General features: G+C 43.4%; 2 protein-coding genes across 3 annotated transcripts; one reads left to right on the top strand and one right to left on the bottom strand.

The window, feature by feature from the left end:
• Positions 1-9291: 9291 nt before the first annotated feature.
• LOC115794293 (teashirt homolog 1) lies at positions 9292-42764 on the bottom strand. Of its 2 annotated transcripts, XM_030749710.1 has the most exons (3): positions 42475-42764; positions 41667-42262; positions 9292-13530 (listed from the first exon to the last, which is right to left on the bottom strand). In XM_030749710.1, the coding sequence occupies exons 2-3, from the start codon at positions 41704-41706 to the stop codon at positions 9995-9997; spliced, it is 3576 nt and encodes a 1191-aa protein (XP_030605570.1). In that variant the 5' UTR covers positions 41707-42262; positions 42475-42764; the 3' UTR covers positions 9292-9994. The 2 variants fall into 2 exon arrangements, with proteins under 2 accessions (XP_030605570.1, XP_030605571.1); XM_030749711.1 differs by lacking the exons at positions 41667-42262; positions 42475-42764 and adding an exon at positions 26935-26942.
• A 790-nt stretch (positions 42765-43554) lies between these two features.
• On the top strand, positions 43555-47594 carry LOC115794294 (prostaglandin reductase 3). The gene is made up of 2 exons (XM_030749712.1): positions 43555-44154; positions 46461-47594. The coding sequence occupies exons 1-2, from the start codon at positions 43871-43873 to the stop codon at positions 47389-47391; spliced, it is 1215 nt and encodes a 404-aa protein (XP_030605572.1). The 5' UTR covers positions 43555-43870; the 3' UTR covers positions 47392-47594.
• Positions 47595-60948: the final 13354 nt, after the last annotated feature.

A 60948-nucleotide genomic window follows, 5' to 3' on the forward strand; every position in this document is an offset into this window, starting at 1 on the left:
CATACTCTGGTCAGATGTTTGCTATGGGGAAGGATTTGTAATAACTTGCCTTAAGTCATCATTTGCGAAGTTTTAAGGTGAGAGATCACATCATTTGTCACAACGAAGTTCTGGAGGTCTGCTTTGGAAATGCTACAAAAAGCCAATTTCTTGTACTGTTACTACCTTGTTTATATATGAAAAATTAAACCAAAGTAGCATTCTGAACCTAAATAATTCCTCTCAAGCATCTAGGAGCAGAAGTTCATGGTGAGGTCGGCCTTGACATACTTTGGAATCAGTCCAATTGATTGCACATACAGTGCACGAACACAACACACAATCGCTGAAGTAAAATAATCTTGGTGAAATGACAAGGAAGTGACAGGCTGTCCATTAAATCAACACCCAGGAACGGCAGCGTCCCATCTTAGAACGCCACGGTGATGTGTGGCTATTAACGGGACTGTCTGCCCATCTCATCTGCAGACTTCTTCACAGGGAAAGAAATGAGAGGTAGCTCATAAACACTTCTTGTTTGCTGATTGTCTGGCCTGATTATTGTTTTCATATTAACAGTAAACCTAAAATATAAAAGATATGTATTTATATATAGTGTATTTTGTTTGATGCGTCCTCACTTCTCATCCCCCCTTGCTTCAGTTTCTTTGTATGTCGAGGTAGAATTTACGGTTCCCTCCCTAAGTTATTTATGCCAGATTAACCGTGACAAAGCTTGTCATCTATTCTTTAATCAGCAAAGAAGACAAACTTTTCAGATGCGTCAGAGACAAGCCACCGCATGTTGTAAACTCTGAGGAGCATGGGAAACGTGCGCTTCATGAGTGTGGAGGCAGTTAACCTTTAATAAACAGATGGACAACTCCAACTGGTGCTGTGAAATTAAAAGGCTTGAAATAACAACAGTACGATTACATGCAAGCTGCCTACAAAGCCAGTCTGTTTCATTTTCCCTTAATTTTACTTTTGTTTCTTCAAACTGATACCAAAGTGGTCAGGGTCTGTCTTATTTAAGTCTTCAGGCCACTAGAAAGTCCTAGGTGGTCCTCTGCAAAATGACCTAGTGGAGTCAAGGAGTTTACTTGATTACCTCAGCAAATAGTGGTAATAATTAACAAAAACTGCACATTATCTACAATTGGTCAGCGCTTTATGCAATAATGTTGGGCATGGTTGGTTTGAATTTTCACCCACAAATTAACACTCATTTCTGGCTGACACATGGAATCAGATGGAACAACCACTGTATTTCTGGCAAACAAAAACTCATACAGAAACCGATATGCTTCTCTTGTTTCTCTCTTTTTTTTTTCATCTTTGCAACCCTAAAAAAAATAAACATGCCTGCAACCTCTGGCTACAAAAACTTGGACCAATAATGTTAATGGGGGATCACATGGGAGCAGCGATTGAGCTGGGTGTGGGGTTAGCAGGGAAACTGCTTCCAAGCAAACACATTGTAGTCCTTTAAAGAAAGGGGATGAATGTGCAGCATATGCCCCTAAGCTTCAAATCCTCTGGGAAGTGATCATTTTATACAAGTCTTGGAAACATCATTTAGTCTTTTTACAGGACACTAAAAAAATCTCCATTAAAATCTATATATAAAAAGTGTTCATTGCAGGTTTTCCAGGCTGGAATAAAAGCTGTGGCCATGCTTTCTGATCTTGAAGCAATATTAACAAAAACATATTGACAAGTTGTGGTCAGGAGAGAAACCACCATCGGGGCAGTCGAGGTTAGCTCTTCTGTGTCCTGTCCTGTGTGAGTATATATCTTGTCCTATGCAATAAGGATCTTGCATTAAATGGATATTGAGCTGTCTCGCCACGTTTTTGTATTCAGCACAAGCAAACTTTTATTCCACTGGCACCACATTTATCTGTTCGAGGAACAACAGCAGCTTTGTACACGTTGCCCAGTTTGCAGCCTATAAAAAGCCTGCAGCTAATTTTCCAAATTCCATCCACTCTAATAGAACAACCTCCCAATTAACAATGTGAATATCACTGTTTTTTCCTTTGCTCCTAGTCATATATATTTTTGTGTGCAATTGTTCCATTTTAACCATTATTTTTTTAAAGAATAGAGTAGTTTTACTCTCATGATAATTCAAATGGTAATTAACACTCACTGTATTCAGTCTTTCTGGTATATTAATTGGCTGATCATGTAGACTGCAGCCATGGCCACATTTACAAACTATGATGTTTGTAAAGCTCTTTGCCTTTTACCCTAAAATGTTTAAATATAGTGTCATGAGAGCAGCGCAAGTTTCTTTTGCACACATGACGGGTGAAAGCGTTTTTGAATAACCCAAAGTTGACACATGTGCATGCAGAAACGTACTTTATTAACAGGACAAAAATAACATTTATGCCTTACGTAGTGAAGGAGTTTAAACACTTGAATTCGTGTGTCCAGCTGGCGGATAGCCCGTGGAGTTTGTGGCAACAGTCTTAATCTAACTGAACTGGATATTTCCCATTAACCACCAGCCTCAATCTAGTAATACCACTGGACAGGTGACCTACAGGCCTATAAAATGTCTCAACCCATTCATTCATGCCTGCCTGGGATGAGGCCTGTCCAGAAAGAGGCCTTGAGGGCCTAACGCTGTATCTCACAGTCATGTCTAATCTGGTTACCGCGGCAACGGCAGGGATTAGGAGTGTGATAAGGGAGGGGCTCCTCTAACGAGTCTGGTCATATGCATAATTCATGTAAACGAGCCAGGGTAGGAGGAGGGCAGGAGAAGTTGGTGGTTGATGAGGATGTCCAGAACGCACGCGCGCCCACACACACACACACACACGCGCGCGCACGCACACACACATTTGGACATGTACATCATGGAGCATTTCAGCAATAAAATTAAAATTAACCACAACCTAAGTTATATCTTTTTGCACTGATGATGTACATCCAACACATCACATCTACACATGGAGGTAAATCATAATGAAGCCACGTGTACCACCGACTTTAACGTTACATTCATTCAACTTTGTTGTTTTGTTGTTCTTTCATTGGACTACTCTGCTTTAAAGAAAAACAAAAACACACCTACATGTTCACCCTGAAATGCTTTATTGAGTCACTGAAGCAAAAATTATGTGAGGCTGATGAGATGTGGTGTCAGCTGTGCTTTAACAGCACACTGCAGCTGAAGCCTGGAAAACAATCATATCCAATGGAATGACACCGGGTCATTTCAACAATATTAGTCATTTTCACTCATGAACAGATGTCTTAAGGGACAAGATTATGGCTGTGATTTCACTGTGACTCAACATTCATATCACTGAAGTGCGAATGTGCGTGTGTGTGTGTGTGTGTGTGTTTGAGAGCGAGAGAAAGAGAGGTAGTCTGGGTGTCTGCATTAGTGAATTTGAATGCACTTGTTTATGTATATGTTGCTTCTCAGTGGACATGACAAATGTGTCGCCCCCTTCAGTGTGTGCTACACCGAGATGCTGCCTTCCACGGCCCCTCAAAAACACACACACACACACACGCGCACACGCACTCTGCCACTTCTTCGCCCTCGCTCTTCTCCTTGTGCCCCACACCCCCCACCCCACCTGCATAATAACCCCCACCCCCCTTCTGTCTTTCCTGCCAGAGCGCCCATGTCCAAACCAAACACAACAGATCAACAACTCGACATGCAGATCGTGTCACGGGATAAATTATGCGCAGCGTGTCAGCCTCATACGTGGGCTCTCGGCTGGCTGTCCGTGACATGTGTCAGGGTGCCCCTGCGTCTCCGCTGCACAACGCTAATGACGGGATGCTGGGTTAGCCTCCGATGCACCCCACCCCACCTCTCTGCCTGCCCCCAACCACCTTCTAACCCCCCCCCCCCCCCCCCCCCCCCCCCACTCATCACCAACGATGAGACAGTGTGTCACCTCTATAAGGGTGGAAGATGTTTTATTTTTATGTTTTTAAGGGGATAAAGATGGACAACAGCATTTGGTCAGACAGAAGAGTTTTTTCAACATTAATTTTCGGTTAAAAGTAGTAAAAGTAAGTGTTTAAACTTAAGATCTTTAGATTTATGTTTGTGGTGTAATTTCAAAGTCTATGGAAATCCAGCAATATTATACCATATGCAGTTATCAACCATAATTAACCAAAACAGTTATCATAAAAAATCATAATCAATACTGAGGCTTTTGTCCTTTGTTTTTATTAAGTTGTGTACAACACGAAACCAAATGCCAAATGCTTGTATCAGTTCTGTACATCAGTCTAAACCTTTGATATACACAGCATGACATGCAAGACCTTTTTAAAACAATTTTCCGGTCTCTCCTTCCTCTCTCCCCCATCATCCCCTCCCCTCAAATCTCTACCTTCTCTTGGTGCATTTTTTATTTATGCCTCCTTTTTTTCTTTTTTCTTTTTTTTTTTTTTTGGGGTCTTTGTATGCAAATCCTGTCTGACTTGTCTGAATTATGTGTGTCTGTCCGGGAGCTTCTGTGATTCGGAGTGACTGAGGATTGCACACACGGTGATTGCATCCACTGGGCCCACTCTGAGCCTTGCATAAGTAATTGAGATGTCAGTATGTGTTCTCATATTCCCACAACAAAACTGTAGGAAAACATGCACTGTTGAAGGTCATTTGAATAATTCCTTAATGGAAGGGAGGCCTTGTTTTTCAGGATGCATGAAAAAGCAAATGTCAATGATCAAAATCAAGCAGCATCATATCTCATGGAGGCAGCACTGATTCCTGGAGCACTTCACCCTCTATCTCCCTCTCTTTCTCTCTGAAAAGATAGATAAGGGATAAGTGTCTTTGTGCATATCAAACACAGCACAAGCCACTATTTCTCAAGGGTCTTTTTGAAACACAAATTGGTTTTGAGACATTTTCTATGTTGACCTCTTTGATTTGAAATAGGAAATGACAGGAACATGGTAGTTCTCATGTTTAAAAAAAAGGGGAAAGCCCTGAGAGGTCAATGATTAAATCACACATACACACAGTGGATAAGGGGAAATATGTCATTAATCTTTCATATATAGATTATTATTGCAGCTATAGACATCCCCAGGTGAACAGCCAAACACAGATTGTTATTAGCTGCTACATGGAGAAGGTGCACATAAAAAAAACATGTACCAGGTATAGAGCACGTTTGCATCTTAGAGATTAGGAATTCAAACACATATTTTATGGAAAGATGTATTCCTTATAATGTATACATTAACAAAACTCAAAAAAGCAAAAAAAAAGGCAGAAAAAAATGACAGAGTAAGAACAGAATGGATAGGTATCGTATCTTGTTTTGTTAAACCACATCCTTCATCCACCAAGATGGAGGAAACATTTCATCCCCCTATGCTTTGTGTTTTGTCCGGGCTTGTGATGGATGAAGGGCCTGGCGACACACACCTGCAGATCTCATCCACCACCAAATCATAACTAAAGGCTTGGCAGACTGAGATGATCTCCTACATCCGTTAGCCTGCTGCTGTCAAACAACATCATTCTCTAAAGACAACTCTGTCACATCAACCCTCCCACCGCAAAATAAACCCACCTTGATGAAAGACTGCCGCATGTCCATCAAAAAAGAAAAAAAAAAAAAAAAAAACCCACACACACATACACACAGATGCACTGCTACTAACCCCGGCTGGGGTGCTACAGCTACAGCTACATGAGCAACAGTGTGGCACGGCTGTAATGAATAAAATAAATACATGTGCAGTCTTATTGGGTATTGCAAATGCAGTATGAACAGTATGAGGCTCGTTATAGGTTGATATCTTTACTAATAATAATAATAGTAGTCACCCCAAAGTTTCTCAAAATATAAAGTTAAAGTTCCTTCAGTAGCTGACTGACAAAAATATGACTTAAGGTTCTTAAATCCATGTAACAGATGCGTCACATTTTACAATGTGAAGCCTAGCAACAAAATTGAATCAAGTCCACAAACTGACTTAGATGAGCATAAAAATAGACTGAGGCAGGTATCCTCAGCTAAACGTGAATACTGATAACTTCTTCCCGAATGCAATTTCCACAATGAAGCCTCTTATCAGGATCCAAACAGATTTCTCCGACTTTAGTTTCTGATCCCGTACAAAGGCTCTCAGTCGTTGTTGCTTTGTTTGCTGATTCTCTGTCAGACATTGTTTGTTTGGTTTGAGGTATTTTGGAAGGGTATTAAACCATACATCGGAGTTGTGTGGAAAGTTAGAGGTTTTACGCAGTGCAGACGCACACTGGGATCCTCAGCGGGAGCTTTGTCTTTGTTTTGTGGTTGACGATGATCTTCACGCCGCTCTCACATACAGAACGACGACCAGGAACATGCGAAGCCTAACAAAAAGACTTGTCAGGAAACCACAGGTGTGTTTCTGCTGAGCATACACACATTTTGAGGTAATAGCATGCCTTGGAACTTTAGAGGTGAACCTCTGAGAAGAGATCAAACAGTACAAGCACTTGGATCAACATGCCTTGTCTTATTTAGCTTCATTTCTCTGTGCGACCTAACCTAGTGTGACACCTCTCTATGAGTGGCTTTAACAGATAACAGAAATGCTTAATGCAATGTACTGGCTAGCAGTGTAAAACAGAGTACACATTCCTATGCTTTCCTCTGTGTGTGTATATATATATATATATATATATATATATATGTATATGTGTGTGTGTGTGTGTGTAGGTTAATACTTCCTCCCCGTGTTCCCACCAGCCCAGGTAATTTTGTTATTCCGTTTGCGCCCTCTGTCTACACCCACCCCTGTCTGCTGTACATAATGGTCCAAGCCCTGGGAGGAAGCAGGCATTTACTTATACAAAACCTTGAGGAAATCCCTACCAATCCTCAGGGCTCACGTTCAGGAGCGCCCAAAACACAAAGGCTATGCAAATCTGCCCAGCCTGCGTTTATCTACCCTCGGTTTCCGTTTGCACCGCGGGAACCAGCATTGTGCTGTGCGTGGCGATTATCGCATGTAATTTACATAGAATACGCACAGGAAACAGTGCACTGATCTCTAACAAAGCAGGAAAGAGTCTCTATCGGCTCAGGAGCTATCTGACGGCGCAGCAAAATTACAGGTTTAGCTGTGGGGTATTAAACCTACAAGGTGTTTTTTATTTCTGGTGTGCAGGGAACACTATCTCCTCCAAATGTTGCTTGTTTATCTGCCTTGTTTGTTTTATAACCCAACTCTAGCAGCCCCTTTCTGAGAAAGCTGCATCTTCAGCCGGGCTAATCTGCCCTCTGCCTGTGTTTCCTTTGTCACTGAATCCATGTATCAACACAGCGAGGTGCAGTCAGATTGAGGAGGTGTGTAATTGCACAAAGACACTCGTGCTAATATGGCTGGGTGAGTGAGTATGTGTGACTGACTCAGCTGACACAAGACATGTTGTGAGTGTGAGGAATGGAAGTCATAACACTGCAGCATGGATTCATCCATACAAAGGCTGGTACTGTAAGCACTCTATCAGAAATCTGAGACATGAGGGCAAGATGAGAGATCAGATTCCTGATGCAGACGCTTCACTTGCAGGACTGCCCGAGGAAGAAACCCCCAAAGCCTGTTGATACCTTTGGCTGGGGGTCACGTAGAGGTCATGGCCCCTAATGAATCCCTTTCTGCTTTCACACCAGCTGAATATTGAGGCAGCACTTTACATTTAATAAAGCTGGATGAGCAACAGAAGAAATTACAACTGCACACAAATCAAAGACATGTAAAAAGTGAGGGACGCTGATGACACAGAAGCTGCGTGCTTAGTTCAAAATCTTCTGTCGTGCTCTGCGAATAACTTTGAAAACAGTCGCTGTGAAAAGATGAAAACTGCAATAGTTTTCGGCAACAACCTACACCATATTTGACTCACAAATTTTCAAATTGTGAACATAATAAGCCTGTACCCAGTGATAAGTGACACTTCATCCTCAAATGTAAATTTACTTGGAGAAATCAACTAAAATGTAACTATTTGTGTTAAAATAATGTCATTTGTCACACACATGCATCCAATTTGGTTGTGATTAATGTGACACAGGCTAGGCTGCAAATTCACCCGTAGCGTCTTAAGAATCACATAAAAGGTATTATTCAGTTTTGATTATAGGCTCCCTATTGCCCCATTTTTTTTACTTAAGCAGAACAGACAGCCATCTGACTTTGCTCCAAGACGACACGCAAAAATACACTGCCGTCATTAATATAACACTGATTCTTTCAGAACGGCCCTCCGAAGGCCAGTCACAAGCCTAGCATGGGTTTCTTACTGTACAATAGGCACCCTTACAGGCTTATCATCCCCGTCATCTTCATCATTATAATATTGGTGGTATGATGCGGCTCAGTCATCAGTTGCAAGTATGACACCAGTGACTTTTATTTTCTCTAACAATTTGGCAAACATAAAAGCAGGCCTGTTACAGAATACAGAATATGTACCAATGATCAGACGTTTTGAATCTCACCTCCAGCTTGCTAAGAATTGCCATTAAAGGAAATCCCTTTATACTGGGTCAGGATTTAACATGGGTGTAAAGACTTGAATTTCCTGGAGAGTAAATTCTACAAAGCTACATTTTTTTACATTTTGAGTTTTGGTGCAGGGCCATGACAAAAAAAAAAAAAAAACACACACACACAACCACAAATATCTGACTGTTAACAACTGCTTTGGGGTTTATTTTACAATTGAGAGAAAAAAAAATGAAACAAACTAATCGGTGCTAAAAAGTTGTTTTTTTTTTCTTTACAATATTGTCGATAAAACATTGAAATGTATAGTCATTGTGCATCGCTTATTTATTTTCCACACCATTTCATGCATCAAGTCGGATGCAAGTATAATTAAAATCATTTCTGTAAACCAAGCCAAAGAAGCTAAATTTGTATTTTCTTTAAAAAAAGGTCATTTTTCGTAGCTCTACAGCATATATCTATTTACACCATCTGTTTTTATTTTTTATCATTTTTGTATATAAAATGACAATATAAAAGTTCAAGAATGCACACACCTTAAGATACAAACAATTTTGAGCCGTTTTTCAAATGGTAAGATATGTCTTATGGAGTACTGACATTTCACTGGTAATCATTTACACGTGACGGACTGTTCTCTTTACAGCTGAACAAAGCGACACAGTTTAGAATGAGAAAGTTGTAACAAACCATACAACTGGAAAATTGCTATGAGGTGATACTTCACAACAAGGAAAAGTTTCTTCAGCAAACTTGCATACTGATGGCCATTCATTTTCACTGATTGACTCAGAACCCGAAGCAGCATTTCAGTTTTTCCAAATGTTCATATTATCTTTTTTTTTTCCTTTTTTTTTTTTCTCTGATACACTGAGCAGGCCATTCATCATCAAAAACATTGCTGTGACAGAAACCCAAGAAGGAGAGCGAGGGGGGGGGGGGGGGGGGGGGGGGGGGGTGATAATCCTTGATCTTTTAAAATCTGATTTTGACAAATGCAAGATATTTCAAAACATGTTCTCTTTACAAATTCAACTGTCTAAGGTGCTACTTCAGTCTTTCGGGGTATTCTTTCATTCTTTTGGTGTATACATTTAATTTTCACCTTCTTCATATCAAGTAATATACAGTTATCTCTCCCACCAATTCTGTCCACTCACCACTTTTACCTTTGAAGCAGTAGTTGTATTTTTGCCATGAAAAGATTAAAATCTTGTGTTTAACCTTGATTCACTAAAATACATGCACAGATCAGACAAATAGCATATAAATATATTACAAAATAAGTGTAAAAAAGCTTGGCAAAACAAAAACAAATCGACATGAAAAGACATGGTCCAGTCAGGCAGTTATCACAACAAAAAAATAATAAGACTGATTTTTTTTTTTTTCCTGGCGGCTCAGTTCGGCCCAGTGCAGTAACTGTGAACAATGTCATTTTAGTGCAATGAAAATCTAGTCAGTTCCACAGCTGTCAGTCCTTACTCTCAGCTCGAGACATTGTTTAAACCTTCTCCATTTTGTCTAGCTTCTCCAGTTTCTCCAAAGCAGTGACAAACACCAGGTGGTCCTCTGGAGACTTGCCATGGGTCTTGCTGAGGTGCAGTTTGACTGCGTGTTTGCTGACGAATGTCCGATTGCAAAGTCTGCACTGGTACACGGAGCCTATGTCGTCCTCTGGCGTGGTCAAGGCTGACAGGGGGCTGCCGAATGTCATTTTGTCTGTGATCACCTTTGAGGCAGCCTGCTGCTCCCGTAGGTGCTCAGCTGACAGTTTGGACAGGTCCTTCAAGCTGAAGCCCAGGTGAGACTCCAGGTGGCTGATGTAGGAGGAGGGAGTCCTGAACTGAGAGGCACAGTCACCACAGAGGAACACAGGCTGGCACGAGTCCATGTTCTTGAGAAACTTGGTGCCCCCAGTCCGTCTCAGCTGGTACTTGACATTAGCCAGCCAGTGGGATATGGTAGTCATGGAGAGGCCTGTGAATTTACAGATGTGGACCCTTTCCTGAGGGCCCAGGTCAGTCATGGCATAGCGGCCCTCTGGGGTCTCCCTCAGGCTAGACGCAAACTGCGCCTGCAGAATGAGGAGATGCTGGGGATTCCAGTTTGACTGTCTCCCTTTCCTCTTCTGCACTGGGGAGAGGTCCTCTAGGGCATCCTCAAATGCGCTGCCATCAGCATCTGACTTCTCTGAGATGGAGGAGGGAGTTGAAGATTTGGGCGTAAGTCTTCCAGTGAGGTTCTTTACCATGTCCGAAATGTCCATCAGAGCATTTTCTCTCAGTGGTGAGGAGACTGTGTCAGGGAGGGAAATAAGGGGTTTGTTACCATTTACACTATTGTTGGTCAAAAGCGCACTGCTGCTTTTGTTATTGTTGTTGTTGCTATTAGTGGTGGACTTATTTTTACTCAGGTCTATGGGCTGGTCATTGTTTTCATACAGCTGATAGTGGTTGACGGGCTCAGCTGCCTTGCCCTGAGGAGCTGGGTTGAAAGCTGGCTTGTCCATCATGCTGTTGCTGATTTTGTAAAGCATAGATAGCGGATCTGCAGCAGGACTTACTGGTTTGGAGGCCTTTCCCAGGTGTGTGTTCATGATTGATTGAAGTGCGCTGAGAGGGTTGATGAAAGGACTTTCAGGTGAGTGGTCAGTGATGATGCCAAGACTGTTTCCATTAGTTACTGGGGATTGGCACGTCTCAGAGCCATTCTTTGAATGGTTGCTGTGGCCATCTACTAGGCTCTCTTTGGGCTCCTTCTTGCAGATAAGCTCTGAATCTACACTGCCTGGGCTGCTACTTCTCATACCAGACGGCTTACCCACAGAAAGGTCATTTGGAGATGCTAATTGCTCTCGCTGTTCTCTCAGTGCAGGGGAAGGGGATTTTACCAACGAGGACTGTCGGCATCTTTCCAGGCTCACCATCTTCTCCTCCTTTTCTTTCTTCACAGTGGCAGCTTTTCCTGTCACTTTCTCCACAAGCTCCTCCATGGCAGTGACATTGCTCCTGAGGGGAGTAGGGGAGGAAGGGCTCCGAGGTGAGTGCAGGACTGAGTTGGGGTCACTCACTAGACTTCGTAGGCCACTGTTAAACATTGGCTGCATCTGAACACTCTGGACCGTTGGGGGTAGAACCGTAGCTGAGCTTTTCATGGCACCCTGCAGCTGGTAGGCTGCATGAATGCTAGGGTAGCCACCCCATGTTGGTGTGCCTGTCTGAGCCTTGCTGATAGCACTAGATACTGTGTTCTCAAGGGATTTAAGAATATCTAAACCCTCTTTAGGTGTCTCCTCCAGATCTTCTTCTCTAAGGTATTTATATGACGTGGTGTCAGTCTCAGATTTCTCACCTGAGTCGTCTTTCTCTTCCTTAATTTTTCTCTCCACTTGCTCACCACCTTCGACCTTTTCATCCTCACCTCCTTCCCTCTTTTCCTCTGAGCCAGACGAGAGTGCAGGGGATACTGGCTGGGACTTAACAGTACTGGGAACAGGGAGTCTGGTGGTGGTTGGCGGCAATGGGATTGACTGAATCTTTTCTTCCACCACCGGATCAAAGACCAGCTGTTTGCCCTTTTTAGAAGCAGAATTTGTGACCTTCAAAAAATGACCTGTAACCATCATGTGGGCAGTCAGCTGCTGTAGTGTATCATGGGAGCTCCCGCACTCCATGCATTTTAGAATCTGTGCTTTACGAGCTTCAAACTGCCATGTGTAGCTGGCACCATTCTGGTAGCCATAGCGGTTGTTTGGCGTAACATAGGGGTTAGCTGCAGCTTTTGTGTCTTTGCCAACATCCCCAAGACATACACTGCCACCACCACTACCAGCATGGATAGAGTCTGGGGAGCATGGCGAGACAATAGCATCTTGGATAGCACGTTTTTTAGCTGAAGTGGGTACCAGTTTAGTGGCCAAGGCTGGCACTGGTTCTTTGAGAGGCACTTTCTGGTAATGCTTGGTCTTGATCATATGAACGCTGAGATCTTGCAGAGATTCAAATGAATGGCCACAGTACATGCACTTCAGAACTTTCTGGGCATCCTCTTTCCCCTCCATTTCCATCAAGGAACGCTTCCGTGGTTTGGACCAGCGCTTTCCCTGATCTTCCTCTTTGTCCTTATTGTCATCTCGATAGTGGCCCGTCTCATTCATGTGGACCGTCAAACCCACCAGTGTGTCATAGGCAGCACTGCAGTCTTTGCAGCGGAACTTGCTTGCACCAGTAAAAACAGAGCCATACAGCTTGTTGTTCTGTCGGTAGAGCTGCACTGTGCTGAAGAGGCTAGGCTCTGGTAAAAGGTGATAGGGGGTCTGCTGAAGAGTTTTGGCAAGTGCTGCCTGGTGCCAGTCATAGGCTACACCACGACCATTACTGGCAGCACCACTGCTGCTCCCACTGCTGCTGGTTGCACTGTGGCTGCTAACAGAGCTAGCTGCTGTGCCATTAGTACTGCCACTTGTGTTGCCTGTGTGGTTGACAGTGGCGCTGGAGCTCTTGCCATTATGGTGACTGCTAGCCATGTTGACCCCACTGCTCTTATTTATGGTTGTAGTCGTGGACACAGAGGCAGTAGTGGCAGGCTCTGGAGTAGTGAGGGCACTGTTGACACTGCCAGCCGCAGCAGGCTTAGATTTCATGATGTCCATTGTGATGCTAGACCAAGAGGCATCTGAGATGAGGTTTGCATAGACGGCTTTCATCTGTGCCAGGCTATCCTGGAAAGAGAGGCCGTTGTTGGAACGGAAGGGAAAAGCAGAGCCATCCCTGTCCTGACCATCCCTGGAAGAGGTGCTCTTGAAGTCTGCAAGTCGGTCGCTAGCATCACTAAGTGGAGACCCGTATCCAGCATCAGGGTTAGTACCATTGCTGAGTGGGGAGTCTCTGTAGCTAGGTGGTTGGCCTCCATCCACGTCTTCCTCTTCCTCATTGCACAGGAACTCAGTGTCCTGGCCATCTAATGAGAGGCCGTCATCCTGCAGGTGCTCTTCCTCATCATGAGCAGCTGCCTTAAGCTCGTCCTCGGGCATGTATGCTGGAGTACAGAGAGACAGCAAGAGAGAAAAGATAAAAATGGGGGGGGGGGGAAGAAAAGAGGTCAGCTCAGTGAAATTAAAGATTTACAGCACGCTAACAGGACCACTGTCAAAATAACATGGAATGAATGCTCTATGGTGGGAAATGTAGACTTTTATTCTCCTCCAGTGTGAGTGTGCATATATATGTCCGCATGCATGCATGCATGACTTTGTGTGTATTTTACACACATGTGGCTCTGAAAGCCAGTGGTGAAAAAACCTCCAAGGGAAAAATAAATCACTGAGCTTCTGACAGTTGTCCTTTTCCTTCCCAACTATCTATTCCTCCACACATGCCTCATGTTCCCCAGGAAATGACTGGCTGTTTGGCCTTGTTAGCCAGCTGCATGCTTGCATGTTCAGCTCCCCTTTCTCTCTTTTCTTTCTCTCTTTTCCAAGCCCATACTGCATCTCACTCATCTAGTCCATGAAGTTTCGCTCCTCACCCATTTGAGTCATTCAACTGATAGGAGAGGGACAGTAAAAACATACCAATTTGGAGATATCCCAGTTTTCCTAACCCACTCTGATGAGCTGATGGACATTTTCAATTGTGCTAATATGCAGGAACTGGAAAAACAATGCTTTATGGTTTGAGAATGGTACAAGCGCTACTGATCATAACAACCAGTTTATACATTTGCACTGCAGCTGTTCAGTGATCCACAGCCACACGGACGATGCCTTAAAAAGACAGGTTAAGATAAAAAATAAAGAAAAAACACTTGATCAAAAAAGCCAAGAAGAAACAGAACTAAGATGTAACTGGTTTACGAGTAAAACATTTAAAGGCAAACAAGATTGAAAGACAGACTATGTGTGTGTGTGTGTTTGTGTGTGCATGCAAGGAAAGGCAGAGTAAGCATCAGTAAGTAGCAGAGACAGGAGGTGGTTAGGGGGAGAACAAATGAATGAGAAGAAGATGTGGGAGAAAAAGAAAAAGTGAGCAGGAGGTGGTGGGTTTGTTGGGTGGGGAGAGGAGGCATAAGAGAAAAGGGAGAAAGAAGAGGGTGAGTGAGGCAGGGAGACAGGAAAGACGGCCCCCTAGCTTCTTCCTTTATCTCCTTCCTGCATGGTGAGATGTGTGTCCTACATGCCAGTATCAGTCTCTCCTGATGAAACAGATGTGCTGTCAACTTCAAACGGCACGCTAACCTGTCATATCATAATCTAAGTGGACATAATACCTGATATATATACACTGGCACCATTTACTGCTGCCTGAGAGGAGATGGGTGGAGGGGGTGGGGGAGGTGAGCAGCTGCACCATCAACTGTGACTATGCGATGATGTGCATGTGCGTACGTGTGAGTGCCTCCGTAAGTGCCTGTTTGCGATTGCGAGTTTGCACGCATGCTCACCTTCCCGTGCCTATGTGTGTACTTTATGCATTTTGCCGCTCATACACATTTGCTCTTACAGTGCAAACCTGAACCCACCGACCATATTATTGCCTATAAGTCTGAGTTCGCTGTGTGCTACTGATACACCCTTCTCCAAATGAGCAACATACTCCCCTAACGCCTGACAGGATTTCTGTGAAATGAGAGCACTACAGGAGAACCTGGCTGCGCTTCAATCCCACTGACAGACTGAGACCGAGACAGTTTCTAAAACTCCTGAAAATCCCTAACACAGCAGATTAGCATTATGTGCTGTACTCTCTACAACACATCTGCAGAGTGTCTTCTGCTACAGTGCCTTCCCTCTCACTAACCCGCTTCCAAAAGAGGAGGCTATCAATACATATCAGCCTTTTAATATACAAAGCATCTTGCAGAATGGCTATCCATTCTTCACAAGCCCACAGGAACAGTGCGAACATACAGTAGGAATTACCTATGTGAGTCACTCGCATCAGCTGCAGCCAAAAAACAGCTAAACCCCAATAGCTGGCAGTGTTTAATAAGTAGACACTCACAGATACACAGACAGCAGGAATGAGAAGCAGCAGATCAGAAATATCCCTGGGTGAGTGACAAAACACAGACTGCAGCAGGGAGGGGCTTCGAACGATGAGCAGGTCGCCAGGGAACCCTTTGACGATCTCTGTCAATCAATTCCTGTCCTGCCATGTTGTCATGGAAACAACAAAGAGGGAGATATCAAAAGCCCACAGACAAAAGACTGGCAGAGACAGACATCTGTAAAAATCACAGGCAGCAAGTGGACGGTTTCGCAAACCATAAACGTACAACATTAGTGATGGAACTTGAGTCTGAAATAGATGATCTCCCCATCTGTTTTGAGATGCTGCATGAATTCTGACAGGATGCTAAAATCTGAAAAATATTGGAAGCTACACATCAACTCAATCACTGCAACTTGAAGAAGTGTGATTCTGACTGGCGACCAGATTAAGCCCCTTCTCTTCTGCTGGATGCACATATGCAGAGCAACACCAGCAGCAAGGGGCGGGCTTGGGAAGGGCTGGCGTGCCGTCCCTGGCGGTTTGGTTTGCCGAGTGGGTGATGGCTGTGAGCAGGGCCATCTGCACGGGCGCCAAAGCGCCTGTCACTTTTGCTCGGGGACGTGCCGCCATCAAGGAGACAGGCGGCAGTGCGGCCAGGATAGGACTGCAGACTCACTGTCACAAGCAGCAGCAATCAAGCCCGCCACCAGCCACGCCAGATCACCAACAACAACGCACAGAAAGGAAGTAAGATTTAGCTGATGCAGTGTCACTGATCTCCTGGCACCTGCACATAGGGTTAACGTAGACAAAGAGGCTTATAAAATTTGTAAAGTAGCAAAATGGGTTTGTAGTAGCTCCTTTGGATGTTGCAAAGAGCTCTTTTAAAAATGCATAATACACAAATAGATTGACATACACACTTAATAGAGCTGTAATGCATGCATTATCAAAGGTTTTCATGCCTCTGACTACCAAATACACTTTGGAACACAGACCCTTATTTGATTAGAGATAAGAGCTTTAAAAGAGCTCAAGTATGTGTTTTGTTCCCATCTGCCTCATTTATTATTATTCATATTTAAATGAGATAGTTCCTGAAGGACTACCCAAACTAATGCACCCATGAAGCACCCTTGAGTCTAACTTCTACCTAATATGTAAAGATTACAGAGCGCCATGCACCATTTCAGATTTTTGCTAAGGCAATCTGTGATCAGGTTTGTGCATTTAACACCAGCACTCAGAGGCCACACCAGAGACGAGTCTGTGCAGTGCACTGTTATGTTTGATATGATGTTTCCTGATGAAAAGCCTGCAGTGAACGCCCTGTATACGGCCTCAACACAGCACTGGGCCTCACAGTGAGACAGCATGATGGACCTAAGTACAGATCATCTCTTAAACATTTTCTCTGCCTACACACACACTGTAACGTTTTTTGTATGACTTGATTTTTGTAAATGATACCAAATGAAATACATCCAGCGGATACGTCAGCTTTTTGGCAAGGAGCAGAGCAGGAACATATCACTCCTTTTCAAAACTTTGCTATCTTTCTCCGCCCTACCCATTTTTTGCTTTCTCCCTATTCTTTGCTGCAAGTCTGCTGGTTGTTAAATCAATAAAACTCTCTGTCAGGCTCGCAGAGCTTCACCATTTGGCCGCTGTCAAAGCCAAACAAACCAGATAAGAAAGGCAGAAAGGCGATGAAACGAGAGAGAGAGGAAAAAGAAGGGGATGAAACCAGTCAGCTTCCCCTCGCCACCACCTCCAACACCAGCCCCATTTCTCCAGCACCCCTCCTTCTATTTATTTACACACATTTCTTTATTTATTTGATGTGAGTTTGGGAAGAGGGGGCAATCACGGCAGTCATTTGCGGCACTAATGTCCAATCATGGGGCCCTTCACTCATGTGATTTAGGCAGTGCAGGAGTGGGTTCGCGGCATAGAATGGTGGGGGGTAGGTGGTGGTGGTGAGGGGGGGTGCAGAGGCCGTTTAGGATGGCCCCTAATAGGAAACTGGCAGTCTTATTCCTTCCCCAGATTCTGTTTGTCACCCCGCTCTCCATTACGTGCCTCTCAGCCCTGATGGCTTTGGACAGGAGCTGATCAAAAAGCCATCGCTTGACCTACACGCCGTGGCAGAACGAGACTCGCGTCCTGCACAGGGAGAGGGGGAGATGAGACAGAAGAGGAGAAGGAGGGGTGTATGTCAGTGTATGGTGCAGAGCGGAGTGAGAGGGAGGAGGGGGTGATAGCTCTCGGACCGGGACAAGAGGGCTGTAAATAAAATGACATTATTATTTCCTCTGTCCCGTCATGTAGAAAAGCCAATTATGGTAATGCTGCTGCCAGCGTGTCAGAGGGAATGCTGGGATGTGCTTCCTGTGAAGCGGCTAACATGAGAGCAATACCCTGATCAGGAACACAGGCCTCAGTTTGACAAGATACTGAACAGATAGGGAGAACAAGAAATAGCGAAGGACAAGTAAGGGAGGGAGAGTGGTAGGGCCTTGTTTTCTTAACAGATAAATATTAATATACCTGAATGAATTGAGGACCCAGAGTCTAAAGCGGGGCTTGAAGTTTATTCTGACCACGAATTCATTTTTACACTCTTATATTTAAAATATTTCAGTTTCAATGAGATGTAGACAGTAACAAAATAAACACCCGTGAGGAAGTGTGCGATACAGAATCTTATTAAGTTCAGCTTGGTGATATGAAAATGATAGAGAAGCCTTAGCCTAAGAAAAGTTATCGACCTCAAAAGTTCATGAATTCTATTCTGTCACACCTCAAAATTTGACGAGATGAATTATGCAAGGGCGACGGTAAAAGAGCCGGATATTGAGGGTGAAGGCGATCATTTACTTTAGAAGCTAATTCATTCTCATCTCATCTCAGGTTTCTCCCAGTATCCCGTTCTTAAAATTCCTCCCGCGCTTGATAGGGGTTCTCTCCTTAAAATAATTCCTCAGCTACCTTTTCCCTTTCACTCTCGTCCATTATCCCTTCTTTCTCTTTCTCTCCCACCCTCCTCCTCTCTCCAGCTTTGCTCACACGCCCACATGGGCCCCTCCCAAGCGGAATAATGGGTGCATATGGCCTAGGCAGCACCTACAGGGCCTTAAATAACTGCTGCAGCATTCCAGCTCGCTGTACCAATTTATCTCTCCCCCCCCCATTTCAAAACACTTCTAGCTTGAGTTGAGCTTCGCAGACAGCAGCGGATGGGACATGTTGTTCTTCAGACACATAGCAACATAATGGACCTGATACAGAAAGTGGTGTAAAAGTGATTAAGTGCTGTGCACAATTCTGTTTTATTGGCAGATATTCAACAGCCTTCTTAGTGATCATTTGCACTGGCGGCTCAGTGCGAACACTTCGAGTCATGTTGCGTTACCGCGAGCCAGTAGCATTATGTAAACTCACCGCAGTGATGCTTTTGATAGCAGAGAGTTGTGTGTTTTGCCCTGAAAGCAGCAGAGTATGTACATAGCATTGCAGGACCTTTTTGCCAATAGGTCCATTTAAATTTTTGGTCCATACCTCGACGACTATGAAAAGCAAAGCAAATGCTAGCTGGAAGTTGCAAGAATTTCCTCTTGGCCTTTGAGAGAAAGGAGCTCAGGTTCAGTGTCATTTTCAGCTGATGCCATTTTATTAACATTTTTTTTTTGGAAGTCCTTGAAGAGCTACTTGCTCATGCTGCAAGTGAGTATGAATAAAAGCATCAGCTAGATACCTAAACTGTGCACTGTAGATTTATTCAACTGTTGCGATTACTGTCCTGTAATGAGGGGTTAAACGGGTAGCAGGTGCTAAGCTGCCACAGGTCACGCTCTTGTGTAAACATGTCGATATGTCCCACAGACATCCTTCTATATGACCTTAAGAGAATGATCTATAGATTAATGGGCAGCTCGTGTTGGAGTGTTTATGCATACGAGTGTGATATAAATGCCTGGGCAGGTGTAATATCTAAGTAGAGGGGCTGAATGTGTGTGCAAATGAGAGAGAGTGAGTGCGAAAGGTGCTGCTGTTTTATTTATAGAGCGAGTGCTATTTATACCTAACTCAAAGATCAGTTCAGAGAAGCTGCTTGTGGGCCACAGCCAAGATCACTCTCCATTACAGTGCATGCTTAATACCAAAACACACACACACACACACGCATGTACACACTCCTGCCTATATACAAGGTGGGGCTGCTGTCGCCATCATATCTGCTTCTTACATACACATACAGTAACAAAACAAAGAAATTTACCATATACATGGTACAGCCATGCGTTTGTTCACAAAGGGGCGGCTGAGGAATGGGAGAGGGTGGGGATGCACGGGGGTGAGCCCACACTGACTGACTGAGTGTTCTTCATGGAGTACAGCAGGCTTTAACATGCTCAGGGATCAATACAGTGAACCAGCGCCAATCGATTGCAATTCATCTGGCTATTTTTTTTTTTATTTCATTTTCACCCACTCACACTGCACGCTGAGCGGCTATCCTGCGAGGCAATACATAAATAAACATACACACATTTGCATACACAAGAACACATACACACACACACACACACACACACACACACACCTGAGCGGCTGGAATGATCACCCCCTCCTCGCAAAAGCGGGTTCAATAAACCCGTATGGAATTTATTTATTTTTATTGAGCATATCAGCCCATCCTGGTCCTCTCTGCATAACAAGGCCTGTATAATTAAACCATAAATTTCAGTGCGCTCCTTTAATTACCACAGACAATGTCAGGAGGCAGCAGGGTAAACAAATGGCTTTGAAGTGAGCAAGAAAAAAAAAACGGTTCGACACAGCAATGGAGAAGCTGTTCATTTTGGCGAGAATGTTGTTGCACTTGAAAAGGATGAAATGTTAAAAAGAGTGTACGTGCTTGGGGAGTACAGTATGTATTTTTTTTTCCCCCTCCTGCCTTTTCTAGGAATACTTTTGAGGGATGCAGTTTTGTTGTAGAGTGAAGGAAGAACTAATCGGCGTATTGCTGCAAGCATGACGATGTGCAAATATGTATATCTGGATAAGCATAGTGCACTTGCAACTACTAATAATCTAAGTAATGGAGTGTGTGTGTGTGTGTGTGTGTGTGTGTGTGTGTGTGTGTGTGTGTGTGTGTGTGTGTGTGTGTGTGTGTGTTTGCACGTGCATTTAAGCTTTTTTCCTCTTCAAACACACAGTAGACGCAGATGGTGTGTTTGTGTTTATATGCAATTTATGGGGAAACCAGGGGTTCTTCAGTATGACCACAGACATCCATACGGTCTTCGAGGGCGTACAGTATATATGAATGTGCGTGTGTTTGTGTGTGTGTGTGTGTATGCTGCGCATGTGTGTAAGCTTTAGGTCAATGTCAACACACAGGCCTGCTTCTCAGCAGCTTAGCTAATTACACAAGAGCCCTGAAGGCCACTTAGAACAGGTTAGCTAATTAACAAACAGGCTGATTGCAGATTAATTGAGAGGTGTTCCTAATCTTCACCCCTAAATGCAATGACAAATGCTAACTGGCACTAATTAGGCCGGTATGGAAAGCCGAGAGTGGAGGCTGTATTTACAGTTACCGCGGCTCATATGGATGTGTGGCTTGTATCCAACTGCCTCTTTCAGACCTGCCAACAGGTTAAAGCAAATGAAACTTCAGTGAAAGTACTGGGAGGCTAAAAGGTAGTGAAGACAGCTTCATCAGCAGCCTTTTTAGGCTGTAATGCAAGGTGGGCTCAATATGTACGGTACATTAATACTTTTCTGTGTGCAAGAGTAACTAATATCTATTTCAAGTTTCCAGTTAAATTAGCATGTGAAAATGTATTTCTTTGTGGAAAAGTAGGAAATCTTTATTATAAAATTAACAAAACAGTTTTAAAGTCATGAGCTGATCCGCATAACACACAATCTTTGTGCAAAAATGGTAGGACGCAACGGATAAACATCGTCCGCTGGAACTAATACATGCCATTCTATTTGCTGATTTTTATATTTATGACACAGCATTTGTTTACTTACATCAGTTTTTAGGCTTTGTTGGGTTTTTTTTTTGCAGTCTCTCTGAATGAGAAACATGTCCCACTTTACCTGTGGAGATAATATTTTTGAAACCATTATCTCACATGTTCACTGAAAGGCTGCTGTTAAGACTATACTATTTGCAGTTGACCTTTCGGTGTGTGTGAGGATGCATTTCCTCAGCTTCAGCAAGAAAGGTGTGCACAGAACATGAAACCTGAAACGGTGTCAACACAATGGGTTAAGGTGGATTACAAGGGCAAAATGAAGAGAAATAGGCCCCTAGGCAGGGATCTGAACCTGCACCCATCTGTGGATGATCACCTGCCAATAGAAAATGTACTTTGCTTCACAAGCGCGTGCACACACACACACACACACACACACACAATCTTGCAAATTTCACAGCCACTAAAACTACTCCCTAAGGCCCGACTTCTTCCAACTTCCATCTGCCTAGATAAATTTATCATTCACTTCCCCTGTCTATCACACAAACACATACACACACCTGTGCCTTTTAAGCTGCCCACCCTCCCCAAACATGCACACACACTAAGATTCCACCTGGACTCTTTCAACCTCTGACCCCACCCTCACTTCTTCTTTTAATCCTTCTCTCCATCCATTGACTTCATTGCTTCCTTCTTTCTTTTGCACCACCTGCGCTTTTAAATCCCTACATCAGGATGGCCCATTTTACCTGAACAAACACACACACTTCCAATAAACACACAGAAGTACCTACACGTCACAGAGCTCAGGAAACACACACAAACATAAGTATGTACAAACACACACATACACACACACACATGCACTGTCCCTGACAAGACAACAGCCAGCAGCAGCTGCTTCCATCTCCTAGCAACAGCCAGCCTGATAGATGACCCAACGATGGATAATTACCGTAAATCACCACAGCTCACACACTAAAGGAGAGAGAGGGTCGAGAGAGCTTTAAGGAAGACTGAAAACGTAAGAGAGAGGGAGAGAGTAGGGATTGTGAGGGATCAGAACTAGAGGGCTTGGGGCTGGTCATGTGTGCACTAATGCACATTGATGAGCTCAAATTCATCTGCTTTTTGAAGCACAGACACACACATACACACACACACACACACACACACAGTAGTCAGATGAATCTATCAACAAACGCAGTCAAACATGCTTACATCCTACAGCATGTACTCCTACACACATGAAAAGGTGCTCACCGTATACATAAATGTGTGTGTGTGTGTGTGTGTGTGTGTGTACCTTGTCGTGTACACAGCACACAAACACAGTCACACACTGTCAGCACTGGAGCTGGAATCTGAAACCACAGGCCCCACCTTCCTATAGGCGTGCTTGTCTGTCACAGGTTCCCATCTTTTGCACAAAGGTGCCTATCAAAGGCCAGGAGGTGCTGTAGGGTGAGTCTGAGCAGTACTGTAGAGCAGAGTTACGAATGGAAACAGCAGGCTGGCTGCTTATAAACACTGACAACATTATTATTTTTGATTTGTTTAAGAAATGTTTGATTTTAAATATTAGCCAGACGGACACCTAAAGGTTCTCCTGATGCACTCTTTTCTTACAAATAATTTGGAAATGAATGTCTGATAGTATTTTTTTTAACTCTCTCCTGACAATGATAAAACAGATTTACATAATTTCATATCCAACTACTGACATGCAGTCTGTTTTCCATGAATTCTAAATATAGCATCATGACAAACTACCTCCAGAAGAACAAAGTTTACTCCAAATTATCAACAGATCTTCGATATGCACACGCAGCTGCTCCATTTACTTCCCCATCATTTTCAGCTCTCCCAGACATGCAATCTGTCCCTCTCGCTCCCTTCTTTCTTTCCTTGCTCCCCCTCCCTCTTTCCCCGACTCCCTCCCTGTGCGAGTCCTGGCTGCTGCAGACATTTGATCTGGCTGCCTTGTGATAGATTGACAGGTAATGAGGAGGTTGAAGGGGCGTTGGAGACAGGAGCAGGTGTTCAGCACAGTCTTTTTGGCCAGCGCTAAGCTGCCATGTCCTTCACTGCTGCACCGCACCACTCCGCTTCCTCCTTTTCTCACTCATTCCTTCCTTCCTCCCTTCTTTCCACCATCCCCCTTTTCTCTTCCTGAGAGAAGAGGACTATGCAATCCATCACACGTTGACACGGTCGGACATAGACTGTCTTTATATGGGGAAAATGCATGGGCTGTGGAAATAAATAAAGAATAGAACATCGTGTCCCACGCTGGCAGCAGCAAACTAGGCCTTGGACTGATCACTCAAACTGTGCCGTGAGGATGAGACTGATTTGGAACATCCGTGTGTAGAGGAGACCAACAATGGCTTTTTTATAGCGATGCTAGTGCTGACATGACTTTTATAATGCTAAAAAGTTTCCTTTCTACAATAAAATGCTTTTGTTTTTAGAAAAGCCTCTAGGACAGCATTTCACTCGATTCCGAAAGCCAACCAAAATCACGACTTAGTACATTTCAGAGGCAGAATATTCATATTTCAAACTCACATGAGTAAATATTAAGTGTCTTAGTCTCACTATATTAAAAAAGGACTGCCTCACAACCTAAATGGGTGCATATCTGTGGCAGATTTTGACCTGTTTCAGTCCTGCTGACACAGCAAAGCACCACTCTGCATCACACCACACAAACTAAACAGGAGGATAGAGCAGAGAGGATTCTGATGATTCGGAAGACGGAGCAGAAATCCAAGGATGAGGACATGAGCAGTTGCAGTAAAGACAGGTTTTTTTAAATTCTATTTTTGCTTCCAACTGTTGAATCACTGCTTTGTGATTGTTGTTTGATATCAAGGAACCAAATAATCCACCTTCCAGAGAATCAGAAAAATGAATAATCTAATCTTTTCTTTGAGTTTTATGGCAAAACTTTTAACCCAGAATGATTTGGGCTTACTGTAATTGTTCTGAGTCAGGTGACATTCGACAGGAAGTAATTTTAAGTGTGCTGTGAAGCTTCTCTTGTGTCCAGTAACATCCTGACATGTGCCGACGCAGGATTTAAAGTAGAAATGAACAGTTGCACCTCTGAAAACACCTTAAATGCAGTAACAGAAACCTGAATTGTCGTCACGGGAGCCAACAGGCAGAGACAGTGAGAGAAAAACAAGGCTTCAGACTATAAATCCAACCCTCCAGTTTACTACCCAACATTAAAGGACATGTCACCCTCCTAAATCAGAGCACCAAGAGGAGCCAGACGGGCTAAAACCGGGAGCATTTGCATGTTCCCTGAAACATTCCTAAGAGCTTAACAAAGTGCTTGACCACTTTTCCTGCAGTTATATCCTGCAGTTGCATATATAGTTCAAACAATTTGAGATAGATGCAACTGGCTTTCTGTCACGACAGACCATTCTGAATTAAAGTAAAGACAGGAATATGCTACATATCTAGTTTCTGTTTTAATCAGCATCCCTAAAGGTGGATTTAAACACTGAAAAGCAGTACTTGGTCTGGTGTCTGACCCAGGTTTCTTACTTTAAATCTACAAAAAAACAGCTTCACCTGGACAATCTAACAGACAGTTTAATTATTTAAAATAATGCCAGATAAGAGTGTGTAGAATTAAAGAGGGAGCCACCAGGCTTAAAATTAGCCTATCCCAATTGTCACCCTACTCAAAGAGAACCTGTTTTCTGAAAAAAAAAAATGTCATTGACGTGCAATCACATTCAAACACACTCGCCTGTCAGTTTATAACTCTCCTACTCTCACGCACTCTCACACACACACACATACAGACCAAACATCGGCCAACACACAAATAGACACCCACACATACACACTTTTTAAGCCCTTGCCTGGCATCAGCTGTCACACAACCTGTCTCAGAGAACTAAGCAGAGACAGACGCTGTCAACTTAGAGTGCCTCAAATGCCCACATCCAGCCAGGCAGAGGAAAAATCAAGCCTGTCTCCCAGTATAATTTGCGCTAATCCTTCATGGGAGATAGTAAAGTCTATGGCATATCTGCCTAATAGCATCAGTCACCGGCAGGTTCTAATCTCATATTTAGACCCATTTCCATCACGGACTGACGACAAAAGCACCAGCACAAAGTGTGATTACCTTCTTATTTTTTACATTTCTGCATGACTTGACTCCTGATAATAGTTGGGTGGGGTGGGGGGGATTTGAAAACACGAGAAGCCAAAACTTTGAGGTTCTTTTCTCTGCGGAGGAAGAAGAAAGTCATTTCAGGCAACGACAGAAGACAGGTGGACAGAAAAAAAAAAAAGGGAGTAAAGTAAGTGGCAAACTGTATCAGGAGAGAAAAAGTGGAGGTAAAGAGAGTGAAAACCTTTCAGTCAAGAGCCTGCCCAGACTCACACATGCTCACGTTCACATTAACACATCCTCATGCACGCAAACCCTTACAGACTCATACACATGCGCGCACACACACACACACACACTTCTTTTCAAAGCGTTTACAACCTGTGGTGTTTGTCCTGCTCTACTGGCTGCTTTACCGCGTGCATTTGAATGCCGACTGGAGTGCATCCCTCTCATTCAGACAGCACCATAAAAGACGACACACACAATGAGGGCTCTTTTCAGCGGAGTGGGGCTGCCTGGGGGTAGGGAAGCACCTCCAAAACCGCCACAGCACTTCAACTCTCAAGGCACAATGAGGTGCTAAGCCTTGATGAATAATGAGAGATTATTCATAAAGATGACAAACAGAACAGAAACCAACTATACAAAGTGTTGCGATGAAAAGTCCTTTAGCTGCAGCTTTTCCTCCACAGTGTGTGTGTTGACTGTGTCTGAGTGTATTTGTGTGTATCTCTAGGAGTGACCTGGCGAAAGAAGGGAGACAAAAAAGAAGGGGAGGTAGCGCAAGGATCCTAATGAAGCCGTAAATCAGAGTCCGATGAGAACAGACTCTGTAGGAGGATCACATCAGTGGAGATCAATGCAGACAGCTACACACACACACACACACACTGATGAGAATAGAGATGAGAAAAAGCCAGACGCAAACACATGCCGGCATTCCCAAGTGTGGCCGACTTATGAAGGTAAAAGCAAGTACATGAGAATAAACACATTCATTCATTTCCAAACGCACAAAATGACACACACACACACACACTCATCTAAAATCTATTAAACTTCCTCCAAGTTGCCCCCACTTCCCCCCAAAACCCATCTTCCCCCAAGAACCCACCCATGGGCTCAGAGTCCCACCTCCTTGTTCAATCCTGCTCGTCTGAATAATATCTGCTGTGATGAATGGCGCCATAACTCTGATATCCACAATCAATCTCTGCTTTAAAGACACATTCATCTTGTGCAATGCTCAATGGAAGGGGGGGGGGGGGGGGTGTAGGAGGTGCTTGGGTGCTTGCCTGACCTCCTAGGGGGAGGGTGGGTGGGGCTCAAGGGTGCTGATGGAAGGAAGAAGGGAAGTCAGGTTGGGAGGGTTGCACTGAGTGATGTCTGTCAGCTCACATCTGGCTGCAAAAATAAATGAGGCTTATGAAGACAAATGAAAAGGGGCCGTCTTCCCAGTCCCCCACCGCCCTGACACACACTCAGACTCAGACAGCCAAGAAATGCAGAGAGAGGGTGGAAAAAGGGGGCAAAAAAACAATGAAGGGAGAGGAAGAAGCTGAACAGAAGAGCTGAGAAGAGATAGAGGGTATTCACTGATGTAATGACTTTACAAGGGCAGTGATGAAGTTTGTTGTTTTGGGGGGGTTTGGAACACTGATGCTTGTAAATGCATATGCTGGTTTAGTCAGTATATTTATCATCTGTAGCTAAACTTGCCTGCATAGAGCATCACTACTGCAAACTCTTTGCATGAGAAAGAAAAAAAAAGGGAAAACAAGGATATTAAAATGGCCACTGTGCCAGTGCAAACAGTCAGCCTTGGACTCACACCTATGACTGAGTATACAGAGGAGGGGGGGAGGGGAGTATTTACTAGGCTGGGGGCTTTTAAGAGTGAACTATCTATGACCTGTTAGAAGGGTCATCCCTCGGTGACACTGCCACTCAATATTCTTCTTAATGATGTAGCACGTCTTTTAACCCCAGCAGACAAAGTAAGGAAACATTATACCGTCAGGAGGTCTCCCCCACGTCTTCTGCCTTTTTTTTCTCCTCCCCTTCTTTTCCCACCTCATTCATTCTCTCTGTTTCAGCTCACTGAGTTGTACGACCCAGAGTTGGATTTTTAATTATTAAAAGGAGAATTCCAGACAGAGAGTTTTTCAGTTCTGTTTCGGGCTATATGATCGGCCAGGACCTGGCTGGAGTCTGCAGAGGTGAGCTCCATGGACTCTGTTTAGTCTGGTGTTAAAAAGTGCAAGTAAGCGCACAGGCGCAGTTTTCAAAGTAGAAGCACGCTGACAAGATATATCAAAAGTGTATTTATCTGGAAATCCTAGCAGGCCTTAAAAATATCCTGCATAAATTCCTTTCACTCGTAACCAATGAAAATGTCCCCGCATTTAATGCTGGCAGCCGCTGAAGCGCTTTCATGTTAAAAAGATAAAACTTTCACTTATTCAATGAAATGAATAAGAAATCCTTAGTTACATTTGCAACATAATTTACTACTGATTTTACCTCATTTCTTCTCATCAAAAATTTAATATAGGACAAGATGCCACTAAAAAAAAACTTGAAAACAAGGCCTGCTTTACTGCATCTACACAGAGAGATTACAGTGTTCAGGCTCTGGCCCCTCTAAATACCACATATGACCAAGGTGGAGGAAGGTAAGGGCACCCAGGTAAGATACTTTATTGATTCGGGAAGTGGCTGCAATGGAGTTAACCCTAGCCAAGGCTGATGATGGGGGTGGATGAAGGTTTGGGATGAAAGGTGAGACGATGATGGATGAGAGGAAGCTGGAAAAGGAGTGAATGCAGTGAAGTAAGACATTAACACAAAAAAGTAGTAGATAGGCATGCCATGACTGGACTGACACTGTTTGCTATAGTAACCGACACATCAGTTACAACAGGCATTCCTATGTACAAGCTGTTCTGCAGCGTAATGTGTTCTTAAACAGGCCCAGAGCGTTCAGTGCCGTGACCCCCACAGACCTCCGACTGGGTCCCGAACAGCCAGGAAAGCTGTAATCTCTCTGTCAAACAACTCTTCAGTAGCAGGTATGGAGTGTGTTTGTGCATATAAATGTTTCCAGACTGCATCGACACAGTGAATAAAAATGACAGCTGAAGAATGATATGGGGAGTCGGCAAACAGCTATTCTCTATGGAGGCCGCAATAATAACGTTCAATAAAATAGAGGCAGCTTTTAACCACATCAGAAATACTAAGACAATTATTAATAACATCATTTAGTGAGAAATTTGTGAACGAATGTATAAAAATATCTGTATATGTTTTCAAGCTGTTTTAAGTGGCTCTGAATGCTCTCCTAACTGACTGAATAATTTAATTATTCTTTTAGATTTTTTTCCAAAGTTGGCTTTGAAGTTATAGCCAGTGCCTGTACTCAGCAGGGTAGCCCTGCATACACAAACGCAAAATTGTACACACAAACACACACACACAAAAGCGGCTGTGTGTGAGAGTAGAGGGAAGACAGAAACATTACAGGGCCCAGTTTTTTGGCACCAGGCAAAGTGAGTAGGGAGGGTGGAGGTGGTCGGGAGGGGAGGCAGTGAGGAGAGAAAACGAGGAGGAGAGTGAACAGCGGGGGCGGGTTGAAGGAGCAGAGATGAGGGAGGAAGGGAGGGAGGGAGGAAGGGAAGGAGGGTGGGTTGAGCGTTGGAATGAACTCTCTCAGGCTTTGTGGTGCACGTTTCCCAAGGCCCCCGCCTGGCCCCTTTGATAAATGACACATGTCATTCTGTCAGCTTGTGACACTGCAGCTGGGAGGCCCTGTGATGTATGGCTCTGCTGAAAAAGGAAATCAACTTTTTTCCCCTTCTCTCTCTCTCTCCCTCGCACTCTCTCTCTCTCTCTCTTCTCTGGTTCTGTCTCCCTCTCTCTTTCCTTCTGTCTCCCTCCCTCCTTTGCTCAGCCTAGCCTGAGTGCATGGCCTTTTTATATGAGGATTTAGGTTTCCTCTGGTCCAGTAAGCCCCCCCAACCCCCCGACACACACACACACACACACAAATGCAGCGACAGACAGGCATGCATACAGCCAGGTTGTGGCTAGTTTGTTCTCTCACTCACTCACTCACACACACACACACACACACACACACACACACACATACACACAAGCAGTGACGCAGCTATTATGATCGTGTTCGAAGCCGTAACCTGAGGAAAAGAGGGCAACGCCACACTGGAGGTAGATCCAGGATTTATGGCTAAAAGCCGAGGAAGTAAACAAAGTGCGCACTTTTTAATAGGCAAAGCGGTGGGGGTGGGGGGTGCGGAGTGAGGGGGCAAGATTCCGGTTGGGCAGGATGGCTGGTGTCTCCCACTGGGTCATCTGTCATCCATGTGTCTGACTGGAGTATGAGCACACACAGCTCTGGAAATGTTGCGCATGCACGCACACTCCCACAGGAACTGGGATGAACTGAGAGAGGTCTGCCACACACACACACACACACACACATATACACACACAGAGTGTACACTGTATTTGCAAACAGATAAATATTCACACACTCGAAAAGACTTTTCAGAGCAAATGCTTGCACTATCAATCTTGAAATGGTGAAGGAAAAAAAGAAAACAAAGACATGATGAGATTTTATTTCACAGGGCAAATGAGTCTAACCAATGAGCTGCTCCCGCGAGGCCTGCCCTAGCCCTCCCTTCCTGGCAGATTAGCCTATCACGGCATCCTATTGACCTCTCTACTCCACGCACCGCCCACGCAATGGGTGAGCCAGCATAAAGACCAGTCTCTCTTTCCCTTTTTTCCCTCTTGCACACACACTCCTTTACTCTCTCTCTAATCATATCCCAGTTCTTCCTCTTCCTCACTCCCCCCCCCTTCCAGTCGCTCTCTCTCTTGCTCTCTATCTCTCTTTACACTCCTCCTCCTCCCTTTCATTTCTCTCTCAACGGCTGACCTGTTATCAGTGCACTGGAGATTTAACGGCCAAAAAAAAAAAAAAAAAAAAAACACAAAGCGTGAGTCAGGCGTGGCGGAGGGACATTTCCCAGTGTCGCTTCTCAATCTTCATGTGCTTTCTTCCTCACAAACACACACCCTACACACACACGTACACACACATTCACCCACTACTGACTCTAAATCAGCCAGATATCTTCACTAGCATTTACTCAGTGCAGTCAGGTAAAAAAATAAATAAAAAATCACGGTGAGGTGATGGTTGTGTTGGTATGAAATCACAGGAATGAGGAGCAGGATTCAGGCCATTCATCGGGCTGCAATACACACTAATGAGTAAGAGTTCACTGTGTGTTGCTATGGGGACCAGGGCTACTTTGACTAAAGGAGAGCAAAAGAGCCTGAAACACCGAAAGACAGGGAGAGGAGAAAGAGAAGGAAAACAGCGTGAAAAGGAAGAAGTTGGTGAGGAGCCAAAGGAGGAAATTAAAGCGCAGGGTCAGACATATTAATACATTTGTTCACCAGTTTGTCATGTATTAGAGGATGACCCATAAGGCAGGTCTAACATTGTGTATCAATTTCATCACCACATGTTTATTGGGAAATTAAACACAATGGTGCTGTGAAAGGTAGCTGGATTTAATTTAATGCAGCGTTCTGATTGGATTACACAACAGGGCAACAATATTTTTAGTGTTATTATTATTATCGTTGCTATTAATATGGCTTATTGGCTTAGAGCATTTTAATAATGTGTAATTCTGGTTGAACCACAAAATATTTAGAATTTTTTTCGATGGCATGAAAATCGTCAAATTAATACCATGCAGCACTTTAAATAGCAGCTATCTGTACCTTCCAGCAGCGAAACACTGATATCCTGCATAAAAAGGCTCATATCTGTTTGAACTTAAATAGAATATGAAGCCAGCCGCAGAAGAAACTGAACCAGAGAGGAAAAAGAGGGCAAATAAGAACCTGCTTCGTTCGGACTGTGTCCACCTGGGGGTCACGACCTGTCTTCGACCCTGTCAGATGTGCACTCTGGCTGGCGCAGGAGTGAGTGCAGCAGAATTTTTTTTGGGGGGGGGGGGGGGGGGGGGGGTGCAGCTAAGCTGCTGCAGGACCGATACATTTATAAATGCCAGAAGGCCTTCACAATGCTGTGCAACAACTTTGTATATGTGTGTGTGGTTAGAGAAGGAGGGGTGTGATGAAGCACCACTGGTGTTAGCCCCCCCCCAGCCCCCCTTCACGTTAACAAGCCGCCTCTGTGACCCTCATGCTATACACATGTAGACAACAAACACACTTAATACACAGCGCTCCTGCCACTGGAAGAAAATTCCTACCCCTGATGTCCTTCTACATGAATAGTGTAGCCACTGAGGCCATTTTGTTTTTGTTTAGTCTCCTCTTTGGACAAAGTTTGGCTTGAGTGGTTTGATTTTCTCTTTTAATCACAGCTGGAGGACAGGAAGAAAGAGGCACGAGGAAATGAAGTAAGGGATATGACAAGAGGGGCAGTGTGTGGAGGCAAGAATCCGGGAGTGTGTTGTTGTAAGTGTGTATAATAAAGCAACAACTCTGGACTTTAAGGTCAGTTGATAAACACCACATTGACAAGTCAAGAGCAGGGGGAAGGTGGAGAACCAAAAACCTCCCGTTTCCCTGATTCCTCTAATCTGAGCCAAGCATTCGCCTCAATTAATCACTGGAATTGTTACACCATGGTAATACTGAAAACAATCTCCATGATCACACGCACAAACAAAATTTCAAATTGCTATCATCCATCTCACCTGCCCCTGTTAAAAGCACAAGGGTGGGGGTGGAGATGGAGTTTGTGTGTGTGTGTGTGTGTGTGTGTGTGTTGGGGGGGTAGATGGCTGAACCATTTGTTGGCTTCCTTCTCCCGCTCCCATTCTAAAGGCCTGGCCAGTGAGATGATGGTGAAAAATTAACGGCAGGCAGCCAAACAAGTAAAGGCACCAGGGCGAGGGGATCAATGTGCGGCATCCATGGCGGGAGCAGCTATGTAAAACACTTGCCTTAAGTCAGCCGCATCCGGTTAATATTTAATCCCTCCATCCATCTCCACAAAGAGCGTTTCCCTTTTAGCTTTAGCTGCCGTTTACTTTGATTACACACAGCCGTTCGGGGTGGCTGGGGTGGGTGGGGAGGAGGTAGTGGGGGCAAAGCAGGAATGATAAGAGAGCATGGTGGGGTGATTTGCATGGGGATGGAAAATATTCTCAGGTTTGATAATCGCTCTGAGCAGTCTAGTGCCAGTGTGAGACAGAAGAGAGGAGGAAGGCCCGAAAGAAAGAATGAAATAAAAAGAGAAAGAAGGAGGGAGGGAGGGGAGAGGGAGAGGTGTTAGATTTGTGATGATGAGGAGAGGAAAAAGAGGTGACGCGGAATGAAGCTCAGGAAAAACAAACCGAGTTTCACTCCGAGGGGGTTGCCTTATTTAAAACAAGAGATATGCAAATACGGCAGGAGTAGCAAAATAACACTGATATTATCTTCCCCGGTTATTTTCTGTGGCAAATGATTTCTAGGGAGGAAATCCAAAACTGTAACTCCCAAGTGAACATGCAAATCCATCTGTGTATTCCTGGGGAGCCTTCTCCGCTCACTCTCATGTTGCTTTTTCACGTTGCTGTTTTTGCTTCCTCCTTTAACCGATTGAAGTTTCTCATGTTTATTCTGCACCAGCGCTGAAAACTGCATATTACAGAAGCCAAGTAATAACTACACAGTGTCAACAGTATTACACATAAGCATATAATAACTTCATATATATATACATATGATGGTAAATTATATGATATTTAATTAGAAGTAATGGCAAATGTAAAATTAAACTTTATGTTTCCTGCTCTGCTGCGTACTGCACACTGTCACCACTTGGCTGCCTGACGCCTGTACACATAATGCTTTCGATTGCACTTTACCAATTACCAAGGGAAATGAACTACATGCCACTGCGCTGATTTAAACCCTTAAAAATTGAGAAAATATGGCAAATGGGGAACACACGCCACTTAAATTTTATTTATTTTTTTTTGTTGTTGTTCTGTTTTTTTTTTCCACTTCAATGCCAGAAGCCTGTCGACTCGAATGTGTTTGTCAGCCAACGGGTTTACTGGAAGGAAGCCCTCAAGATGGGCAATGGCAACTGTTCATTTTCTCACTCACTGACCTCAGCTCCCCACTTTACAATGTGGAATAAAAAGCGGCCCTGTATTAGCCAACAGCGTGAGGAACACAGAGCGAAGAGAACCAGCGTTTAGGTTAGTCTGCAGCTGCTGGTTTGCAAAAGGTAAACTCAGCATACACTGTGTGTGAATGCACCCAGACGCACACCAGGGATCAAACGAAGGTGCTTTTTAACCTGTCAAACCAACAGCACAGTAGCTTGAGCTACAGTTTTTTAGTCTTAATGTTGTTACAATCGAATGTACAGCATCTTTTTTTTTTTAGTTGCCTGCGTCTTTCTGGTAGTACTCGGCCACAAGAGAGCGAAGCGACCTACAGATAATTTAAAATGGGAAAATACTGGGCCCTCCAAACCCCCAACTATTCGCCCAACACTCGCATCACCATGATTGCTAATACAGCGAGCTATTGATCAATGAGTGTCTGCCGCTGGCTGCTGTTTCAAAGGGGAAGAGAACAGGGGCTGCAGGGCCTGTGACAACCCTGACAAGGGTAAAGTGTTATTTCTCTCACACACCGACAGCTGGACAAGGGGTGGGAGCGGAGGAGAGCATTGGAGGGGAATGTTGTAGGGATGGAGGGACATGTGCGTGAGTCGGGAGGGGCATTCGGCCGGCCAGGCAGTAATTCTTAATTGACACCTGTCAGGATAATGGCGGCAGTCACAGCTGTTGTGGGAGAATTTGTCCATCGTCCCGTTCATCTGTCAGCTTTAATGCCCATCCTAAAAGCTACACCCCCACCCCAACCCTCCCACCCCACGCAGCAGATACACAAACACACCCATGCACACCTAGACACACACACACACGTGCGCGCACACACAGATTTCATCTCTCTTCCCTATCCTAAATATCCACCTCTCTAGACCTTCACCCACATGCCCAATCTTCTTTGGTGCTGCTGTTGGACTAAACATCGGTGCCCACTGCCATTATCAGGCCATCGCACATCCATTATTCCCACTCCTTCCAGTTCCATGACAGTGAAAAAAAAACCACACACTTAAATCATTACATTGCTGTATGTATTCAAACCATGCTGAGATAATTTGGAATTTGACGAAAGACAGCTTCCGAAGGAAAAACAAAAAAAAAACCAAGAATGCGCAGTTAAACTCTTTCACTCCCTCCCTCATTTGCTTCCTTTTAAGCTTTTCATTCCCCCTGACAATCTCCACCTAACTTTGTCTGATAAACTACAACCAACAGGAAAAATGAGCAGTTAAAAAAACAAAACAAAAAACACACATTTTTTCCATCCCCATTTTTTTTTTTAGCACCACCACCAACACTTCTCTTTTCTCTTTGCTTTTGAGTGGCAAAAAAAAAAAGCGTATTTATCCAGAAGTGAAGGGGGTGGGTGGGGGTTGAGATGAGAAACATGCTGGAGAGGGTAAAAGAGCAAGAAATAAAGGGAGAGTGCTGCAAAATGAGAGGAGAGATGAGAGGTATGTGAAAGAGACAGACAGAGAGGTAGAGAAGCATAGAGGAAGAAGAGATGGAGGAGAGGGAGGAGTGCACAGGGGTTGGGTGTCCCTGGATAGGGCTTTTGCTCTTCTGTAGTGGGCCCATCTCGTTTGTCTTGTTTGTTTGTTGGCATCAAAGAGCTGCCTCTCACTCCCCCTGCTAACTGATGTAATGAGTGGGTAAGCTACATGTTTTTTTTTTTTTTCCTGCGCCGAGGAATTCAAATACTTATTAGACAAAATATTCTGTAATTGCTCATCTTTTATTGATAGTAGTAACATGTTAAATTTGTCTCTAGCAGACTTTCCCATAGCCTCTCGAGGAGGCACAGCACTGATCAAGAGAGCAAATTTACCCTCGGCAAATGTAATACTTTACTTAAGAAAATTTGAGATGTCAATTTTTGTGCCGTAAATGTTGCATGACTACTTCTCTTGAACGTTTCCTCTCTTATCTTCCTCATGTCTCAAATTATGTGCCAGAGGAAAAAAAAAACACACACACAAAACATATCAACAGTTTTTTTTCATTAATGAGCTTGGAGGTCTTACATCCCTACTGTGGACCCTTAACAAACTGTAATTACTCAGCACAACACAAATATTACATAGTAATTAAGCACACTTAACAGAGAGCTGATAACAGCGACAGCGAGTCATTTATCAAAGCGTTGAGTCCTTTCTGAATTTCACGAAAGTTAAGAAAACGAGTTTGTTATGCTGCTGCAACATTGAAAAATGAGAACAAAAATTCTTTATTTGGGGGGAAATTGTTTTTCTATGGCAGTCAGGAAAAAGACTGCTTGTCAGCCCAGTCCCAGAGGGCTGCTTTCTATCTGTTTCAGACTTGATTTTCTCAGACTAGGTTTTTTTTTTCTCTTTTTTGGATCCCATGACTTGCTGCTGTTTTTATGTGCTGCAAGGCAGGCAACAAAGCACATCTGGCTTCTTTAATGATATGATTTCCCATCATACTAAGCCACCTCCATTATGACCTCCCACAGAGACATGCTGGCTGCACTTAAGCATTAGGTGTAGGTGTATATGTGTGTGTGTGTGCGCGTGTGTGTGTGTGCATGCGTGCATCTGTCTGACTGTGTGTGTTTATGGTTGACGTGTGCATGTGTGTGTTTAAAGTGCAGCGAGGGCAACACACTGCTAGTGATGGTAGCAGCGTGCCCCGAGGGCAGCTTTTGTTGAGAATGCCCCGAAAAGAATCAGAAAGAGAAAAAGACAAGGAGGGGTATTAGTGGTATGGTGTGAAATATATCCTTATCTGTGTGAACTGGAAGTTTGCTAATATTTTCTTGCTCATAATTTCTTATGTGCTGGTAATCAATATTAAAAAAAAAAAAAAGGAAAACAAAAAAAACCTTTGTTGATCTTGAAACTGTTTTGCTGAGGTTAATACATCTAATATTACTGTGCACAATCATTTGTGCAAAAGAATTACAAGGATGATAAATGAAGCTGATCCATGTAAGAAACTAATACCACACACAGACACAGACACAGACACACACACACACACATACAAACACCAGGGGCACTTGTGGAGACTCGAGGCATTAGAAGAGCGAGCTGAGCATGTTTGACCTCTGACTGGCTCAAATCCCAGATGTAAATTTAACTGCTAGTTTGGGAGGGTGGCGCAGGAGCAAAAGTGGCTATTGACGAAGTCGATCGATGCCACCTGCTAACGACGCCACCGCTCCAATTAGTGTAACCTCTAGCTGAGTCCACACACAACAGGCTAAATAGAATGCCCAGAAAACACATAGTACAACTGAGGTGTGTGTGTGTGTGTGTGTGTGTGTGTGTGTGTGTGTGTGTGTGTCTGTGTGTCTGTGTGTGTGTGGGGTCGGTAGTGGGATGAAACAGGCTGTGGTGGATCAATATGTGTTCCTGCTCTGTCTGATATCCCTCCTTTTTGACTGGGAATAGTCCAAAGACATGACAGTCAGATAGAAACATGGCGCTGCTCTTAGAGCTTGTTTTCCTGCTCCTGCGGGGGGAACACAGAAGGGATCTGAAGGCAGGCCATGCTAAAGAGGATGACTAACACGGCGTGGTTACCGTTACACTCGTTCGAGTTATTCATTCCAGGAAAACTAACACCGGTCAGTGCTAAGCTACAAACTCACACACTCTCTCCTCACCTCATCTCTCTCCCCATTCCTTCTCTTACACACTCACACAAACATGCACACACTTTTTTTTTCCCATCCAAATCTAACATAAACTTCTCATTTCTCAGCAGCCGTGCAGCCTTTAAGCCATCGGAAGTTAATCCGTCCAACTTTTAAGCCAAAGACACTAGTTTCTTTCTTGAAAAATCAACTTTTGATCAAAACAAGACTTCTAATTCTCAGGAAGGAGGGTGTTATTCAAAACTGGCAACATTAAAAGTTTTTTTATAAAGAAAACACATGCACCTAGAGGCTATGCAGTGTTGTATTCGTCAGGACACTGGTGCAGACAGAAGGGTGGGGGGGCACATAAATCTCAGCATGCTGATTATTTCGAGGGGAGAATATCACATAACAGTATCGTCAAGTAAGAGCACAAAGGTCGCTGTGTAATCTTAGCTACCCCGGGCATGCAAAATCATTAATCCCTGGGCACTGTGATTCTTTAGCTCGGAATAAACTGGAGGCCTTCAGCGAGGCGGGCGGCTACAGCACTGAGCTGGGAGAACGTTCAGCCAAAGTACGAGGAGGCCGTGCTATGATGTGGTGGTGATTTACTGGCAGTGGGCTGCAACACACGCAAAAGTGTAAAAACTTCAACAGAATGTCGAGATTTTAAAAATGGTTCCGGGATTACTTTGGAGCGCTGATATATCAAGTGGTTAGAACAGGCCTGAGCCGTGTCATTAATACAAAAATAAATAAATCTCTTGCAAGAGTTGAGAAATTTCCACCCTAACATTCTAGCAGAAAACAAGAAGAAACTTTGTGAAAATGCACTGCAACTTTAGCGTTGAAGAAAAAAAATTCTGCCATAACTGAAAGAAGAATTCAAATGGAAACAAAAACAATGGCACAGCAGAAAAATTAGCAGAGAACACGGGGAACAACTGCAATGTGCTGTGGCTGGTCTGGCTCGCTTATTGCAAGGTTATAGGAGTGGTGAGGGTGGGGGGGTTTCTCGTGTGTGTGTGTGTGTGTCGGGGGGGGGGGGCTTACTGAGGTCATTAACTGGCATTGTCTCCTGATGTGATTAGTCAGGTAGCAAAGTCCATTTGTCACCTGCACAGGCAAATTGAGTTGGTGCTGCACTAGGGGCTATGGGGACTGTATAATATCAACTTGATTACATCAAGGCAGCTGTGGACTTGACACCTTACTGAATTTGTCAGCATTAATCGTTAGGGCCTGTCACAAATCCATCAGCTCCACAGATAATTAGGGCTCTCTCTAATGAAGCCAACGGGAAGCAACCTTACTCCCACCACCACCCCTACCCCACGCTATGCACACACACACACACACACACAATCTCTCTTATAATTATCCATCATGCAAAGGAATAAGACCGACTATCTTATCTCTTGTCCCTCGTCTTCCTCGTGTAAGACTATGCAAGCCTGCCTAACATGAAAGGCAGTGTCGCTGCTTTCTGTCCTTCACTGTTTTTCCGGCCTCTTCACCTTCAAATCAAGGTATGAAGCGTATGAGGTGACCGTAGTAACGCACAACAGGAGCATGCATCCATGCACAAAAAAGTACACAGTGTGTGTATATATATATTTTCACAAACTTGCTGATTCAGGTTTTTCAAAGTTTCTTCACATCTGGGCTTCCGTGTTTGGAATTCCTGAATGTGAATTTCCTGATGAAAACTATAAAGAGAGCGTGAGTGTATGAATGTGAGCTGCATTTTGTTCCATCAGTGGAAAATGTCGTTCCTTGGTTATTTTCTTGGGTCATCTTAACAGCGGTCACACACACAGAACACACACACACACACTTCAAAATTACCCCAAGAAATGCTCTAATAATTTTCTTTGAAAAAAACACATTATTGTGTCAAAAATAACTTTGTATTTATGGAAGTGCAAAATAAAGCAACCAATTAATAAGCTTGCAAAAGAAAAGTTTTAACATGGGAAGAATAAGCAACCCCAAAATGCAGCTCTTTACCAAGAAGCTGCCTAAGAAGTACACACAGTGTGAGAAAATTAACAGAGAAATGTGTGCGGCTGATTATGTAACTCGAAGAAATCAAATGTTACAAATTTTTGCTGTTTCTGGTTCGCAAAATATAATTTTGCACGGTCCGGCCTTGAAACACTAAATTAAAACATCACACCAAATAAAATTCTCCACAAGATTTACAGAGTGAGAGTGAAAAAGAAGGCTGCCCAGACAAGCCTGCTATTGTTGTTTTAATTGTCTGACTCCTGATATCCATGCTTAGTCCCAGTATGAGCAATTTCCTCTTTGAGCAGCAGCACAGAGAGGAAGCCACAGGTCAGTACGAGCTCCCAGTGGAGCATCAGGCTAGCCTGGTGTGTAAGTCGGTGTGTGTGTGTGTGTGTGTGTGCACGCGTATCAGTGCGATTGTGCATGTGGAATGGGGGGTGTTATCTCTGACCGGCCGTCATGTTCGTGAAAGAATGGAAAACATCCCGTTTGCCAAGCTGTGATTGACCATTACAACCCATGATGTGCATGGCACTCAGTGGACGGTGTAATGGATCAATGGTTTGTGTGTACGTGTGTGTATGTGTGTTGTGTGCGTGTAGTGAGAGGGAGGAGGGGAAGGGAGGGGTCACAGAGATGTCATGTTTTTCATGCCTCCATCTAAATGCAGAAACCTAACGGGAGTCACTCTGCTCCCATCGTGGCCAACCTTTTCCAGGGGGATATTTTGCCAAAACAACAATGGTGACTACTCAAGCACACTCACACACACACACACACACACAGAAAAGTACAGTGAGGCTCAATATATAAATCTCGATTCTTGCTTTGCAGTGTGGGCCAGAAATCACGTGAACGCAGTTTGCCACAAAGGCAAAGGAGAAAAAAGCGAAGTTAACATTGAGCACTGGTTGAATGTTCTCCGTCCTACATTCCTTCTCATCCTCCTCCTCATCCTCCTTATCATCATCACTACCACCACCATCATCCTCATCATCACCAGCTCCCTGCTTAAAATGATAAAACCTGCTGAGTTCAAAGTCTTCGGCGGCTGGCCCTCCTGTTCGACCCGCTTTGCACCTCATATTTCAAAATCTCTTTAAAATTCTGTAACTGTCTTTTGTTCACTCCAGTTGTTAATGCCTAACTTCAAAGGCTCGGCCTCATTAGCACAGAGGTAGAAACCCCTGTCACTCATTTACATTTGTTTAAAGGCTGCAGGGAGACAAGAGGAAAAAGGGGGAGTCCACATCCAAACCACTAGAAGTCAACCTTGTCGGTCCTCTGCCAACACCTGGCTTTATCAGTTGGTCACACTGCAAATAACATATCCAGCAGAGGACCTCAACAGTGGACTGATTCTTGCAGTGAATAAAGGAGGAATATTTGGAAGCAAAATCTTCCACATTTCTATCTATGGATAAATAGGGGGGGGGGGGGGGGGGGGGGGGGGGTTGTGTGTGGCTTTTTCTTGCAATTTAACATACACACGGTTCTTTCATCTGCTTTCAGGGCATGCACATTTGAAGAAATATGCTGATTTTCCACCATAATTCACAACTTTTTCTTTCTACTTCTTCTTTTTAAATATATTTTTTCTTTGGCTTTTCAGTTCCTGGTTGAAAGCAGGGTTGTGTGTTTGAGTGGCTACCAGAAGCATGCTTGTCTTCATGGAGGGATTTATTGATGTTTATCAGGGATGAATAGATCAAAGACTGCCACATGACAGGCGATCAATCACGCATCAAATCAAGGGTGGCAATCCTCTAATAAAATAAAAAGAAAGGAAAAACCGGCTCTCACCCGTTTTCTCCCCCTTCTTTCCCAGTCAATTATTCATCATTACTCACTCTTGAACCTCAAAACTCCCTTTTATCCCCATAACATGCCATTTAGTTTATCTCACCATTCTTAAAAGAACTTTCCTGGCACAGGAGGATTTAAAAAAAAAAAAAAATCTCAAAGTGGCATTGCGCAGATACGTGCGTCATTTGCGCAATTAGATACATTTTAAACACAACAGTGTGTCAGGGATGAGTTGTGCGCTGTGCTAATAACGCAACTAAATTGAGTTAAAACATAGTTGTGAAATAAATCGCAGCATGCAGTACTGCTAAAGAAAAAGACGTGGAAGGAGAGATTTTTCTCAGCTTGCACTTGGAAATAAAACTAGTTGGTTACTGGGATGGGAAATGGTTGTAATGGAGGGGCGGGTTATACCTGCTGATCGCCGCGGCTCTTGCTGCTTTCTCCTCGGCATAGTGACCGTCGCGTTCCACGGTGCTTCTCATGCAGGAATTACAAACAAATTAAGTCTATCAGTTTTGAAAAATCATCCCGTTTTCGGGGAAGGGTGTGTTGATCTCTGAGCTGGGAATGTCTTTTCAAACCAGCTGCTCTTTTTTAGATGTAATAGCTGGATCGGCTTCAGCGAGAATGAGCTCAAAAATTACGAAGGGATTCGGCCAGCTCCTGACACATTCATGTCCATTAAAAATCATCTTCCTTCATCTCTCTCGTGGCAGGGTTAAAAAAAAAAAAAAAGAAAGAAAGAAAGAAAGAAAAAAGAAGAAGCAGCAGAAACCAGCACCTTAAAACCCAAGTTTTCGGTTCACTCCCTTTGGGAAAAAAATCCCCCTAATCTCCAGTGCTGTTTGGAGGGGGAAGATAGTTTGCTGCGCCTTTTACGCACACCAAAACTAAAATATAAATATATATATATATATTTCTGGTGGTAACCAAACAAATAAGTCCCGTGTGCACGCCTCTGATAAGTAATGTATCCTTGTGTTTCCTTCAGTTCTTTTGCCACAGACCTGAAAGAGAAAGAATGGGAAAGGAGAAAAGAGATAGACAGGCATTAGATGGGTTAATGTCAATCCCGTCACCACCACGCCACCTCAGCCCGGATCCAGCCTCACCAGTCCGGCGGAGACTTTTTTTTTCCTCCCTCCCCTTCTGCCCTCTTTTTCTCCCACAGAAAAAATAAAATAAATGGAGACCAGTAGGCTTTCTCTCTCTTACTTACGTTTTAAGAGTCGTGAAAATGATTTTCACCGCTCATCTGATCGCATGTTGGACAGAGTCGGGTTTTTTGGAGGGGTGGTTGATGCGGTGGAGAGGATATCACTTGAGAGAGAGGGGAAACAAACAAGACGCAGGCGCATCCACGCTTCGCCAACAACAGATCAGATCGACATGGACTAAAATATTTGTCTCTTGAAAAAGGCAAAAAAGACGGGGGTGAAAACTCCAGGGACTGATCCGAGGTCTCTCAAAAAAGAAAAAAATGGGAACGCGGCGGCTCCAGAAGCTGTTTCAGACAGTCTCAACTGATAGACAGACGCATCGAGTGGCTTTTCCTGCTACATTTTTACTCCTCCCCTCTCCACAAGCGTCACCCCTGACAGAGGAGCCTACCTGTCAATCTTTTTAATTGTCTTGTTTTCCCCCCTCTCTCTCTCTCTCCTTCCTTTGCTTTAAAAAACCCAAACCTCCGACAAAGGATATGATCCTCTGGAAACTTACTGGGAGATCAGCTAAAACTAAACTTATCTGATCACATATTGCAAACTATACAACAGCAAGGCTTACTACTTAAGTATAAGGTTTTTACAACTTAGATGACATCCTAAGATAGCCTAGTAGTGGCATGGCACGAGTTAGGGCACGACTCCTACTGAAGCTTTAATATTCCCAGCGTGCTCTGGCAGTGCTGTTAGAATAGATCCTTCCAGAAAATGACAGTCAGATGACAACAGATGATAACACAGCTACATTGAAGGAGCAGGCACAATGAAATGAAATGAAACGAAAGCGAGACACTTTCACAAATCGCTGATGTGAGCTTTGGTTACAGGTGTAGTGTGGGCAGAAACATCTCTGCTATGGCGCTCTCTAAATAAAAAAAAGAAAAAAAAGAAAGCCAATTAAACGGGAGCGCATTTGTTCTGCGCGCTCGGACGATGATTTTTATTTGTAGGTGTTGGAAAAGATCCGATGGGTTGGCGTTGTTTTCGTGGGAGTGAAACGGCTGAGGATAGCCTGTGTAGGGAGACGAGGATTGATTTGTTTCACCTTAGTAGGAAGTGAGTGTTGTGTCCGGGAAGGGGAGGGACTCCCCGACGACAAGTCTGAGGCGCTGCTGTGCCTCTTACTAGGCTGCACCAGTGCACTATTTTATTCCTTAAAACTCGATTCAGTGCTTGGGTTTTTTTTTTGCGTAAGAGTCACGCTACGACGCGTCGCGCTTTTTTAGGTTTTGGTCTAAAAGCCCATTTGACTCGACTCAGCCTGGCCCGGCCTGGCCTGCGTGCTGTGCGTGTGCAGAGGAGAAGCTTCTAGCGCAGGCTAATGGCACTCGACCCAATCACTGCCACAAGCACACGTCAAGTTGGTCGTGAACTTTGTCACGTTTCGGAATCATGTCCTGCTTGTTGTTGGTGAGAAACGGCAGGAGAGCAATATCGGTAATCTGCGGGGGGCGCAGAGGCACCGACACACTTTCAAGAGTTCATCCGGTTGCAAAGCGGTTCATCATAGATATGTCCTACTCAGCGCACTTCATGGATTTTAAAGGATCCTCCATACCGAGCGGTATGAAAAAGCTAGTCGTAACCAAGCTTAGTCCTAATTTCAGAGAGGCCGTTTCTACGCAAACCGTTGCCGTTCCGACACCCGGAGACGCGGACTTGCTCCTCAGAAATCGGTAAGTTGTTTTTGGAAAGGTGGGAAGAAACGGATACTGTTTTTCTGTAGCTGCGTGCGGAAAAACATTAGGTGACCCAAAGCGTGTCCTGACTATTTGTGGAGCATTTTTAAAATGCTGATCTGTCATTAGATTGTTGAGAAGTTATTAAAAGGCTCCGCTTACCTCGAATCACCCATGTCCAGCACCTGCGATCATCATCATTATCATCATCATCATCATCACAAGATGGAAAAATACGTGAGGAATAAGCGCTGTACTGTAATTCCAAGTTCCGCCCTCTCTGCATTTGTCTATCAATCCATCTCGGCATCTCTCTCTCTCTCTCTCTCTCTCTCTCTCTCTCTCTCTCTCTCTCTCTCTCTCTCTCTCTCTGTCCTGTCTCTCTACGTCACCAACCTGCAAACAGAAAGTCATGGGGGGGCTCAGGCTGGTATCAAGAGATGGAGATGATGGAGAAGGCGATGGGAGTGCTATAAGGCGCTGGAACTGCAGCATCATTTCTTTCATTCACAGCAGCAGAACCCAGAGCATATTCAGGAGTCAGTAAAACAGACTCTATTGTACTTGAATAGAGTCTAAGTAATTATAATATATAACATTTGATGAAGTTAAAGACATGCTCATTTAAACTAAAAAAACAAATACATTGCTGCTCATTTTTGAAAAGAGTTGGATTTGTGAATGAATTTTTGATTCCACCTCACTCTGCTTTCAGTTTACTACCACATTGCTGTGGGTGTGCGCCTGACGCGGTTTTTAATGTAAAATCAGCTTCACATCAATGCACCTCAGGGTTTACTGGTGTATTTACTGCCAATAAAATACAGTCTTCCCAGAGACTGAGTGCAAAACACACAACATTAGGATCTTATTAGCTTGCAAGACAGTTGCTCGTACACTAAGACCTTTGACCATTAGGTCGTCTGTGCCAGTGATGCGCCACGGTCATGGGAACATGTTTTAACTAAAAGGGGGAAAATAAACATTTGGAACCGCAGAACACTTTGTCCCATTTTGCACAGCACAGGAACAATCTCAGAGAAATCTAGACTCTGAGAGTGAGAAAGGGATGTTTTTAAATCATCCATGTCTGCAGTGAAAGGGATAGATAAATATGAAAGGGGGTCATTGAGCTTTAAATATATATATAGGTGCAGGTGTTTTTAACATATACTAAAACTCTTCAGGTGCAAGACTCCAGGTGTCCTTCAGCACCTTCTTTGATCCACGTGTGCACATAAATGTGGTCATGTAAATGCAAAGGACACAAGTGGCATCAAATGATATGATGTACCTTTCTGTAGCGCTCTGGACTCTTTATTAATTTTGGAGAGACCCAGATAGACAAGTTTATTTCTTTTATTTTTCCAAGTGTAGCATTTATCAATACACTGCATTTTATTTTCCAGTTTTAGTGGAACAAGTGCTGAGTTATTAGGTTTGCTATCATTTTACAGAATGTGACGGTGAATCCTGTGTTACCTGTTTTAAAAGTTTTTCCTGGGCTTAGGCTTGCACAGACTGTGACTTTATTGTCGCAGATCCCGGCTTATTTGGATTTATTTTAACTCGAGTGCCTTAGTAGTTTATAAGCATGCAAATAGTTGTACCTTTTGATAATAAAATAATATGCCTCTGTGAGGAAACTGATTCCATAGATGTGAAGAAGCCATACGAAGGCATTTTGTTATATCATCGCTACCCATCTATAAACCACAGGAGCATTATCTACGAGCTCAAAGTACACGTGTGACATACACGGTAATGAGGCTCAGCATGCGTGCCGCTCTAAAAGACAGTAAATGATTTATTTATACATTCCTTTCTCACATATTTGTTTCCAGCATGTTACAAAAGTAAGATGAAAACAACCGTCTTCATGTTGAGGCAAGAAGCAACTATCTGAGTTTTTTTTTTTTTTTTTTTTTTTTTTTATTGAAAGTGCAGTTTGTTGTGGGTGTCTCTGAAGACAATGAATCATGACATCATGCAATGTGTTTTGTGATACAAACCTTTCCCTGTCAGTGCAGGACTTTTTCTTTCAGAGCGGAAAAAGGAATCATTGCCAAAACAAACCGGAGTGTTTGTGCCCTGCGCGCGCACGTGTCTGTGCAATAAGGAAGTTAAAGTCTTGACCTTCATACGGGATTTCAGGAAATATGCGCTTACACTAATAACCGCATTAAAACCTCGTTGTTAACTAAAATGCAATATTAATGTACCCATTTTGCTCAGCACATGCTGATGCAGCAGGTTTTGTTTTCTTAACTTTTAATCCTCAATTATTTTTCTCTGTGTTTCAGTTTTGTGGGAATCAACGCCTCAGACATTAATTACTCAGCAGGCCGTTACGACCCTTCGGTGAAGCCTCCCTTTGATGCAGGTTTTGAGGGCATTGGGGAGGTTGTCGGCCTTGGCCTTAGCGCAAGCTCCCGTTACGCCATCGGGGATACCGTGGCCTACTTCGGCAGTGGCGCATTTGCAGAGTACACGGTGGTCCCAGCCAAGGAAACTGTGCCTGTTCCTGCGGTGAAGCCAGAGTTCCTCACCCTTTTGGTCAGCGGTGCCACGGCCTACATTGCCTTAAAACGTCTGGGTGACCTGGCCAAAGGTGAGACTGTCCTGGTCACAGCGGCTGCAGGAGGAACGGGACAGTTTGCTGTGCAGTTTGCCAAACAGGCTGGTTGCCATGTAATTGGGACCTGCTCGTCCAATGAGAAAGCTGGTTTCCTCAAATCCATCGGCTGTGACAGGCCAATCAACTACACCACTGAAGATCTGGCTAAGACCCTGAGGAAAGAGTATCCACAAGGCATAGACGTGGTCTATGAGTCAGTTGGAGGGAGTGTTTTAGAGCTTGCAGTAAACACTCTGGCCAATAAAGGCCGGCTGATAGTGATTGGCTTCATCTCAGGGTACCAGAGCACTTCAGGGATCCCACCCTTTAGAGGAGGAACACTACCAGCCAAGCTGCTCCAGAAGTCGGCCAGCATTCGGGGTTTCTTCTTGCCCCACTTCTTAAGTGACTACAGGGAGGCTCTGAGTAGCATGATGCAGATGTTTGCCAAAGGGAAGCTAGTGTGTGAGGTGGATTGCGGGGATTTGGCAGAGGAAGGGAGGTTTGTAGGCTTGGATTCAGTTTTTCGGGCTGTGGACTACATGTATGCGGGGAGAAACCTGGGCAAAGTCGTGGTGGAAGTGGCACCACCCTCTGTTAGTAATAGCAAGCTGTGATTTAACTGATTGTTGATGCACTAAATAAATCGTCCTTGAGATCAAATTGAGATTGAGATTAAAGCTGGAACCTCTATATGGGTTAATGAAGGATTTAATACCAGGGATAGGATCTTTATTTTTGTAAAATGATGGATAATTTAACCCAATAACTAAATATACTGCCATGAATAAATATACTTAGCAACTTTGGAAAGTGAATTTTATTTTTTATCTATGTGAGCATTCAATTGCAAATGTGCAACACTGAATTCAGTATAAAATATAATTTTTAAATAACCTTGCATTAATCAAAATATTGCACATATTCAAGCTCAGAAGCAAAAGCCTTGATTTTTTTTTTTTCGCCTCCACAAAAACTCCTGTGGCGCCTCCCGTACACCTTCTGTCCACCTCTGAAATCATGTTAGACCCGCTGCCGTAATATGCTTGCTTTTGGCACTCTCGAGCACTTTATCTACCATAAATGTTTTATGATAGACTTCATTGTTTTTCTAATAGGGCCTTACATTGGTATGTGCTTGTCAAAAGTGAGTGCTGCTCCAGGTATGCTTGGCATTTCATTGCCTGTTTGTGGCTGACAGAAACGGCATTCACGCAATCAATCTTTTCATTCACATACCCCGAAGCTGCACATAATAATAATAAAAAAAAAAAAATTAGTCCAGCTAACCAGGAGTTCGGCTAGAAAATGTCATTATTTTCTACCACTGTGAGTAAAACAAACAAAAAAAGATCACTCATAGTGAATGTTCTGCAAAATGCCCTTTGACACTTTTTTCATTTCCATTTTTTGAATTTAATTTAACTTTTTTGAAGCAACAAACAAAGCCTGAAAACATACTACATAAAGTTTAATCACATTGCGCTCATTTCTCTAAAACCCAAAGATACCACTTAAGTGTTTCAAGTTTCAAAACTTACTGAGTGGGGGAAAAAAAAAAAAAAAAAGTTTTTAGGTTCTCAACTCAAGCAGTCAGACCGTTCCTTAAAAAGCAGGAAATGGATGAAGGATACGTTTGAGTGGTCCGTGTTGTGTTACTGTGCTGTTTGTCGTTTTAAAGAAACACCTGTTCCTACCTGGCAGGGAGGGCTGTAGTCTTCATGCACTGTGAACATGTTATTTCCTCATCCAGGTGGCTACTCAAAATATAACCCAGTGTGAAATACGTTACAGGTGTGACCCCAGCATGCAAAGCTGCTACCCTCACCAGACGGTGCAGGAAATCAGAAACACACCAGGCCAAGGCAGTTCTGAATCCGTAGTGGAGCGAGTCAGAACACCTCTCAAAGTCACTCACGTTCACCACAGCCTCTGACAATATGGATATGTTTATAGCCTTCAATCAGGCCTGTAATATCTTCCATACACAGTTTATTTTAATTATTCCAGTATCTGGCAGTTGTTTACTATTTTTAGCTGATTAAAAATATTGTTTCTCTGTTACTGTTGGGGGAGGGGGATGACTCACACTGCTGACTGCTTGCCATTTTGTCATGTAACTTCCTTTTCCACCCTTTAGTTTAAAAAAATACTTAAATTATGGCTACACTGTTTTGCAGTCTCTTACATTTTTCAGTATTTAATGCATCACACCACATCTGTGATCCAAAGCCTCTCATGTCATGATACATTTTTGAGAGTTCAACTTTTACTGCGCTTTTATTTATTTTTTTACTAAAGCAACTTTGTTTTAAGACAGTAATTAAAGCAGAAATGGAAGCGTTGGGAATTGCATTAAGCGTAAGTGACCAACAGAACAAACACTTTAAATGATTGCAGTCACCTCTTTAACACCGCTGCTTGCTCAGGAGTTAAAATGCAAAAAAAAAAAAAAAAGCAAGCACTTACATGCCAGCCACACAAAAGGTGAGAGAAGGGATGATGCACGCGGATGCTTAGATGAATTTAGCATGCTTCAGTACTCTGTGCATCCATGTTGGACTGTGAGGAGAAGGAGGAGGCCAGGTTTAGCATCTCTTCAATTAACAGGAGAGGCCCTGTCTCGGCGTCCTCCGGGGCCTACCTGTACCTCCGCTGATTAGTGAGCAGTCACAGCCCCAATTAGAGAACACAGGAACCTGGAGAGACAACACTCTTTATTTAATTGGATTGTGTTGCAGTCCTAGGCTGCTAACTGGCATCGTATTGAAGCAACCTGGAACTGCAGAGTGTAAACAAGACATTAAAGATGGTGAAGGGCTTCTGGAAAAGTATTCACAGGCTGCTGTGTAGTGGTGAAAGAGGAAAAAGAAAATCAAGAAATTATGCCAAGTATCTCATTTTAGTTAAGGATTACTATATTGCTGCTCCTTAGAAAGGGTCATTAACAGAAAATTTAAATAGGCGATGTACATGGAAGTAATGGAGGGTAAACTAAATTTTTCTTATAATGTGCCTGCAGATGACTGAAATGTAGTGCGCAGATTCCATCCATCCATCCATTCGCTTCCGCACATCCTGTTAAGGGTCGCGGGGGGGCTGGAGCCTATCCCAGCTGTCATAGGGCGAGAGGCAGGGTACACCCTGAACAGGTCGCCAGCCTGTTGCAGGGCCAACACAGAGGGACAGACGACCTTTCACACTCACATTCATGCTCTCATTCACACCTATGGGCAATTTAGATTAGCCAATTAACCTAACCCCAGTAAGTGCATGTCTTTGGAATGTGGGAGGAAACCGGAGTACCCGGAGGAAACCCACGCAAGCACGGGGAGAACATGCAAACTCCACACAGAGAGAGGGAGAGACCTGGGCCAAGGTGGAATCGAACCCAGGCCTTCCAGATGGTATTCTAACTGTGAGGCAGCAGTGCTAACCACTACGCCACCGTGCTGCCCGTAGTGCGCAGATTACAGCACGTATTATCAAAGTGATTGCATAGAATGTATTTCATAAGGGAAACAGATAAATGTGCTGTATCACCTCCACAGAATTGCTGACTTTTCCCAGGAATTGATCATATGTGCTAGTTACTATGTAACACTTGAGAAGCCACAGCATTGTAGTTTGATCTTATCTAACAGTTACTAAGTAACTTTTCAGGAATTAAAAGCACTGAAGGGTTGCTCTTTGCTGCTACAATCACATTTACTCTGATTTGCCTTTTAGTTTATAGTGACTTCTGTTAATTAATAATAGAAAACCAAATGTATTCTTTAATGTATAACACTGTACACACAGTCTGCTTATGTTACAGTTCCATCTTTGCTTCTTTTTTTCCACCTGTACATTAATTACCAGTGATCACAACTTTTTTGTAGCTCTCCAGTCCACTTTAATTTGCCATCCAAGACAACAGCACGGTGCTGGTTTTTATTGTTGTACGTTGACATTCAGGATAAGAAAATTCTCAAAGGTCTCCCTCTTGTTCCTTTTTTTTTTTTCCTGCTAAATCCTCTTTTTTTTTTTCACAGTTTCTTCTTGCTGGAATTTGTGGCACATAACAAAGACATCACCTTCTTAGTGTGGGATGGTAGTCTACCTCCAGGCACCTAAGGGACACTGGCTGGCTGCTCGGTGCTGCCAGGATCTAGACAGTCCAGTTTCTTTCTCTGCAAGTCAGTCAGACCCCCTCAACTCCCCAACTCCCCGAGCCCCCATCACTCCTACCTCCGCCTAATTACCAAACCTAAAACCCCACTCAACTAATTAGCCACAGCAGACCCAGGAACTGTGAGTAAAGGTAAAGAGATGGCTTCATTCAAGGGTGTGTGTGTGTGTGTGTGTGTGTGTGTGTGTGTGTGTGTGTGTGTGTGTGTGTGTGTGTGTGTGTGTGTGTGCGTGTGTGTGTGTGTGTTAAATAGAGGGAGAGTGAAAAGAGACAAGAGGAAAGGGAAATGGAAATGGAATATTCAAGTCTCCTTTAGCGAGCGCGTCTCTACAGCCAATTAAAGTCATTTATTTTAACTCTTTGCAAAACCTGTGAGATGTGCGTGACAGAATGATAGGGCGATGTGTTTGTGGCTGCGCATGAGTTTCTGGATATGTAGACGTGCGTGCATCCGCGCCTACCCTCGCACACGGATACACAAACGTCCACACGTGTCTCAGTATGGCTGGCAATCTGTCGGCTTTTCTGTCTATCAGTGGAGGGAGAGCTCAGTGGGACATAAATTACAATATGCAGCAGCACCACTTGTGTAAGTCTCAATGAAGGGGAGGAATAACTTTCTTAATCAAGTTCCCCTGATTAATTGTAATAAAGGTGTCATCCGTAAATGTGTCCTCCTGATTGAGTAATTCGGGGCTGGAGACAGTAAGCACATCCCTGGTGATTGGGGGGGTTGGACAAAGTGTGGGGTGGGGGAGGCGGTGGGGGAGAGGGAAGGTTTGTGGAGGACATAGTGAGACACAAATAGCTCCTGGGCACACTGGCAGCCTTCGCACAACTGACAGTTATGAAATACAATTATCAGTGTGATCTGCTTAAGAATTCATCAGCAGCTTCACCGGCCAATAAAGACGTTCAGAGAGAGAGAGAGAGAGGAACAGTGACACAAGAGGAGAGAAGGCCCCCCTGATTAAATGAGGTTTTTATTTTGTCCAACAGATTGTTCACATTATGTTACAGTATTGTGAAAGGATTATCTGCAGTGTTATTCCTGCTCTAAGAATTCCCTGTTTTGTACCATTTTATCCATTTAACCTCTGTTCCAAACAACTGCATTTAATAAGGATAATCTTTTTTTGTGTATGGTCACTGTGATTCAGTGATTTCATGGCCAAATAAAAAACAAAAATAAGGGTTTTAGATAATAAATGAGGTGACATTTTAACTGTGGCCTGTTAATACTAAGCAGTGTCTTCTAATGACCGAACGTTACACTTTGCATACATCAGCTGTGCAGTTCAAACAAATAAATTCCTGCTCATTTGACTATTTTTTACAAATTAAATGCTTGAAAAGGCGACATTTTCTAATATCCTACAATGGAAAAGAAAAATTAAAAAAGTAGCATGAACAAATAAGGATCTTAATTAATTTATTTTATTTTATTTTATATGCTTAATAAAAGTTTTTTAACAACCACTTAGAATCTGACCTTTGATTTGGGAACTGCTGGTTTACATTACTTGACTGTTGTTTCAACAGCTGTAACCTTTCTTTATGTTAAATATACTGTATAACACCATACAAAAAAGATGTTTAGTTTCTTAAAAATCACCCAATATTATAAGTCCACAACCCTCAAAAGAGTCACCTAAATGTATCTTTTGTGATAAGAAAAAGGCCTCTGTTACAATCAGGGTAAAAAAGAAAGTGCATCCTCTTTCAATTCTAAGGTTTTACAAATCAGTACATAATAAAAATAATCTTAGCATGTCTAAAATGAGGTAAATACAACCTCAGATGAACTATAAAACATGACATCTTACACCACATCATTATTTATTTAACACAAATTAAGATAAAATGCAGACGCAGCGTGTGAAAAATGAAGTCCACCCTTACTGCTTCCATAGGAGTTGAGAGGGGAAGTAACAGCCAGGTGCTGCTAAGCAAGTGCACTTGATTAATTGATCAGCAGCAAGTGTGAACACCTCTATAAAAGTTGAGGTTTGGATAGTTTGCTGGTCTGGAGCATTCAGGTGTGTGTTAGCACAAAGCCAAGGAGGAAAGACATCAATAATGACCTTAAAGAAGAAATTGTTGCAGCTCAACAGTCTGGGAAAGGTTATAAGGCCATTTTCAAACAATTTTGAAGTCCATCATTCTACATTCAAGACAGCTGCCAGCATAGGTGTAGAAACCGGATGGGGGGGGGGGGGGGGGCGTGTCCCCTTCAATATTGGAGACATTTGTCCGCATTTGTCCCACCCAAAATTTACACTGAGGAGAAAAATTCTTGATTTTGAAATCTTTAACTCACGAGCTCTTTTGAATGAGGTAAAACGATCTGTCGGGAATGTTGCCATGAATATGGCTTGTTTATAACGTCTTGTTGTCAGTTTACTTTCATAAATAGAAACCAAATCTTTTTCAGTCATCTTAATCCTGGGATGGTCACTCTTCCAATATTTAACTGCTAACTTTGTCTAGAAGTTAGCTACACTAGCCAAAATGTTTTATCATCTCATTTCAGCACAATGCCACCACCAACAAAAAGGCTGAAACAGTAGCAGGACTTTGTGTTTTTAAAAAAGAGTAATGTCAGTGTGAGTAACAGTGAGTAACACAAGGGCAACACCTGTCTTAAGATTATAAAACATATACATGTGTAAATTATATATGCAGTAATATAGGTGTACACAACACTATTTTTCCAAGAAACATTTGAAAAAGAAGAACGTAAAAGATCAAATAACAATATTTTATGCTTTCCTCAGAGTATTTACGGATCTGTCAGGTTTCCGATATGTATCCAGTAAATTCATTCCTACGTCCTTGGCTGGCAGTCTTCCCAGGAGCGGACACCCCAGCAAATTCACCCCAAGGTCAGACCGTGCAATCATTAGAAAAATTGCAAAAATCCCAAGAGCTAAATCTCAGACTCTACAGGCCTCGGTTGGCATGTTAAATGTTAAAGTTCATGACAGTACAATTAGAATAAGACTAAACAAATATGGTTTCTTTGGAAAGGTTGGCAAAACAAAGCCTCCTTTAAAAACAAAGAGCCTGGCAGCACAGCTTTGGTTTGCAAAATTGCATCTGAACAAACCAAGACTTTTGTAGCAATATCCTTTGGACAGATGAGACTAAAGTGGAGATGTCGGGCCATAATGCTCAGCACCATGTTTGGAGAAAACCAAACAAAGCATAGCAGCACAAACGCCTCATGTCAACTGTTATGCACGGTGGTGGAGGGGCGATGATTTGGGCTTGTTTTGCGGCCACAGAACCTGAGACCAGTCTTTGAGGCGACCATGAACTCCTCTGTATAGCAAAGTGTTCTACAGTCACGTGTGAGGTCTTCTGTCTAGCAGCTAAAGCTTGGCTGAAACTGGATCATGCAAAAGGACAATGACCCCAAGCACAGCAGCAAATCTACAGCAGAATGGCTGAAAAAGAAAAGAATCGAGATGCTGCACTGGCCCAAAGTCCAGACCTCAGACTGGGTCATTTTGAAATGCTGTGGTGGGGCCTTAAGGGAGGTGTGCATAAAAAAATCCCCACACATGAAGCAACGTTGTAAAAAAGAGTCGCTCACAGTCTCTCAATAATGGCTTAATGATGTGAATCATAGAGATGATAAAGTCATACAAGACAGTCTGAGTCATTGCTGCTAAAGGTGGTTCTACAAGCTATTGAATATTGGAGTGTACTTATTTTTTCACACTTTGTTTCCGCTTTCTGGCTCAGTTTTTGTTAAATAATTCATGACATGGTGTGATATGTATTGTTGTTCATCTGAGGTTGTATTTCCTAAATTTAAGACCTGCTAAGGATGCACACCAAGGCAGTGAAACAGTTACAAGCAGTTACAAACATATTTTTTAAATAATCTAAGAGGGTAATCTTAAGCACTTCATTCTCAAAAACGGCAAAAATATTAACAACATCCAACAAGCCAACAGGAACAATGGAAGATTACAGCAAAATCGGTAGAACTAGAGAGACACAAAGACTGGTACAAAGGGTTGGAATACATGAACTGATAAGGAAAAAGACATGACTATAAATACACAAAAATGAATTGACTAATAGAACACAGGGAAAGTAATCAGGGTGTGCAAAACAATCATAAACGTGGGGAAGTAGACAATGACAGAAAAAAAATAACAAGAAAAGACACACAAGGGAAGTGATTACAAAGATATAACAGGAACTGGTTAAGTCGCGGCACACATGGACACACAGGGAGACACAGACATGGAAAAACAGGACACTCTGAAAAGGTAAACACTGAAGCACGATGGAGGAGAGCTGCAAAATGAAAACAAGATCCAAACCCATAACAAAACCCCCAAACATGACAGCCTCCTGCAACAGATGGTCTGGGCCCCACAGAGCCCTTATCTCAACATTATCTGTGTGTAGTTACATGAAGAGACTCTGAGACGTCCTAAATCCACATAAGAGCTGTTGCAAGTTCTTCAAGATGCTTTGGGCAACGTACCTGCCAAGAACCTTGAAAAACTGTGCTAAGAAGAATTATTTTAAAGGCACATTAAACTGCTGAACTGATCTACATTGTTTCCATTTACTGCACTTTGTACAAAGTTCAGTGATAAATAAAAATATTTATTTGTTACGTCTAATTCTAAAATTCTTCAGATTATTGCGTATGCTAAAATGTATGAATCATAATCTAGACATCTACAAATATTTTACAAAAAGCTTTGCCTGATTTGAACATTTTTGTACCCCAGGTCTCTTTTGACAAATGATAATTGCGTGGCAGTGGTCACGCTCAAGAGCAGCTCAAGAAAACCACACATTTTTAACAATGATGATTTAATCATATTAGAACAGCTTTTATTCACAACCATCATAACAGTCTGATAAAACATTATTCCAACACACTGTACCACTTTAAAACATATCAAATAAAAGATCAAAACGAACACTAACATTTCTATTTGACAGATAAAATCACACTCAGAAACATTCATCATGCCTTTCTGCCTACATTAACCCTTCGGGGCATCTTTTGTGGCCTCGAGAGGGGCGTGAGGATCCCTCACTGGGTCTGTTCAGATGTAGATATACATTCAGGTGAAAGGCAAGGGCGCTATTCACCACCTCAGGATTAATGACAACACCATCTCCAGACTGACCAGCCCTGCATTTTCATTGGCTGGATAAAGAGGAAAGGAAAGATGGCGGTGGGAACAAGGGGAAATATGAACATCTTGTCGGCATGATGACGGACAGGTCCTCAGCCCAGCTCCCCCAGGTCCCCCCCCCCCCGTCCTCATTCTTTACTGGCCCGAGTTGGCTAGTGAGACAGCATCTCTGCGGCCAAGGACACAAGGGTGTCAGCAATGCGTCTGGGTAACATCGTTCATCAGGCCGCATCGGTAATGGGTAGCTCTCTGTGACAGTGGTCATCAGGACACAAAAGCAAAAGGGCCTATAAACATCACATGACAGATGGCTGGGAGGACAGCTTTGGACAGGGAGGGAGGGATGGAGAGCGAGAGATAAAGTGAGCTAGAGGTAGAAGGACAGAGCTGGGAGAGAGATCTCAGGCTGGATTGTTAAGTCTTAGGAAAAGTCTCAAGTGCTGGATGGTTTACGAATGCGCATGTTCAATGTCAGCTGTGAAGGGAAAAACTAGAAACCACTGGGGAAACGCTTAGGAGCTGACGTCCAACAAAAAGCCCTGAAATGAGCAAAGTCATTGCAAAATAGCCCAGTTAAATAGTTGATATGCAGAAATGAATGCAAATTCTCTCGTCTCATTGCAGTGAAAACACCATTTTTAACATTTGTAATACATTTGAAATGCTGTTCTGCTGTGTTTTTATGCAAAGTTTAATTTCGAGGGCTCATATTGTTCCCCCAGTTTAACTGCATTTCAGCAGCGACTTTGGCCAATTAGTGCAGTTAAACACCTTCAGCATGGCGTGTGCAGTCTAAGAAAACAGATAAATGGCAAGTCCAAAATGAAAGATGTGTTTGTGAGAGAGAAACGGGGGGGGGGGGGGGGGGGGGGGGGGGGCTGCGCTTGGGAAAGTAAGAATGAGACATTCAGGCCTGCAGCACTGATGTGAGAAGATTTCATCAAAGGGCTCTTTAGCACATTTTTGACTTTGAAGAGTTTGATAGAGATGCTCATGGAGGACGATGTTTTTTTCAACAATTACAGTCGAAGCAGTCTGAGGTGGGTTGAAAGTTAAGGAATAATTATGGAGGTGATAGCAATGACAGAAAGCGAGAAACAGGTTGTGTGAAAATGAGGTGAGGTGAAGGTGTCGAGGGCTGTCATAGAACTGACTGCAGAACCTGTTGTAGGTCCCTGTAGAGGGAAGGCAATTGTTGTGTTAGCAACACCTTTGTCACCTCGGGATGTATACTTTGTCTCTACGTGTTTACAGGGACATCAAGTCCCAAATGTGAGGTATCATCTTCAAAACAGAGGGAAATGTAGCTCTCTGCCCTCTGTAGTGACGCCGCGGGCCACGCTACCTCTTTTTCTTTGTTTTGTGGAAACAGCCTCGCCCGTCCATTAATCGTCATCCATCCATCCTGTGCACCTGTATATAAAAGGGAAATTAGAATATCCATCACTTGAGCAAAACGTCACCGTGATTGATGGGTTAGTCACAGGATCCCCTCCGTTTCCTACTCAAGTCTGTGTTTCGGCAGTGAGAAGTGAACATTATCTAGCACCATGATCAGATTTAGTCCACACATTTCCATCTAGGAGAGCATTTTGAGCAGATGATACACAATCCACGCGAGGAGGCAGCCAGCAGAAGGTTTATGGAAATCTAATATCATAAGGCTTTTTGGTTTGTTAGACTTGTTATTCATGGAGTGGGCTGGTGACACTTTTGATGTAACAGTATAAGACAATGTAACGAGGCAGAATCTCATTTTGTTGAAGTGTTTCTGTCAAACTATGGTCTGAGGGATGATGGGGAAAATCTGTGCAAACAGGTTTTGAGTGGGGTGTGCTAAGACTAAAATACCAACTGTTCTCAGAGAGAAGCCTTTGGTAAATAACAGGAAACATCCTCTGAGAAGGCGATATGAATGCCAGGGAGTGTGGAATGCACATTTGCCTTTTTACGTTAAGTAAAAAGCAAACAGTAAAAAAACAAAAAATAATAATAATAATAAGGCATAAATAGATGGTGCAAACAGATGATGGGACTGCAGCTTGAAACTGAGATGGAAACTGCTAAATCGTTATATTTTCTTGTCATAATCATCTGCTCTGCAGTATCAGTGCTGCCAATCCCAAAACACTGGTGTTTAAAAATCCATCTCGGTCAAGTTTATGTCTCCTTCTCTGTGTGTGTGTGTGTGTGTGTGTGTGTGTGTGTGTGTGTGTGTGTGTGTGTGTGTGTGTGTGTGTGTGTGTGTGTGCGCACGCACGCGTGTGGGTGTGTGCATGTGTTCGCGCGCTTTGACGAGGTGGAGACAGGAGCCCTAACGCTGCAGGATGGAGAAAGGTGAACAGGAAACAGAAGGTGCCCATGGAGGAGGTATATGACATCTGTCAGGATCCAGGGTGGGTGGGGGATTCAGCACCCCCCTTCTGCCGGCCGAGGGTCACCCATCGCACTGCAGTCGCTGAAGTTGTCACGACACCATGACACTTCCTTGGCAATGGTGGCTGAGAGCCGGACAGCCCCGGACGTTCAAGACACGCACATATTTTTGAGTAAATTTGTCTGAGGGGAGTGGGGGGCATTCTGTATGAGCTGTTTGTTCCTTCTCTGTACAGAAATGTCAGCGTCTTGCTTATTGTTTCTTTTTTTTTTCCCCCCCTTCCCCTCTCTCTTCGGGGTCCTGCATAGAGGAAGGTCAGCTGACACGGCAAGGTCGACAAACAAACAAACAGAAGGAATTAAAATGGAGAAAAACAGGGCAGATGAAATGTGGCGGTGGTTTTTTTTGTTTTGTTTTTTTTATCTCTGTGAGCCTGATGACTTGTAGCAGCCATTACTCTCTGTTGTGTCCTCTGCCCCCCATTGGTTGCAACAACACCGCCTGGCACTGCTGCCAGTGTCACGTCATCTCATACTTCTGCTTAACTACATGGACAACAAGGGCCACTTCACACCAGGATCAGTTTACTGTTACTCAGGCAGCCGTGTTTGCTCAAGGTGGCAAAGGTCACTCACAGTAGATTTGATAAAAATAATTTTTTCCTAAGCCAGCATGAGCTCAAATTAGATTTTATCCTTTTTTTCTCGCTATGGGGGGGAAACAAAGGAGGTATAACCACAAAAATCCACTGAAACGTTTCACAGTAGCCTGGACCCAGACCTCTAGCTCACTGCCAAATATCGGATATCTTCATGAAATGGCAATTCAGTCTGATTATCTCATCAAGCTAATTGGACCATCTCAATGTTCTGTCTGAACTGATGATGTCTAGTTACCCTCTCTTTTACAGTATTCATAACACTAACCAAATGACAATATATTGACCCAAGTCATAAGCTCGGTTAGTCCACAAAGAGTTTGTTTATATAAAGAGATTTGGTCATTTAGTTGAAAATTATTTTAGAATGAAAACTCAGAAATCTGGATAAATTACAGCTCTGAACTTTATTGGTCCGGTGCAAGCGCTGTAAGGATAAAGATGAGCTTTCAGCCCTTAATTCTTCACCATTTTTCATTCAATCTTAGCACTATAGGCACATTTTCAGACTCTGCTTTAATCCATAAACAGTTTTATAGCATTCTTACACTGTGAACTGTGTCTCAAAAGTGGCAATCTGCTGAAAAGATGAGGGATTGTTGTTGCACATCATGATTTGAAATGAAAGCCTTGCCTAGACTTTTCTTTAGAATTTGCCTCCAGTTAATAGTTATTGTGTCGAGTGCAAAAAAACATAAAGCAGCACGAATTCAGACTCAAGTGCAAGCACAATGTGTGTTTCTGATGCTAAATTAATAACTCGCACTTACAGAATGATGCAGTTGTTTCCAACTTCACCATAAGTAGCCGGCAGGATCATCATGACGCTTGGCTCAGGCTGCTGCAGGTGAAGCCTGGGCCCTCACCCTCACAGATCTGTATGCAGAGTGTGCCTTTTTTTTTAAAAAAAAAAAAAGCATGTTTCTTTTGTTTATTCTTTGCGTTGTCTTTTCCTTTCTGTGTGGAGTTTTGACATCGGAGATGACAGGTGTCTGTGGAGTGGAGGAGGAGGAGAAGGAGGAGGAGGAGGAGATGCTGGTAAGAAAACAATCTTTGACTGCCTGTGGGTGAAGGCAGACTCCTCTAGGCAAAGCGGCCTTCAGCGTTTAGCTGGGGGCGCAGTATCAAAATCACAGCCACTGCTGTACCCCTAAGGCGCTAATCTCAGCCAGTTACCGTCAAGTGCTGCTTCTTCTTTATATAATCCTTCATTCTCTCTCTCCCCCCCCACCCTCCCCCCTCCGCCTTTCCCTTGGCTCTCTCCATCTCCGCCATTCCTCCATTTTTCCAGAACCAATCCGCAGAGATGTGAGGATAAATGACAGTTTGAGAAGGTGCAGGGGGAAACTAGGCATCTTGAATCCAACATTGTTTCTTTGCTTATCAGTGTTAAATCCAACCGGTACTGCTTTCAGAAAAACGGTTTGCTGGAATTGTAATATCATAATTAGCACAGCTTCCGTGCTTATCTGCACTGAACTAGGCATCTCACCAGATGCTGAGGAGACCTCTGCTGTCATTCAGTCAGCTAGATGGAAAAGGGTTGTTGTTTGATCACTGGATGACTGCTAATTTAATAAGTGTTAACTATGGTGCGGCCAAGCGAGGGAAAAAAAAAGAGGAAAAAAGGAGGGAAAATGTAGAAGTAAAAAGCATTGAGATTAACTGATGACATGTTCAGCTGTGCGCATAATATGAGGCTTAGTTAAGAACGTGCATGCTGTTTGTCAATTATTTAAAACCCCAGGAAATTAAGTCCAGGTAATCTCATAAGGTGTAAATAACATTCTT

This window comes from Archocentrus centrarchus, chromosome 16 (assembly GCF_007364275.1).
Source record: "Archocentrus centrarchus isolate MPI-CPG fArcCen1 chromosome 16, fArcCen1, whole genome shotgun sequence".
Taxonomy (NCBI): domain Eukaryota; kingdom Metazoa; phylum Chordata; class Actinopteri; order Cichliformes; family Cichlidae; genus Archocentrus; species Archocentrus centrarchus.

Excerpts from the sequence above, each read along its gene's own strand:
- LOC115794294 (XM_030749712.1), top strand. The coding sequence starts at position 43,871 with ATGTCCTGCTTGTTGTTGGTGAGAAACGGCAGGAGAGCAATATCGGTA. Across the intron at positions 44,155-46,460 it reads GACTTGCTCCTCAGAAATCG|TTTTGTGGGAATCAACGCCT; the intron begins GTAAGTTGTTTT and ends TCTGTGTTTCAG.
- LOC115794293 (XM_030749710.1), bottom strand. The coding sequence starts at position 41,706 with ATGCCGAGGAGAAAGCAGCAAGAGCCGCGGCGATCAGCAG. Across the intron at positions 13,531-41,666 it reads AGAGCCGCGGCGATCAGCAG|CATACATGCCCGAGGACGAG; the intron begins GTATAACCCGCC and ends TCTGTACTCCAG.